Here is a 72089-nt window from a genome sequence, read left to right as displayed (position 1 = left end):
TATAACTATTTCATTTACATGCACAGCAGTTGTTACCAACGCATTATGCTACCACAGTGATGATTATTATTCACAGCTATTAATGTGGACTTACCAAATTGGATGCATTCTGTTGAAGGCTCACGGAACTTGAGTTCATAAGGAAGAACAGCTAATCTTTCCCTTGTTGATTTGTCTCGGATCTCATTCACCACTACTTGTAGTGTGTGCACATTCTCGGCAATGTCCTACAGTGATCATAAGATATTTGATATTTCTTATATCATATTGGTTTCCACTTTCCATTAAAACAATATCACTTCAGTTTATTTTGCAATTTAGTAACAAAATAATGCACATACGTGTATGTTTATTATTTACTGGCAATGAAGACTTCTACACAATTCTGTAACATAATTACGGAAAACAGATAGAGAGAGAAAACATAATTAGTAGAAAATACCACAGCGAAATCATAAATAGCATTCAATTTATCACTATCTCAACTGTCTGTAAAAGCTTCCCAGCCAAATGACTAAAAAATAACTGATTTGATTTTCACAATTTGGAGATTTGGCTCAATTGCTAGCACCTTCTAAGTCACATGACCTGTGTTTGATTTACGTGTCTAGCTGAGCAACATTGTGTGTAATCATACTGTCCCCTCTAGTAAGAGGCATAACACTCTGTCCCTTGCATATGACATTAAATGGGTGTCCCTTGTGTGAGTTTGTCATAATTTACACACATAAAAGATTCTATTTCATTCACTAATTGCAAAGAGTAGGGTGCCAATTCGATAAAGTGGTCCACCTATGTATCTACCCACCACAAAAAAGAGAAAAATTTGCAAGAATCTTCAAGAATAAAGGAGGCAGATTGAATCACAGGAAACATTGTGACACCTGCTTGCAGCTCCATAAACGTCTGAAGGTGCTACATGAATTTTTTTTTTTATTTATTTATTTATTTTTTTTTTTTAACCACTTGCCTGGTTGGGAACCAGATTTTCAAATTGCTGCAGAGCACTTGCCCAAGAAAGAAAGTCCAAAATATAAGAAACTGACACAGAATTGATAATCACTTGGAAGTCAAGGGCTTAATAAAACACAATCATTTGAATAAACAGCCCACATTGGTTTGCATGTTTACACATTAGAGAAACAAACTTGATTTAATCAAGAGTTGGAGTTGCATTGCATTGGGGCTTCTTTATGCAAGTACTGGAAAGTTGCTGAATGGAATTTAGTGCATTGCATTCACTAAACAGTCATTATCTTTGGGTTTTATGTATGGTTGACTTTGTGGGTTTGTAATGGGAAAAGTGAAAAAAATTAAAGTGGCTTCAAAACTTATTGTTTGCCCAATTCAGACCAGCATTTTCTCTCATTGTTCCAAAACACTTGCCCGACTTTGATTTTCACTTGCCATAGGCAATTGGGCAAGTGCTTATGGAGCACCTTGCCACCTGGCCTGCCTGTTGGGTTCCATGTGAGTGATCTGGGAAATATTTCTTGATTTTGTATACAAATTTACAATCATTCATTACATTTCATTCATTGCATTCATTATTGTATTTAATGTTAAACAATTTTTCATATTTCATTCACAGGCCGCTAGATGTACAAAGCACATCTAAACATGGCATATCAATCTAAAATCTAGTAAAATCTAATACTGGTAATAAGGTACATGTCCATATGTAGCTGTGGTACATGCATGTTGTTGGCATTTCTTTTCTCTTCTTATTCTTATTGCTGTCTTTTTGACAGAGCTAGTTTACATTAGCTTGGTTTCTTGAACCAGAGATGTCTTCTTGATTAATACAACATGAAATTTTAGCAACAAATTACTAGGTTCCAGATTATTTTATTAATATATGTGCATGGCTCAAATACTGGGTACCCATTGTGTTACATTTGGGGCAAAATGTGAACTTTGTTTAAAATTTAAAAACACTGTGTTACCATAAATCAACACATCCACAATGTGTACCTAAGAATTTTCAGACCTACAGCACTTTGCATTTCTAAGTTATCAGCCATTAAGAACACCCCAGTTACCATGCATTCTGCACATTTGATTTGCTCATTTTTGTGTCCACACTGGACACCAATGACAAAATGTTGACTCATTCAGAAAATTAACAGGCCTCGAATTAACCGACGGCCACCGACGGCCATGGCCGTCGGTGCCCCTCTCGTTGGCCGCAATGCCCTTTCTTCCGTGATCAAAGTTACGGCCAAAAAAAAATGTGCCCTTTTTCTTGTGGCCGTGGTGCCCTTTTAGAATGAAAGTTCTTGTTTATGACGTATAATATGCCCTTTCTCAAAGTCTACACTTCAATAAGCTTGAACAAATTTCCTCATCTCAAATATCATACCTTCTGTTCAGTTCACTCGCGTCCCAATATATCTAATTCAAACTCAACGAGACAACTTGTACGTACACTTGTACTTATGTACGTACGGTACGGCCGACCGGCTTTAACCGTTCCGACTGCCTCCGAGTCCGCAGCGCAGCGGCCATAGAGTTACTAGCTAGGTAGTGTATTCGTAGTGTGCCCGCGCGTACGTACGGAAGTACGTTGATGGTGTCTGTACGTCGAGTGTCGCAATCAGCGGTTGAGCGCGTTGGGTGGGTACAGTATATGCATGCGTGTGTTACTGTGGGGAATGCGGCTACTAGTATTAAATCGTCTGGAGCAAGTGGTCGCAAGCCATGTGCCAGGCATGTCGGACGGCTACGAGAATTGCCATCTCTCTCGCTCTGCATTCATGCCCGCATGCTCAAAGTAAATGTGATCGAGGGCACGCATGCGAAAAAAAGTGAAATGAAATGTAAAAAAAAAATTGTGCAGATCCCCCACCCCCGTAACACTGTATGTGAACACGGGTTGGCTGGTTAGTTGAAAGTGTTCCTCAAAGTGCGCTTTTTGTTCCTCAAAGTGCCCTTTTTGTTCCTCAAAGTGCCCTTTTTGTTCCTCAAAGTGCCCTTTTGTTCCTCAAAGAGGCCCTTTTTGTTCCTCAAAGTGCCCTTTTTGTTCCTCAAAGTGCCCTTTTTGTTCCTCAAAGTGCCCTTTTTGTTCCTCAAAGTGCCCTTTTGTTCCTCAAAGTGCCCTTTTTGTTCCTCAAAGTGCCCTTTTTGTTCCTCAAAGTGCCCTTTTTGTTCCTCATAGTGCCATTTTCGTTCCTCAAAGTGCCCTTTTTGTTCCTCAAAGTGCCCTTTTCGTTCCTCAAAGTGCCCTTTTTGTTCCTCAAAGTGCCCTTTTTGTTCCTCAAAGTGCCCTTTTTGTTCCTCAAAGTGCCCTTTTTGTTCCTCAAAGTGCCCTTTTTGTTCCTCAAAGTGCCCTTTTTGTTCCTCAAAGTGCCCTTTTTGTTCTTAAAACTGCAGCCCCTTAGGAAAAAGTGTGCCCCCCTTTACAGGAAAAAGGGGCACCTTCAAAGGAAAAAGGGCACATTTAGTTGATCCTCCAAAAGGTGGAGGGGCACTGTGTACCCCTACCCCCCCCCCCCAAAGTGCCCTTTTGTTCCTCAAAGTGCCCTTTTGGTTCCTCAAAGTGCCCTTTTTGTTCCTCAAAGTGCCCTTTTTGTTCCTCAAAGTGCCCTTTTTGTTCTTAAAACTGCAGCCCCTTAGGAAAAAGTGTGCCCCCCTTTACAGGAAAAAGGGGCACCTTCAAAGGAAAAAGGGCACATTTAGTTGATCCTCCAAAAGGTGGAGGGGCACTGTGTACCCCTAACCCCCCCCCCCCTCAAAGTGCCCTTTTGTTCCTCAAAGTGCCCTTTTTGTTCCTCAAAGTGCCCTTTTTGTTCCTCAAAGTGCCCTTTTTGTTCCTCATAGTGCCATTTTCGTTCCTCAAAGTGCCCTTTTTGTTCCTCAAAGTGCCCTTTTCGTTCCTCAAAGTGCCCTTTTTGTTCCTCAAAGTGCCCTTTTGTTCCTCAAAGTGCCCTTTTTGTTCCTCAAAGTGCCCTTTTTGTTCCTCAAAGTGCCCTTTTTGTTCCTCATAGTGCCATTTTCGTTCCTCAAAGTGCCCTTTTTGTTCCTCAAAGTGCCCTTTTCGTTCCTCAAAGTGCCCTTTTTGTTCCTCAAAGTGCCCTTTTTGTTCCTCAAAGTGCCCTTTTTGTTCCTCAAAGTGCCCTTTTTGTTCCTCAAAGTGCCCTTTTTGTTCCTCAAAGTGCCCTTTTTGTTCCTCAAAGTGCCCTTTTTGTTCTTAAAACTGCAGCCCCTTAGGAAAAAGTGTGCCCCCCTTTACAGGAAAAAGGGGCACCTTCAAAGGAAAAAGGGCACATTTAGTTGATCCTCCAAAAGGTGGAGGGGCACTGTGTACCCCTACCCCCCCCCCCCCCCCCCGGAGAGCTGCCCCTGTGCTCGTTCCAGGCCCTTTTTGTACTTTCAGTTGCCCTTTCTAGTGCAAAATCGGTCCCATTCTCCTAAAAAGGGGCATATTCCAGAAAAGGGGGCACATTTTGATGGTGCCCCAAAAAGTATGGGGGGGGGGGGGGTATGTGCCCCCTGCCCCTGTTTTTGTAAATCCGAATATTCTAACGTTGATTATTCCGAAGCGGTATTAAAACCAGGGCCCTTTCTAAAAAGATTTATTACAATGCAACTAATGATGCAACTCAAAAAATCAAATGCAGGTGATATCAAATCACACGCAACTTTTGCATTTAAACGCAATTGCGATGCTGAAAAGACTTGCGTTTGATAATCATATGAAACTAGAAAATAGTTGTTACGAACCTGAATCTCAATTGCGTTTAAACGCAACTCTAAAAATCAAATGCAAGTCCATCAAATCACACGCAACGATGTATTTAAACGCAAGAGCGTTGCAGAGAAGACTTGCGGTTTTTGTACGAAACTAGAAACTGCGTTTAAATAAATCTCTATACATCTATACGGAAATGACGGAAGTGCGTTATTGTTGAAAAGACTTGCATTATTTTTTCATTTCGTAAGCAAAATTAAGAATTAAACGCAACTCTGAAAATCAAATGCAAGTCCATCAAAACACATGGCACGCTAAAAAGACTTGCGTTTGATAATCACACGAAACTAGAAAATTGTAGGAAACTTACACTCAATTGCGTTTAAACGCAACACTAAAAATCAAATGCAAGTCCATCAAATCGCACGGAACGCTGAAAGACTTGCGTTTGATAATCATACGAAACTAGAAAATTGTGGGGAACTTTTTTTTTTTTTTAACTCAATTGCGTTTAAACGCAACTCTAAATCAAATGCAAGTCCATCATATCACACGTAACGCGTAAAACGCAAGTGCGTTGCAGAGAAGACTTGCGGTTTTTGTACGAAACTATAAGAAACTGTGTTTAAACGCATCTCTAAACATCTACGGAAGTGTGTTATTGTTTAAAAGACTTGCATTATTTTTTATTTCGTAAACAAAATTGCAAATTAAATGCAACTGTATGCAAAATGTAGGGAACTTTTTCTTTTTTTTTAACTCGCGTTTAAACGCAACTCTGAAAATCAAATGCAAGTCCATCAAAACACATGGCACGCTAAAAGACTTGCGTTTGCTAATCAGACGAAACTAGAAAATTGTAGGAAACTTAAACTCAATTGCGTTTAAACGCAACACTAAAAATCAAATGCAAGTCCATCAAATCACACGGAACGCTGAAAGACTTGCGTTTGATAACCACACGATACTAGAAAATTGAAGGGAACTTTTTTTTTTTAACTCAATTGCGTTTAAACGCAACTCTAAAAATCAAATGCAAGTCCATCAAATCACGTAACGCTGTATTCAAACGTAAGAGCGTTGCAGAGAAGACTTGCGGTTTTTGTACGAAACTATAAGAAATTGCGTTTAAACGCATCTCTAAACATCTGCGGAAGTTTATTATTGTTTAAAAGACTTATTATCGTAAGCAAAAAATTAAAAATTAAACGCAATTCTGAAAATCAAATACAAGTCCATCAAATCAGACGGAACGCTGAAAAGACTTGCGTTTGATAATAACACAAAACTAGAAAATTGTATGAAATTTAAACTCAATTGCGTTTAAACGCAACTCTAAAAATCAAATGCAAATCTGTTTTTAAAACGCAAGAGCGTTGCAGAAAAGACTTGCGGTTCTTGTCCGAAACTAGAAACTGCGTTTAAACGCATGAAAATGTACGGAAGTGCGTTATTGTTGAAAAGGATCGCATTATTTTTTATTTCGTAACGGAACTTTCGCCGTGACCGAACTTAGTCTGCACTTGCAGAGGAAAGACATCGCAACATTTACACGTTTCAAACTACCGAAACGCATGCTGCTTCACAAAATGTCAATGAAAAAAATGATAACGAATTATTGTTAAAGTTCGCTATGCCGAAGTTTTAAATCTCAGTCCAAAGTTAAATTAGTCCGACAATGGTAAGAGGTTTGTTTTTACGAAGGTTATAGTAGTCCGAAAGATGTCGTTTTCGGATGAACAAACTTTTCTTCTTCTTATTTCAGACAGGCCCGCGCCGTACAGAGCGGTAGTTATAATGTTGCGAATCGGAGCGCGAGAACATTTTGTTTATGGCAATACAAATTTAAGCAGAACAAATATGGCGACTTATTAGGGAAGGAAAATCTCACTTAAAAATTATTTCAACTCAGTCGGCACTGAAAAATAATCTCGACAGAATCATGCGAAATCACACGCATATCTTCCCAGCAACGCACTTGAATTTAAATCGCAAAGTTTAATTCAATTTTGGGGAATTTGCCTTTGATATTTCAAATCAAGTTTAAAACGTTAAGTGTCTAGAAACGGGCCTAGGTTTCCGATCCCGCTCTCTCAAAATCTCTCTAGAGATTTGGGAATTGTGCGTTGTCGTTACTAACCCGCGCAAGATTTATGCATGAACTAAAACATTGTTGTTGCTCATGTCAGTAGGCATGTTTTGGCGGCAAAAGGAGTAAGATATATGGGTAGCAATCCGCATCGTGATCCAAATCTTACTCTGTACAGAGGAAATTAATTTTCATTTATAAGTCGACAAAATGTCGACTTACGCGTAAGTCGACATTCGCGTAAGTCGACGTGTTTTGCTCAGTCCCGATTATGTCGACTTACGCGAGGTTGACTGTATATATATTATGTATTTGGGGGGGGGGGGGTTGTTGTTAGAATATGAAAAAAAAAACATAAAATTCTTGCAACGTCGCAAAAATCACCCTTTAAAAAAACACCCAACATGCCCTTTTCAATGTGGCCTTGGTGCCCCTCTGACTGACCTAAGTGCCCTTTCATGGCTGGCCTCATGGAAAAAGTGCCCTTTTCTAAATGGCCTTGCCCCTCCAAAATCCTATTTCAAGGCCTGAATTAATGAAGCCATATAAAGAGGTTGCATTATTTTTCATTTATGTTGTTGATTACTCTTTGGACTTGGGCTGAATTGTTCAATATATTCAATGTTTGTTTGTTTGTTGTTTTTTTAAACTCAAGTCCTGCTTAATGTAACATTAGCTAGGTGATTCGCTCATAACATTTAACACATGGACATCAAAAAAATAGGTGTAAGTTTATTTGAATGATTCACCGCTTTGCTACATTTCTCTCTCGTTTGTAATTCATGTTGTTTCCAGCACTAATCCCTATCAAAACTTACAAACTAGGAACAATAATAGTTGTGTAGCATTCAAAATAAATGTGAAGACCACCATATAAATACGACCAGTTGTTGGTTGTAGCGTGTCAAAATAATAAACGTGCGTTTTGTAAATAATCAAGAAGTTGTCGCTCGATCTTGTAATTGAAATGTACTTGTAAGATGGGGAGACACAGTGTAAAGTTTAAGATTTGCAGGTCATCGATACATACAACTGGATACAACTGACTGTATAGTGCTCTAAATTTACGTCTGTAGCAAGTGCAGTGTAGCTAGGCCTTGAATTTTTGTCTAGAAAGACCTACGTAAGAATAAACATGTGGGACTGACTCCAGTCACCACCACAGCGCAGAGGCATTTTTACAATGATGCACTTGCCCAGACTGTCATATTGTCAGCATCTAACGAGAATGACTTCGCTTCGTACAGAAAGCATGAAACGTACTTAGGCTGAGAAAATGTTTTGTACTCACTTGAAGCTGGACATTCCGAAAGAATGCCACAGTATCCACCACCACATGTTCTACTCTAGTGGTTTTCGCCATTGCTGCATCTAGGCCTCACGCTCCTTTTCCGGGCTCCCATATAAACCTGTGTTAAATGCAGCATATTCCGTGAATCATAAAAAATCAATCGAATCGTAGATTTTTTTTAAATTGAAGTAGATGAAGGGAAATTTTCTCTGCTTTCAAGCAAACAACATATTTTGGGATGTTGTCCAGCTCTAAAAAAAGTTAAGAGCCTCTATACGAGACTAGTCATCAAGTCACTCTCAAAAATGATAAAAATAGCAAATTACCTCATACATCAATAAAAAATCATTAAAAATACAAAAACCCTGATTCATTCAACTTCTTCATAACCTGCAGAAGCTCCTGTCCTCAAGCAATGTCAAACACTACCAAAAGTGGCAATTTTCCACTTGACTGATTTTAAATGATTTTTTTGGTAAAAAATAACATTACCTCATCTTTGTACTGCCTTCCCGGTAGGCAATGCGCGAGTTGAATTAGGAGCGTGAGGCCTCTAGCATGCTGTACTAGTGTGTGAACACTAGATGGCAGGCTTTCTAAATGCGTCGTTTATTTGTTGTATGTCATATCCTAAAAATAGGAATCAAGTGAGCTGACTCAAAATCCATACGATCCCTCTCTCACAGTAGGGCCTAAACAATTGATTTTGTATAAACACCCTTCATATATTCAGGGCTCGTCGGAACATTTTATATAATTTTACCACCCGTAACTATTGGCAGCAACGATCATGCCTGACCTACAAGGTAAGACGTTTCTAACAGTCAACAATAAATAATCGGCAGTAGGGCCTAGGTGATTGTTGTGTATAGCTAGCTAGCTAGTCTATGTCAATACTTCTTTTGGTCCCACCTATCTGGTGTTGTGTTGGGGTTTAATCTCCTTAGAGATTCTTTATGATGAGTGCATCTTACTGAGCTCATTAGTAAAACTCACGCTATTGTCAAAGCTGAAAGAAGCGAAGTTATATACTCTCAGTCTCATCATGCCATTGGCAAGAGTTCCATGATGTACCTCCTCCCCCCGCGAGGCCGCTAAAATTGAAAATAAGTGGTAAATTTATGTCTATGAATAAGTTGATCCATGATCTCGGTGGGGTAATTAAAATGGGCATCCATTAAAATAACACGAACTCAAGCACAACCCCAATTCGTTTTAGGTCCATGGACTTACCAAGTCTTTAGGTTATTGGGGTACATATAGAACTCTTGTGCTAGTGTACTTTTGCACCTGTTTGTGAAATGATCTCTAAACGTGCACAAACTCACCCTTGTTATTCAGTAATTAGTAACCTAAAATACTATAATTTACTTGCATCCGAGTCTCCAAAGTCGAATAGAAGTTAAGTTTTAACACTTTTAGTAATTTACCAAGTGTCAGAAAATCGTTTGAAAATCTCGGTTACTTGAAATGCTGCTCTGTACACAAGCACAATATGAATACGTTCAGCGCATGCACTAAGGGTTGATCATTTGGTCTGAGTGTAGCCACACAGCAGCTTTTTCTATGGTGATGTTGACAAGCTAAAATTTGTGTTTCTCTTTTCCCCGGCCAAGTCTTGCATTAGCGGTTGTAGCTGCAAAGCAGTTTAGTGTGTGCGTGAGTGTGTGCTGCCACTTACAATTATGTATATCTTTCTCTTTCTTTTCTATATTTTCTTTTTTCATTTTCAAGTAGAATCTATACCTGAATTTCCCTTCCCTTCCTATCAATCATTTCTTTGTGGATTTTCTTTTATTTAACTTTCTTAATTTCCTATTTGACTGTACTTTGTGCCTTATAGTTGTTTGTTTCCTTCTTGGGTTTTTCCCTCCAACTACAAGGGTCTTTCCTTTCTATCCTCTCCAATATTTGTTTTCTTATGCGTCATTCTAATGAATCATTTTCTTTATTTACATTTTAACCTGGATAATTCTTTCTTTCCTTCCTATCAATCTTTGCGTTCATCCAGTTTTGATCCATATCTCATTCTATTATTCTGCTTCAGTACTTTTCTGTTTTTCAATATATATTTTCTCTTTGCTTTCCTCCTCTTTTCAAACAAATCCATCTCCCCCTTGTTTTCCTTTATAATGCAAGTTCTCTTTCTTTCTTTCCAATATCTTTTGTGTACTCTCTTTTGTAAACCTTTTGTTCCATTTTTTCAACAACAAAAAAAAAAAAACTTCAGCGAAGTCCTAATGCTTACTTTAAATTTTAGGTGTGCTTTTTTGACTTGTAGATTAAAAGAGGCCAAGCAGGAAAAAAAAAAGATATGTCAGTGTGTGTGTGTGTGTGTGGAAGGAGACATTTCTTCTTTTTTTTTTTTTGCATTTTTAAACCTATTTGTTGATGTTGAAATTGTTCTTTTCTATTTCATATATGTTACCTGTGGATGCCAAATCAATCCTGTTCAGATGTCCTCTTTCAACTGAAGGTAAACAAATAGTTCTTTGTTCTTTTGTTACATTTCTCTGTTTGTAAATGATTCCAGAACTTATGGCTGTCAGCACAAATTTTTAAATCATTTGATTGTCAAAGCTGAAGTAAATCAATGGTGATATGTAGAATTCCATGCAAGGAATTTGAAATAGCTTAAATCTCGTACTCAAATCTACACCCTACAAGAGATACAAAAGGTATCATTGCTTCTGTGATTACTTGTTAGAAAGTGTAGAAATCTCTCTTCATAGTTTGCCTGCTATATCTTTGTATATACTTTATTTATGTGGAATATAGTCTCCACAAATAATCTTTAACTGTGTCATTATCACCTTTTGATGTTTTGTAACAACAGTTTTCTTCAAAACAACTAGAGAGGTTTGCAAAGAAAGCAGAAAAAGAACAGAAGGTTCAGCAAGGAAAAGTGAAAAAGGTAAGAAAAAAGTCTTATCTCTAACTGGATATGCAATACTGCATGTCCATTGCATTTCAAAGTATAACACTGTATTGTCACCACCCTTGATCAGTGATTTCTAACATAATTATCCATATATAAGAAAATAATAAGAATTTACAAACTGCATGGAAAATATTCTGAGTTGAACATGTAAAAGGCTTAAGATGAAACAAAATGACCAAAAGCAAAACAGAAAATGGTACATTCGGTTAATAATGCGACCTTGCCAATATTGCATATTGAAATAGCATGGTGTTATATTTCAAGCATCTCTCTAAGTATCTTTCTGTTTTGTTTTGTTTTGTTTTTCATTTAGACCTTCCATTTCAATTTTCCTATTTTGGTGTTTTAGATGATTGTGCTATTGCCAAGAACTTGGATCGGTACAACTTCAAAAGTTATGGAGTGTTAATGATAGCATGTCTGAAGTAAAATTCTTCATTTTCCATATGATTATGTTCAGGTATCGATGCCCTTCCAGATCGTCGCCGGTCACACGAACCGACGAATCACTCGATTTTGAGTCAAATTTTCGATTTTGAGATTTTCAATCATTTCGATAGTAGACATTCCATACTACATATTCTGAAATTCTCAGTGTGTAATTCGGTGTAGTTTTTACGTAGTTATCACTTTTGTAGAAGTATGTAATTCCATTTGTGAAAATTATTTGTTTTCCCCATAGACGCGTGTGTTAAACAAATCAGGCGATTCGACGGTTCGGTGACCGCGCGTACTACATTTGTAGTACGCGCGGTCACCGAACCGACGAATCAGTGCGCATTGACTTGTGTGTAGTTTTTGAGATTCGGCAGTTCATTGACCACGCGCACAGTGCGCGTACTATGTAATACATGTGTTGACAATGACAACGCTCAATGTACATGTACATATGGACACACATGGAAAATGACAACGTTCTTTGCAGACCGAAAACACATGCATGCAGCTCTTTGACGATTTCCCGCTTATTTGTTAACAATACAATTCGATAAAAACTTCACAAGTTAGGGCAAGAATTGAAGTCTAATGTACTACAAAAATAATTGGAAATTATAGACATGAAAGTGTAGCAACCATAAGTCAAAAATGGGTTAACTTCAAACGTGATTTTCTCGAATTGTCATTCTTACGCAAACCTGAGGGATTCGTCGGTTCGTGTGACCGGCGACGAGATGTATATCCATCAAGTCATAGATTGTTCCTCTTCTTTGAGACATCTCTGACATGTCTGTATTGGCAAGTGCGTAAGAGTTGAAAGTATGATTTTTCTTCATATGTACTCAATCTATTTCTTCCCCTCCCCCCACAAAGGCTCTGGAGCAAGGGAATCCAGAGGGGGCCAGAATATATGCTGAGAACTCCATCCGCAAGAAGAATGAGTACCTCAACTTCCTTAGGATGGCATCCCGAGTCGATGCTGTCTCATCAAGGATACAGTCTGCTATGGCCATGAAACAGGTGAGAGATGATGATTAAAATTCATCTTCAGTTATTGCTGCAAAACTGGGCATTTTAAAACACCATAAATCCCATTAAGTTGCTCGTAACATGAGCAGACTTACTGCATGATACCACGAGAGATGCTGGTGCATGTGTGTAGAATGTATTGAGTAATGATGATTAAGTTGGATGCCCTTATTTCATGGAATATCAAAACATATTGTCTTTGTCCTACGTACTGCTCTCATCTCTGACTCATACAATATTTTGTATTTTATCAAGGTCCGCTCATATCGAATTCAATACCAGATGATATTCGTAAAGTTACCTCTTTTAATGTATTCAAACGTAAACTTTAAAGGAGAATTTTATACAAAATTATTATTCCTAAGTTCTTGACATGCTTGGCTGGCATTACATGTATTTCATCTAATGCTTATAATTCACTTTGTGTTTGTACTGTCCTCGTAATGTAAATGTAGTGTTTTGTGTATCATGCTGTATTCATTTTTGTTTTGTTCTTACATCTGTATATTTGTTCATCTCGTTTATAGATATGAAAATGATGACCACCAATGCATTTTTTAAATTGATTATGTGGGTCGGCCAGATTTTAAGGAAACTTTTAATTCCTCGTTGGCTGCTTCCCTTCAGCTTTATGTATTCCAAAGATCCGTCTTTACTCTGTGCTTGTCATGACTGTTAATCAATGTCTTTCTGTGTTGTTGTTTTTTGTGCTGAACAAATGAATTCAGTTCAATTCAATTCAATTCAATTCAATTCAATTCAATTCAATTCAATTCATTTCAATTCAGTTCAATTCAATTCAATTCAATTCAATTCAATTCAATTTTTAGGTGTCCCATTTGATTTCATCCAATATGATAAAATTGTCTAATTCACTTTCACTATATGATTATATTTTTGTGAATATCATCTTTCAATTAGGTTACAAAGAATATGGGTCAGGTTGTGAAAGGACTGGACAAGGCCATGCAGTCTATGGACCTCCAGAAGGTAGGAATCCATCTCTACATTTGTTGTCTCAAGGAAATCCAATCACATGGCAGTAGTGTGTTCATACCTGTCAACATTTTTACGTGCTCTTTGCAGCTATTGTGGATGAGTTAATAGAACACTGGACCATCAGTGACAAGGTCCCTGATTCAAGTCCCATGGCTGCAGCTGTCGTGCCCCTAGGCAGGGCACTTTATCCTTATTACCTTGCCCGTTGCATAAAACTCCAACCGGATTTTTTTCCGGTTGAAATCACAAAATTCTGGTTGGAAGCTTCCAACCAGAGTTTTTATGCAACGGATTTTACATTCTTAGATTAGCAACCTTAAAAAATTCAGGTTGGGCAAATCCCAACCTGAATTTTTTAAGGTTGCTAAAAAAGTTTTATGCAACGGGACCCTGCTGGGTTTCATGGTCACAAGCATTCACTTCTCCCAACAGGCACTTGAACCAAATCAAGTCAGTCATATCAAATCAAATCGTTAATATTGAGACTAGGGATATTTTTCATAAATGTAATATACATCATACTTTTGATTTCCCTAGCATGCAGTGTCCAGTAAGGATTGTGTTTATCAATATAAAAGGCCTTGCAGAAAGATGTGTTCAGTTAATGCAAGAAAACTATGATATGGATCACCAGAATCAACTTGTTCAATTTACATATCATCACTGGGGTAACAAGACCTTCTTTCTCAAAAATCATGAATCTTTAGAAGAGGGAAAGATAATTTCATTTTTGCAACATCCCCACAAAATAAATCCAATGTTGCCATGTAAAAACATTGTTTTTAATTACATTGATAATATTGTAGTATTTCAAAACTTATATCAGCATTTTTTTTTGTTCAGAACTGTTACCATCTTCCCTAGGAAATCTGTTTGTAAGATACCACTGAATAAATATAATGAGATGTGATATGTGTCATCATATTCTCTGTCAAGTTTGTTGTTGTTGTTGTTGTTGTTGTTTTTATTATTATTGTTTCCTAACTTTATCTCTTCTCTGGTCTGGGGTCATTTCATGTTTCTAGATATCAGCCATCATGGAGAAATTTGAAGGGCAGTTTCAGGACCTGGATGTACATACTCAGGCAAGTACCCTTTCTGGCACAGCAGCCTTTCTCCAGACAAGCCGTGTTTATTTGCCCTGTTTGCTATGTAGAACAGGGAAGGATTAACAGATTAATAATTTCTGGAGGATTAATTTTCCATTCCCTAGAAACTTCTGAAGAGCCAGTGCTGATGTCCTGTGATTCTTCTCCATTTGTTTATTTCCCTGAATGTCCAGGCTAGCATACTTACATTCAAAGACTCCTGCTGGCAAAAAGTTCTCTATACTTGTGCATACACTTCCTGTCACAAGAAGTACCCCACAAGTGATTAAAGACATAATATCCCTTTTGCATGCAATTTTTTTGAAAAATTGGTGAGAACACTTGGGTATTGGAGAAAACACCATTTGGAAACCTCCTGTAATTTTTTACCTCAAGAGGGTCTTTATTTGTTTAGATAAATTGACCGTTAAGATTTGAATAATTCTTTCGTACTTTGAAAAAAATTACAAATCTAAACTACTAGTCTAGTTTTACAGACCTGTGTGATGCACTTATGTAGTTTATGTAAGTGGTGTGTTGTTATTTGACAGCTTTAACACACATATCTTTTTTTCTTCCAAGTATAAGTATCATATTACAACCACAGGAGGATTAGTGTATGCAGCTGTGCCTAGTACACAGAATACCATGGTGCATTATTTGAATTTTAATGGCTAACGACCTTCAAATATCACAGAACTGTTATAGCTTTACAATAGTCTTGTCATTCCGATGGAATATATCATGTTCTGTGCTATTTGGGATGGAATGCAAGAGGGATGGCCCATCGTTAAGATAACCACATCATTACAATGGGACATCATGTAAGATAATTTAATAATGGTAAATTAGTCTCAGATTTCTCAGTAAAAGCTTATCAGTTTGTTTCCCAAAATTTTGCTGATTTCTGGCACCTGTCTTCTAGTTTGCTTCAGGAAACTTACTTTTGAAGATCCATTCTCAGGTTTGTAGAGTCCAACTGCTAGATGATGTCCAAAAATTGTCCTCATTTACAGGTGTTGGAGGGCTCCATGGGTGCTGCCACGACCCTGACCACGCCCGAGGACCAGGTGGAGAGTCTCATCCACCAGGTGGCAGAGGAGAATGGCCTGGAGTTGATCAGCGACATGACCGCGGCCCCAGCCCCGGGGTCGGCCACTCTGGCCTCGGGCTCAAGAACACTGGAGCAGGAGGACCACCTTACCCGCAGGTTGCAGGCCCTCAGGGAATGATTGCCCACCCCGCCCTGGTGTGCCCCCCCCCCCCCCATTATGTGAGGTATTTTCATGTTATAGTGCATTATTTTGTAAATATGAATCCAGATGCTAACATTTGAGAAAAAAAAATCAAAAACAAAGTGAGCTAAGTACTGTGGTAGTATTTTCAGTTTGCTTTTATTTCAGCCAAAGACATGAAAGATGAGTGTAGGTGGGATCTTTTCAGCATCTCAGTCCAGTTGCTTGTGTCATACATCAAAAAAGTGGGCTGCTTCTTCAGATCAGTGCATATGTGTTGATATTCTGTATCCTTGACAGTCCTGTAATGATCTTAGTTTGGCATTTTCTTGGTGATTTCTAACATCACAGTGCCCAGCAAACACTGATTTCATATAGAAGGACATACAAGGAACAGAGAATAGATACCCCTATGCCACAGATAAAGGTTTGATGATTGTACTTACAGAAGATTACCAAGCCCTTTCCCCACCATACTACAAGGTTACACCATGTGGGTGATAGATATCATCAGTGAATTAGCTAATGTTTACGATACTCTAGGGTTTTATCCATTCCCTAAGTAATCTTTGATTTCAACAGGAAGTATGACTCTATTCAGAATGAGTAGGCAAGTTTCCATTGTACGTGATGTTTGATGTGGAAATGGGTCTTTTCACGGTAAGACCAGAATTTTTTGTGTGCGCTTTAATTTTTATTAGCTCACCTGAGCCAAAGGCTCAAGTGAGCTATTGCGATCGCCCTTCGTCCGGCGTGCGTCGTGCGTCGTGCGTCGTGCGTAAACTTTAACATTTTTATCTTCTTCTTGAAAACCCCAAGACCGATTTTCATCAAACTTGGCAGGTAGCATCCCTAGGGGGGTTAGGAACTCAATTTGTTAAAATGGGCACCATGCCCCACCCAGGGCGCCCCCAGGGGGGCCCAAATCCCCCAAAATTAAGGAATCTGTAAAAATCTTCTTCTCTAGAACCAGAAGTGATAGAGCTAAGTTAATACTATGAGTTAGTACATTGATGACTGTAGTTTCAAGTTTGTTCATGGCAGAATCAGGGGTGCCCCCCTTGGGACCCAGGGGAGGGGGGTGGGGAGGGGTCCTAATGGGGCCTAAATTATACATTTTCATCTTCTTCTTGAGAACCCCACGACCAATTTTCACCAAACTTGGCAGGTAGCATCCCTAGGGGGTTAGGATCTCGGTTTGTTAAAATGGGCACCATGCCCCACCCAGGGGCCCCAGGGGGGGGGGGGGGGGGCAAACCCCCCAAAATGAAGGAATCTTTAAAAATCTTCTCTAGAATCAGAAGTTATAGAGCTAAGATAATACTATGAGTGAGTACATTAATGACTGTAGTTTCAAGTTTGTTCATAGCAAATCCAGGGGTGCCCCTCTTGGGGGCGGGGGGGGGGGGGGGGGGGGGGGTGGGAAGGTCCAAATGGGGGCCTGAATTGTACATTTTCATCTTCTTCCTGAAAACCTCATGATGGATTTTCGTCAAACTTGGCAGGTAGCATCCCTAGGGGGTCAGGATCTCAATTTATCAAAATGGGCACCATGCCCCACCCAGAGGGCCCCAGGGGGCCCCCAATTCCCCCAAATTAAGGAATCTTTAAACATTTCGGCCCTTATTGTACATTTTCATCTTCTACTTGAGAAGCCTGGTCAAATTTTAGTAGAGCTGTGAATAATTTAGATTAGTGACTGCGTGAAAGGTGAACTTGCGATACTCAGGTGAGCGCTAGACCCGCGGGTCTCTCGTTTGAATTTAGCGAGAGCCAAGATTCACAAAATTGAAATGCACACACAAAAAAAGTTTTTGTCTGCAGTACAAGCATTGAGTATTGGTGGCAGTTCACGGAAATTTCATGTGGCAAAAAATGCCATTGGCTCCAATTCCTCGAAAATTTCATGCCGTGAATATTACTTGTTTTACAATACCTTGCAAACTTTTCATGGTTGGTCATAATTCTGTCCTGTATGAAGACAGTGTACATTATGCGCTTTATGCAGTTGGAGGACATTTGAACACAATGTTTCTTGTAATCCTGCTCCACTACTGTGATAGAAACATTACGACGCATATCTAATGTTTGAATCCTGTGATTGCGCTGTTTATTCACCGTAACTGTCTTGATAATGATTCTTTCGCTTGTATTGAAGCATCTAGTGGCTAGTGATGTAAGTTTCTTGGCGAGTATATGTTTCTGAGATTTCTCAAGCAGAAACATGAAAAGAGGAGGTAAATTATCTTACAATTGAATGTTACATGTATGTCACCTCAAGATAGGTGATCACAATACCAATATTGATTAGCATAGCTTTGATACACTGCATTTTAACAGATCTTTTAAAAAGTTTGCTTTTGAATAGCTTGTAGAAGAGCAACAACATATTTATCTGTAACATACATATTATGGTAACTGTCTTCAGGTGTTGGCCTATTTCTTGGCCATTTGGCCACGGGGATAATGCCAGTTTCAATAGGCAGGCTGTGTATTTTGCACATACTGTATATTGTGAGACAGTGTGCCTCTAGTTGGTAAGACTGAGTATTTATGGATTCTAATAAGTCCTGACTCACTTCTTTTCATCCATCATAAAACTGCTAAACTCTCCAAACTTTGTTAGCCTTACAGTTCTCTTAAAATTTGGAGCAAAGATGTTAATTGATGTCACTAGATTATATACTGAAAATGTGGACACTTTCGACTTTACAAGCACTATTCCAGTTCACTTGATGATAATTTTGTTGAAAAGAGTATTTCTATCCGTCTTCATGTATCTCAAAAATATTTTTGTTTTTTATTTCTACTCTAGTCAAGTAAAACGCAAAATTGGCACACACACACACACACACTCAAAAAACAGAAACACTGAAATATTCAACATTTGCAAAGTCAGGTGGGACTGACTTCGAAGGTTGTTTCCTAGTACAATGGAAACTCGATATAAAAGAGATCTGCTATAACAAAATATCTTCTATAACTAACTAATTTCTCTATTCCCAATGAATTTATTTCTTTTGTTTTGTATCATTTATTGACTACTGATATAACAAAATATCTGATCTGATACACATGTGTATAAAGCACAAATTATCTTGGTCCCAAGGATCGTGTTATACTCAATTCCACTGTACAATGGAACCAAAAGTAAGATTTCCAACAGAACCCTCTAATACCAAGTTGATTTTGCAGGTCACATGTCTTTATATTTCTTTTTTTTTTTGTACCCTAATAAAGTGAGGTAATTGCCATGATTTTTTGGTCCGCGGTTTAACAAGGCTCCCCTTTACTTCCCTCTCTTACAGTCTCTTTGCTGTATTAAAAAATAAAAAAAAAGAATAAAGAAATTGATTACCTTCTCTTGTAAATGTAACTTTTGAAATCCACCATCACCTTATGTATCTTATTCCCTGTAACACGAGAAGAGTTACATGAATCTGCTTTTTGATTTCGGGTATATCATAAATGGTGACTGCTGTAAACTTGTTCTTCAACAAGATATATTCTTTGTTACATATCTAGAAGTCTGTGGGTCTACCAAAGAGTAATTCCATCAGCCTACATGTGTATGGTTTTGCCATGTGTCTTAGGGTTTTTTGTAGTTTGATAATTGCTATTGTTACACAATCATATACTGTTGTTGTTGTTTTAAAAAAAAAACAGTATATGTGCATAACCATTGAAGTTTGAAATTATGTAACTTACTGAGTGCATTTATTTGTAGTATTTCGTTTCTAGTGTATCGCTTGTCAACTTGTTCTGCATGTGCCTTTGTTATTATTTCTTCTTATGCTACTCTGCTTAGTGTGAAGAGAAAAAGAAGAAAAAAATGGCTGTAAAAGAAGAAACTTTGGCAGAAATTGTGAGAGTTTACCCTACTTACTACAAGGCGTCGTCCTGTTCCTTTTCTACACACAGCTCTACAGTGAAGTTTGTTGTTAATCTCATTCACACTGATACAGTATAGCGCTACCCAAAAGTGTGACTACAAGCTGTCATCTGAAAAATCTCCAGTCATACTAGGAAACATATGATATATAATTACTGTATATGAAATTACTGGAAATAAGCAGATACTTGGGAAGAGGAGATACATATTCGTGATGCTGAATGCTGAGAGCATTGTTGAAGATGGATTTGTGCGATGGGGACATGAATAATGTACAGCTGTACATGTAAATGTATTTATCAATGTCCTATAGAGGGCAGCAGATAACTACACTGTATCTTGTCCATGTATGGCCTACATGAGCTTTGATCTCGGCTCATCGAAATTCAACACTTCTCCAGAGATAGTTTAGTAATGATACAATGACACACCGCCAGGATTCAAGGTCAACAAGAACACATTCATTTATCCTTTAAAGGGAAGGTAAACCCAAAGAGCAATGTGGATTGAGTGAAAGCAGCAACATTAGTAGAACACATCAGTGAAAGTTTGAGAAAAATCGGACAGTCGATGCAAAAGTTATGAATTTTTAAAGTTTTGGTGTTGGAACCGCTGGATGAGGAGACTACTAGAGGATATGACGTATGAGTGGACAACAATACAAAGAAAATATAAAGGATATTCAACAAAAATTCACTTTTCTAGAATTATGAAAGAGCAGTGGACCAACCGCTTTCAGAAAGCAGGGGGAATAATTGCTACCCTTAACATATGTCAATATGAAGTTGATGGAATTTGTAATTTTCATGAAAAATGGATTTTTGTAGTATTTTCTTGATATTTTCTTGATATTGTAGTCCACTCATACGTCATAACCTCTAGTAGTCTCCTCATCCAGCGGTTCCAACACCAAAACTTTAAAAATTCATAACTTTTGCATCAATTGTCCGATTTTCTTCAAACTTTCACTGATGTGTTCTAATAATTTTGCTGCTTTCACTCAATCCACATTGTTCTTGGGGTTTATCTTCCCTTTAAACTCTCTCAGACCCTGAGAACTTGTTTGTTATGTTTTGATTCTTAATTTCTTGACTAGACAGAGCATATCTTTAGCATTTGTTATGTGTTGATGTTTGGTTTTTGTTTTTCCACTCATAATCGTTCCTATGTTTATCATAGCAAAAATATTATTTCAGCCTGGCAAAGAATTATACTTTTAGCAGAAATCATACCCAAAGTATGTGTATTGTGTAACATGATGATTTTTTTTTTTTTGAAGGTTCCCCCCTCTCCCACTAGATTAAGAAAGTGCCAAAAACCAAAATCTCTATTTCAGAATTCCAATATCTTGTTTTTGTTCATATGAGTTAGGATTAAGGTAACTACACTTTTGGAAATACATTGTAATAAAGAAGAGAGAAAAAAACAACAACAACAACACATTTTGCAGGTGGCATTCCTTCCTGGTTACTTCTAATTGATTTTGTTTGATTGTAAAATATGCTGTTTGTGGCTTGTGTAGATATACATACATGTATAATGAAGATGCACTTGTACATGACTGTATTACCTCAGCTGCATTTACGAGCAAGTTAATCATAGAAAAGTAATACAGTACTCTTCTGTTCTCCGCAAGATTTTTTTTTGTTTGTTTTGTTTGTTTGTTTGTTTTTTAAATCAGATCACAAATTTCTCGAATGTTTCAAGGGTAGTCAGTGTGATGTTAGATTTACAGAATATCAGCAGTGACAATAATGTACACTGTGCACCATTCTTTGCAAGTTTCCTTGTCGAAAGTGGCCATATCATTGTGTGTATTTGACATACATGATGTGTATGTATGTTCGCAATTAAAATGTGCTCGTACCAGATAGTTCAAATCAACGCAAACAGCAAGCTCTTCTTTCCCAATGTTTGGAACCAGCTCTTTAATCTTGCATTTCAAAACTACTGTGTATATTCTGTCAGGAGTCATGTTTTTGGTGTCTACGCTGATTAGTAATAACATCAGTGAATTAAGTTTATTTCTTTGTTCTTGTTTTTTTCTAGGAAATCAAACGAAATAGCACTATCCAGTAAGTGCCAGAGATGGAATAGGGATGGTTCAATTGGGTGTCCATTGTCTTTGTCGCACTTCTATAACGTAGTAAAGCATCTTCAATACTCAGTCTTAAAATCTGATGGTCCTGTAGCCGTACATCTCAAGTTTATTGAGTAATCGGACATTTGTGTATATTATCTGACTGTAAAATATAATATGTCATTTTCTAAACAACGTGATTATGTTAAATAAATATTACTGACGATTTAAACCATGAGCTGGTGAAAGTTTTCTTCGATTCGTGATTGTAGTGGTGTGCCAGGTTGTAAGCTGATAGTTACATAGCTTTGGTGCTCCATAATTATGTGGTAGTCCTGGATTGAAGAGATGGTACTTATATTGTATATTCTCTTGTTCGATTTCAAGGGAATCGTTGGTAGTTCAGTGTATATCTTGGTTGATTCCTCGAAAGGAGAGAGCTGACGACACATCGCTAAACTGTGTCCAAAATGTCGGGCGCCAAGTTAGTTCTTCCCGGTTCTTTTACCCCTTCTGTACCAGTGAGTCAAATGTGCCCCAAAAATTCGCACACATATACCTGGGACAAGAAATGAATCTAGCATGCAGAGGGTTAACGAGATCTGTACATGAAAGTCGTTCATGTATTAAAGGGATTGTACAGTACTGGTTGAGGTGGGGATTCAGGTTTATAACATTGATACGTGAGATAAGGAGAAACCTCTTACGAAATATGAAAGAGCATGTGATTTTAAGAAGGATTCAAAGTTTATTTGATGAAAATTGGTTTTCAAATGGCTGACATATCAAAAAAAGTGATGATAATAAAAGGCGACAGGCCACGCCTTTTATTAGGATCTCTTTGTTTCACCTTGTTTTTGGATATCTCAGCCATTTCAAAGCCGATTTTCATCAAATTAACTTTTGATACCCCTTAGAATTGTATGCTCATTGACATCTCATAGAGTGGTTTCTGAATATCTCGCAAAACATTAAAAGCTAAATCCTCACCTCAACCAGAACTGTACACACCCTTTAACAACCCAGTTTCAAGAAATTTGCACGCCATCTTCAATCTACCATTAATACCGTGCAAGCAACAAACTACGAACATCTCCGATTCTATGCTCGTGCGCTAAGCGTTTGTGAATGACATCGAACAAGAAAACAGTCATCATGAAGTTGCATCATCATTCAGGAGGCAATTACAGCTGTTGATAATTGACTATCGTGATTTATTCTTTCATTGTTGCAAACATTTACTATCTAAATCATATCGCTATCTGTAACTTTACGTGTTCCTAGAATCTTATTATAGACGTTGCCATAAACTGCTGACTGGCCCAATGGATCTGCATACCTTGTCAGCCATGACGGATTCTGCCAATTAATCGGCCTGTTTTTTAAGAGAAAAATATATTTGTTAACAAATAAGAAATTGTGATTTCATATTAGTGAGTGATATATTAAATGATAAATTATTCCGGGAATATCAGGATGTAGCTATTTGGACATTCGTAGTTCTACCGCCTATTGCATGGCAACTTTACCGCGTTAAACCTGATCCGCGCTTTGACCCTCGCCACTTTGCTTGTTGACCGATTTCTTCGGCTTTCCGGCTGGCGGTGAGACGCGCCGAAACCAGGACTCCTGCTGAATCTCTTCCATGTTGATGCGTCGTTTAGCGGGTGACAGGATGCGACAGATCAGATCTTTACAATCGCTGTGAACTGCCTTGTTGCTAGGGAAACCAGGCGGCCGCTGTACCTGATTCAGCAGGACCTTGTGGTTGGTGTCGTCATACGGCAGGCGACCGAACATCATGGTATAGAGAATAACTCCCATGCTCCAGATGTCGCCCAGCATCGGACAGTATGGGATGCCACGCAGGATCTCTGGAGGCGCGTAGGCGTAGCTTCCGCAGTACGTCTCGCTCAAGATGGTCCTACCCGGCTCGGGCGGTTTCATCTTACTGCGCGCGAAACCAAAATCGGTGATTTTTAGAATGTTATTTTTGTTAAGGAGTAGGTTCTCGCATTTCAGATCGCGGTGAACTACTCCAAGGTTGTGGCAGTAATCCATTCCGTCGACCAGCTGGTGGAACCACGTTCCTGCCTGTGTCTCAGGAACGGCACCATTGTTCTTGATGAAATCAAGCAGATCTCCATTGTCCGCTATCTCCATGATGAGGTACACGCGACTTGTCGTTTCGATGGACTGCAGAAAGCAAATTAGGTTTGGATGCTTCAAAAGTTTCACTACTTGAATCTCGCGCGGTAGGAACTTGATGAGGTAGTCCTCGGGGGCTTTTCGTTTGGAGACAACTTTGACGGCCACTTTGCATTTATGTTTGTTGGAGTAGGCAGATTTGACAGATGCATAAGACCCGTGCCCTATGTTTTCGAGCACGGAGAACCCGTGTGTTTCCAGAACAGACTGTCCCTTGTCCTTTGTACTCGCTGTGGACTGTTTGGGGTCATTCTTTCCCGTCTTCGTGTCACTTGCCATTGCAATAGTTTCCCCCCTAACAAACAGTCGTGATCACAGCACCACACTCCACTGTTATCCCATCTTTTGAGAATACTGTCCACGTGTCACTTTCCGCTTTTCATCTCTCTCGTCTAAAGTTTGTTGGAAATCTGAATGTTGCATGACGATCTCACGTCACGTACTATGGATACCTGGCAGCAGGTGAGGAAGCGTTTCCAAGGTACACTCGCGGAAAGCGCGCATTGATGACAATGCACCCTTGTGACGTGTCACGCGTCAACACAGAGGGGATGCGCGTGAAACATGCGCATGTGTAAAACCCTATTAGTAGGGCAGATAATTATGTAACAAAATTTGGCCGAGATGCTCACATCTGGCGGAAAGTATGAAATTTTGCATATAGGGGTATTTTGGGGCGCTGATTTCAAATATTGCCGGATCCAAGAGATCTGACCACGGGGTCGGCCGCCATTTTGAATTCCAATATGGCCGTCATCACAAAACAAATCTAAAGATCCCTATCTTCAGTTCTGAATGACCTGTGGCACCAAAATTTGGTACACATGAGCGTTTTGACATATTGACTTTGATGACAGATTGATTTGAAATGTCTGACAAACATCGAATGGCCGCCATTTTGAATTCCAATATGGCCGCCTCGACGAAATATTGGGCCGAATGCATAAAACAAGCAATTGCTTGTAAGCTATTGCTTCAAGCAAAAGCACAAGCTTGTCTAGCAAAAGGTCTAGCTCAAGCAATTGCTTAAATCCATATGCATAACCTTTTGCTAGTGCTTATACCTTTTGCTTGTCCCGCACAAGCAATAATTGCTTGCGTTTTCAACAAAAGGGACGTCACGCCTGTGCGAACACAAGAACAAAGGCGAGTGTGGCAGCATGCATTTGAAAGGGCATGTGTGTGCAGAAACATTTCCTGGGCCCCGTTTTATCAAAAGATAAAATCGATTTTAAATTTCCTTACCACACAGGCCGCCATAGACTTACAGTTGAAATCAACTATATAATCGATTTTAACTCTTCATAAAACAGGGCCCTGACATAGCAGAAGAGCTATGAAATGACACTCATAAATGCACACACAGACGCACACGCACACAACTATACACACACTCGTATTACTGGCTGATTCCCATCACTGCTTACAATAGCCCGCATCTGCCAGATAGCACGTGGAGAGACGTGTCCTTGCTCTCCACCGAAGTGAGACATCCTACCTGTTTTTCATCAAATTTTGCGTGCTAACCACTGGACATTCCCGTTGTTGAAATGAAAAAATTCTTACTCTACTTAAGAGTAATTTCTTGTAGATTTATACCACTCCTTCACAATTGTTGTCTTTCTTCCATGAATATGAAAATGATACTTAAAAAGGGAACGTCCCAGATAAGCAAAAGCTCAAGCTCATTTTACAGAGCTTGGAAAATCGTAAGCAATTGCTAGCAAGAACTAGCAAAAGGTATGTTTTATGCATACGTTTTTAAGCAAATGCTTGGTCTCTAAGCAATTGCTTGCGGACAGCAAGCAATTGCTTGTACTTGCTAGCAAGAGCTTCTGCTCGCAAGCATTATTGCTTGTTTTTATGCATACGGATTCGAGTAAAAGGCTAGCACAAGCATTTTGCTAGCGTTTATGCATCCGGCCCATTCAAAATCCCTATCTCGATTTGTAAGTGGTGAGTGACGCTGAAATTAGGTATTAACAAGTATTTTAACATACTGAGTTAAAATATTAACTAATGTGATGTGTCTGACAAACGCAATGCCTGCTATTTTGAATTCCAATGTGGCCACGAAGACAAACACCACGACTAACATTCACGGGCATGTCAAAAAGTGCAGCAAAAAGGAAGCATAATGCACCTTTCACTGACGTCACAATGTAAAAACGGCAGCGCGCACTCAATCAGTTACAAACGCGCGCTCAATCAGGTAGCCTAATTTACAAACCCGACATAGAGATTTTCAACACTCCAACATGACAACTTTGTATAAAAATTCAAATTGGCTGCCGTGCAGCTTGTCAGACATATAAAATAAGTCTGTTATTGAAGTCATCATATCACCATGCTTTTATGTATCAAATTCCAATGGCCTATGCCATTCAGAACTGAAGATAGGGATCATTGACGGCGGCCATATTGGAATTCAAAATGGCGGCCGACCCCGTGGCCAGATCTCTTGGATCCGGCAATTTTTGAAATCAGCGCCCCAAATTACCCCAATATGTAAAATTTCATCCTTTCCGCCGGATGTGAGCATCTTTTTCACATATCTGCCCCACTATTTATGTCTAGAAGGGCACTAAAAGGGGACTGACTTTCGATCCCATGAGGCAGAATCTTCGTTTATAGAGGCAAAATGACAAACGTGAAAGGTAAACATACATACACACACACACACACGCACACACAGACCCACACACAGACGTGCAACACAACATGCACCAACGGGGAGGGGCTGGGGAGTGGGGACACAATGATAATTGAAGACAAAGGCGTAGTGTGCATCAGTGCATGGGTGTCAATATGCAGGGAGCCAATATGGAGCGGGATAAAGCACCGGAGAGAACACTAAGGAATTGTAATTTTAGACGGCCCGCGATGACCCCCAAGCATTAGGATGGGAAACCTAACAGTATATGAAGAAAGAGAAATTAGAAGGTAACATCACATAAGATCTGGAACAACACAATGATGATGGGTATCAAAAGGAGTGAAAAAGTAACAAGAGAATGAGGCCCTGCTGAAGAGGGGTCCAACAGTATGCATAGAAATAAAAAAGACAAAAACAAAGAAAAGCTGGTGTACAAGAGTGTGGTTAAAAAAAAAAAGTGAAAGTGGAAGCCAACCCGGAAGAAAACTTATAGGTGATCCTAGCCAAAAGAAGATGACGGTGTTTCTTTAATATGCGTCTTCATGACAAGTTCAATCTCTGGTATCTCAGCAGATAAGTCCTTATGAATTTAACAGCGCCTGCGAGGAAGAAAACTTGTTGTCGTTGTTGTTGTTGTGATTGCTGTTGTTATTGTGAATGTGTGTGTGCGAGTGTGTTTGCTAGTACACTACAATGTCAGCGTATCGATGATCGGCTGATATGGCAAAAACTATAGGAGGGTCGAACTACTATTATGACGCATGCACAAAGCCCGAGCGGTTGCTATGTCAAATGGCATTCATATGATATGGTCGTCCCATATACTACCTTTGTGGGAAATGGGTCACCGAACACAAAGAAGGTGTTACCACGGTAACAAAACCTACTTTTCACGTTATACATGCCACATAGTGTGCAAATTAAGTACGTGTGCAGTTTTTATGTCAACACCGGAACTTCAGCTGATATATACATTAATCTGCCGATTCTCTGTCGATCCCTCCGATTTTTTTTTTGTTTTTTTTTTTTTTGTTACGACACGAGGAAAAGAAGGCATCGCCTTGCAACCATTGCAAGAAATGCGATTCAAAGCATGATTACATTTTACGATGGTCACATACATTCACACACGCACACACATACACTATACACACACAAACGCGCACGTGTATAAATACTAGTACGTGTAGTATACTAGTACAACATAGATATACATTCGCAAACACACAACACACAATCAGCGCCTTCTATATGACAGTACAATCATATCAAACGACAGCTATAGTCAACTCTGTGTCAAATCACATAGTGCTCCTCCGTGTGTTCTATTCATTTGTTAAGAGCGTTTTCATTAAATTGGATGGTACTACTCAATTAAGGAAAATTATGGTACAGTCGGCGTATATCTGTTGCGAGCAATATTTTTTACGCCCGCCCTGAAATCATTAGTGCCGAGACGGTCAATTATTATATATACGCCTCTAACCCATTAGTACAGTGTATCAGAGTTGATTGTTCACCTGAAGGGAGGGGAGTCAATGGTGCAGTTTCCCCAGGTCACCTGCAGAGCCGCATTGAAAAAAAATATCGAATTCAAGCAAAATATAACTAATTTAAAAATGTGCTAAAATGATCAATATCATAGCATGTCTCATTTGAATTTCCATTATTTCGATAAAAGAAAAAAAAAACCACTTCAGCAATAAAATGCATAAAGTGCATTATGGAAAAGGGATTCAAAATTAGCTGCCTACCCTGATGAAGGACCCATGGAAGTATCATTGCTGTGAGATTGATCGAGACGTGAAGTAGGCGAATGGTCATTATTAAATTTGTACTTGTTGTTAGTTTTGTCTTTGCTGTTTTCTATAGAATGTGATGGTTACATGACCAAAATCTTTAGATTCGCCTTTTTCACCATTTGAAACTTTTTGCTTCATGTTCGATTTTAGATTCTTGTTCAACCAGTTTGAAATTCTTATTCCATTCGCAAAGGCCAAAGTTTTTTTTTTCACATTTGCCTTTTATACGAGGTTTTTCCCCTACATCCTGAAAACGACAATAACTTTTCACGTTTCAGTTCACATGTTCGCGAGTTTCTGTTGGGACGCTGCAAACACAACAACCTTGAGATATATCTGCGCACGAATCGATACACGACATTATGCACACCATGCGCACACATATTTATTATACAGGCCTTCGGATGATGGGTTCAATTATCTCTTTTCCACGACTATACAAAAGCTGTTCATTTGACCACATTTGACAAATGGAGCCCCATCCGCAAAACATTAGCCCGGTAACTAGCTTCTAATCTATATACTACTGGTGTGTCTTTATAGATGAATGCTATATCATTCTTTTTAGTTCAAATGCAGCAACATCAATAAATTAATGATGGTACATGCAGCTTCTACCCAAAAGCTGAGATGATACAATGGATGTAGCCCATGTTTGCGTATATATATATACATAAATATACATATATATATATATGTATATATATATATATATATATATATATATATATATATATATATATATATATATATATACATATATATATATATATATATATATATATATATATATATATATATATATATATATATATAATTATTTATTTCCACACTTGGTGATTCTATCCTACTATGAAGAGTGCTCGATATCCTCAAAGGAAGAGCTTTAGACAGAAGTATTGAAAAAAGTTCACGTGGTTGACTGCAGGTTCATCCGTACTTATTGCAACTCTGAGTTTCATGCAACCTCCATGAGGTGCAATCATCAGGAATTGCCTTTCAATACTTCTATATATTTATTTATTTATATTAACCTTCTTTTCTTTGCTCAAAGTTTCCACTATATATATATATATATATATATATATATATATATATATATATATATATATAAATTTCTTCTTTTTCTTTTTTTTTTGTGGGGGGGGGGGGAGTCTGTGAAAAATCGCTACAAAAACATTACTGCTTCCAGGGACGCAATACCCCCCCCCCAAAAAAAAAGGCGATAGTTATTATTTATTCTACAAAGCCCATCAGTAAAAACGCATTAGAAATTGCACGGTTTGCAAATAATATTATCATCATTGTGCACCAATTATTGTCTTGTGCTAGGAAAATTTTGAGATCATACGACCTAGATTCTGACATATATGTGCCTTTTTAATTTTTGTATGGAAAATCAGATGGTATCATATACCCCCCCCCCAAAAAAAAAAGAAAAAAAAAAAGAAGAAGAAGCAAAAGACGTAACTCATCAGACTTTAACTGCCAATTCCTTTGAATAAATACTCCATTCAATGTATACATACTCGTGATACAGGTCCAAGTAGACATTTCAAGAAATAAACCTCAAGAGGGTGTTTTCCTCAAATACAATGTATTCCTCCCTCCCCCCCCCCCTCCCCCACTCGCTGTGGAGGAAGAAGTGTGGATGGGTGATTGTTGCTCCTATATTGTTTAACTAATCGTTCGTGACAAAGGACCCACATTCTGCCTGCCACAGTCAACAGCTGCATCTACATGGTCACAGGTCTGCAGTTATGAGATCCCCAGACATTATGGCCCGAATTCACGAAGGTGGTACAAATGAAACCATGGTTTAAACCATGGACAAAAACCATGGAGCGCCAAGTGTCTCACGAAATATTTCGTTACGAAATTGGTCATTTCGTCGACAAAATGACCGTTTCGTTAATGAAATTATCATTTCGTTGACGAAATGTTCATTTAGTTACAAAATGTTGTCTTTTCGTTACAAAATAAACAATTCATCGACGAAATGACTGATTTTGCAACGAAATATTCCATGCGACACTTGGCGCTCCATGGTTTTTGTCCATGGTTTAAACCATGGTTTTATTTGTACCACCTTCGTGAATTCGGGCCAATGTGAACAGTCCACATCATTCGGGAGAATGGTTTATTATTCTGAAGATTATTTTGTATGATGATGTACATCTGTGCAATTCGACCTTCAGTCGCCAGTCAGATTTTTGATAAGATCTTTTCAATTCAATTCAATTCAATTCAATTCAATTCAATTCAATTCAATTCAATTCAATTCAATTCAATTCGATTCAATTCAATTCAATTCAATTCAATTCAATTCGATTCAATTCAATTCAATCACTTGTCAATTCCGAAAGCTCATCATTCTGATTTTATCAGAAGCAGACACGTTTTCCTTTTCTTTTTATTTGTAGTTTGACTCATTCGTCTAGTCACTGGTTAGGCCATTGTAATGATTACATTTGTGAAAGAAATGTTGCAATCATTCGTGCAAGATATTTGGATTGTTCCCGTGGAAGGTAACCAAGGCATGAACGCGCTATAGAGACGAAGACAAAAGGTTACATGGGGAAACACGAATTCACTAACGAATGACACACAGTTTGTCATCATTAATGTCAACAAACTACAGGATATCCAAGCAATATTTACCTACTGTAGCAGACTCACAGATGCAAACAGACCGGGGTCTCAACCTCGTGGGGGAAACTTTAACATTGTTGTCGTATAAAAGGGCAAATGGATATTTCTGTTCTTTGTCTTGATGTTTCTTGCAGTATAGTGTCATCATTAATAGTAAAACGGAAACATACAACTTATGTTCAGCTTAATAATCTACAAAATCTTGATTTGAAACTTGGTTTATCATTGGCATACCCCATAATCTAAAGAAAGATAATAAAACATGATTATAATATGTATGTCACGTATTGGTACATTATTCATTGGACAGCATTAGTGATGTTGGGGGTTTTGTAAATCAACAAGAGACAACATACATTTTGTTTTGCACTTTGAAGATTAAGAAGGTTATACGAATACTTTTAGGTATGGACTGTCTCACGCATTATATGTGCCTGTATTCTTTTTTTAAACGCCAATATTAATCTTAATAAGTAGGTTGTAGTTTGAAAGATAAATTATTGATAGTGCTATAGTTTATAAATTGGGATTTAGAATCTCTGCAATCTGATTGGTCAATATCATCCGGTAAAATTCGAACGCATGGCTCAAGCTGTATATATAATATTTCATCTACATTGATCTAGGTGTACCGGATACATGATGGGAAAAAGGATGAATTTCATGAATTAGGGCCCATTTTATAAAAGGAACGATGCACAGACCTATTTTATGGATCAGCGAGGATTGGATGCTCTCGTTTAACTTTTGAAAGTCTATAATAAAAAAAAAAAAACACTTGCTGCGCTGGTGGGTTTAAACAGTTCCAAATAAACTCTCGCATCCAATTCTCATTGCGTCACTTTTTGTATAGTGCATCACTGGTATAATGATGTATGATGTAGGTTCTAGATTCCCAAAAGCTATAGATAAAAATTCTTACATTTAGAATTACAGTTGCAAAGAGTGAACAATTATGAAATGGGAAAACCCATGACATAAAGAAGAGTTTCGAGGAAAAAACATGAATGTGCGTTCCACGTCATCACTAAAGAGATGCATGATTAGTAGAACGAGACCCTGCACATTCCTAGTCAAGGGGGAAGATCCGCAAGCTCATAGCGAAGCCTGAGACGGCCATTGTTCTCAAATACGTATTAAGGTCTACCTCTCCAGATCGCGTCACCTGCGTCATAAATCCCCCGCAGAGTCACATTAAAAGGTAAAATAAAGCATGACGATGGAGAGATGTGTATGCACATATTGTATATGTTTTGTATTTATGCAATATTCAACATGCATCCTTGGCCCGCAAATCCCCATCTTCCCTCCAAATAATCATTACGTATACCTCTTTTAAGTGTGTAATGAGGGAAAAACCCGGGAAAAAAAATGTATATATATATATATATATATATATATGTGTGTGTGTGTGTGTGTGTGTGTGACGAAAGAATGACTCGCAGACGTTGCAGTAATGTTCACTATGGCCTTTTATTCTCCCAAGCTTTCGACTGTGTAACCAGTCTTTTTCAAGGGCTTGATGAGACATAAACATAAAAGCAGAAAAGTAATATATATATATATATATATATATATATATATATATATATAATTATACACTTCTTGGTTTGATGGCAGCAATGATCATCAAAACAAAACACAAAAAAATCTTGTTGTCGACGAAAATATCAATTAAAAGTTCCGAACACCCATTCGTTTGACAAATGTTAATAAATGTACAGTTATTTTGTTTGTTTGTTTGTTTATGTTATTCATATGAACACGGATAAGATCTTACAGACATCTCTAGGGCTGTAATGCAGCATGTCCGTGTATACATAATACTAACTAGGATTACCATTACAGTTAGTTTAGAGTTATTTGTGTGATCGTAAACAGTATGTTGTTTGACAGAATGACAGAAGTATTTGTAAAAATGTTTCTTAATTCGATAATTGAACCATATTTTATCATATGGAATGATAATTTTGGCAATGAATTAAAATCCCAATTTAACGGAGTTGTTTTACAAAAGCGTCCAATGAGTCGAGTTTGAGTTTATTTTATTTCGAAATGGTCACTCACTTCAGCGAAAAACTGTTCTTCAGTGAGTCCGTGACCGCAGGGTTACCGCTAATGTCGAGCTTTCTTCTGGTTGCAGGCCCATAACCTTACAGGATTTTTATGGGGGGTGGGGATGGGCCTCAAAATTGAACAATTGTGGGCTTAAAAATTTAAGAAAAAACGCAACCCTTCCCAAACGGTATCGATCTGAGGGGGTACATTTCTGTAAACGTAAAAGTCATTAATTCTTTTTCCCCTCATTTTTAATAGTTTAATCTGACGTGTGAATCAGCCATGAACAAAATTCTCTGATCTTCTTCGTCCCTATATCCTGAATTGTTTTAATCTATTATACAGTATATACAAAGTTCAGCCTGACCCTTCTTGGATCTGTGTATCTGAAAATATCAACTGCCTCTTTCAGGATTCCAGGATGTGAAGTCCCCCAGAGTGAATGTGATGTCAATGTGACGATTTTATGGCAGCACTTTTTTTTTTTACATCCTTGTTACGTCACTAGGTGTTCTGCTTATACAATTTCTAGTATGGACGCTATTATAAAAGTTACATGGCTTTAATAAACAGGATGTCTTCCAAAAGCGTTCTTCCGTAGCAACCTCCTCGGACTATGGCACTAATGGAGTTTGCACTCTCGTAGCACACAGAGTTAAACAATGAACCTTTTGTTTTGTGTTTTACCCTCAGTTTCCTCGTTGCCTTGGTGATATGAGTTCGTCTTGACTTCTTTCTTCACCAGTTCAATATCAAGATGACGACTCAAAAGGAGTTTGACTGCAGTTCTGTACTGGAGTTCGGTGGAAGAGCACGAAATCAGCAGGCTATTTCTGACTGTCATTTTCTCATCTTCTTTGCTATACCAGTAATGTTTAGTCCTGGACAGTTAACTAAGAAAAGAAAAGAATGACTTTATTGCGTTTTGCTCTTCTTTGCCTGTTGATGGCTTCCTGGATGGTTGCCACGGGCTCGTGCGAAGACAGAAACGAAATTCATCTTCAGAATGGGAAATACACCAACATTCTCGTCGCCATTGATTCGGATGTTGAAGAAGACGACATGTTGATAGAACACATCAAGGTTTGAGTTTTTACCAACTTTTCAGTCACACGCTGCCGTGTAGGTTATACTTGGAAGGATTTCTCTATTCAATTACCTATACTTGGAGTTCCTATGATAGATGTTTTCAGCAGTATACACACAGTGGAGTGTTTCTTTGCTAATCTTATTCATATACGATATTTTTCTGATGAGTTTCCGGATTTTCACACACACAGACGAAATCACTTCGGTGATCTCTTGCATTTACTACCAAGTTGATTTCTATTTCTTTCCATTTCGAATTTTCATTTTTATTCATATCACATATTTCTAATCTTTCCTGATCCGTCCTATTCTGCTCTTTTTTTTTTTTCTTTTTTTTTTTTTTTCATCAGGACACCTTTAAGACAGGCTCGGGGATTCTATTCAATGCGACCCACAACAGACTGTACTGGGGCGAGATCCAAATTCTCGTTCCCATCACATGGAGTCGAAAACCCAATGTCTACGAGACGGCCACGTATCAGTCGTTTGGGAGCGCTAACATCCGGGTCGTGGAGGGAGCTGCCAGGGACCCTTCGGTAACAAACCACGCCGGGTGCGGGGAGCCAGGGCTGGATATGACGCTTACATCCGGGTACCTTCTGCAGAACGTTGACACATGCAGTGGTAGGACATACATTTTACAGGACATACTTTTACATAAAAGAAAATATGTATAACGATATCAAACATATTAGTCACAAGTCATGAAATGAAAAAAGAGTTCACATTACAAATATGTAATCATGTGAAATAATGCACAGATTTCATGGCAATTCTTACTTAAGTATACAGGTGGGGGAGACCGATATCAATACTTCGAGCAAATCGCTTGACTTGGACAACGGCCTCTAAACATTATGCCTTGTAACAATTTTTAAACTAAATTTTCCTATATCTGTAAACATAAAGTGAAAATAAATACAACCACAAAGGCCTGTATAAATTGCCATGAATGACTCAAAGAGAGGTTGTGAGTGAGTATAGGTACATCCAAGAGGAGACATTCTTTCTGATGTACCTGTTTTTAATTGTTTTGATGAATGGGGCTCATGGAGAGGAGGAATAGACTTTACTTCAATCTGTATACATTCTCCTTCGCCGGACCCAAATTCTGGAATTCCCTAGACAGTAGCATTACCTTTACTTTTAGATTATCTTCCTGTCCTCTTTGACCTCCTGTTTATTCTTTCCACATGAGAGCTGCTTTGTTTCTGTGTGTGTGTGATTGTGTGAGCATGATTTGGTTAATGTTCCCTTTGTTTCTCAAGCAATATGTCTTATCGTTTCGTTTGATTATTACAACAATTTACTACTCATTCTACAAGCTAAGCTTTTTAGCAATTCCCTCCATTTCCGATATATTTCCTTGATACGATTCAGTAGTACAGTTTGACTGTGCATTTCCCTAATCTATGTTTTGTTTCATTGTAAAAAAAAAAAAAAAAAAAAAAAGATCTGGATTGATTTACCTTGAATATGCTCCTTTTTTTTAATATGCAAATACTTTTGTCGGAAATGAAATGAAATGAAATACATCTGAAATAATAACATCATCTCGATCATTCCGGCGTTAATGATGTCTGCTTGTCTTGTAAAGGGAAAGCCATGGTACGGGAATGGGGGAGCCTGAGGTGGAGTCTCTTCCCCGAACATTTCACTGGCTCAGGTAATGGGGAGGCAAACCAGTACCAAGATCCGGATACAGACTACTATGAACCGACGAGGTGTTCGCATGATCTAACTGGCGATATGAAAGATGGGAACGGCAGGTGGTGTCGAGCGAATCCTCAGGGGAAAGTGGACAAGGACTGTGTATTCACCCCTGACGGTGGGCAAACGGCCATTGCGTCTCTTCTCTTTGGCTCGCATTGTGTAGACTCTGTGAGTTAACGAGACCATTACCATGTACTTCGGTCATAATTACTAGCAATGGCGTATGTTAAAAACTCATTTCAACTCATAAAAAAAGTTCGTCCGGCTTTCTAAAAAAAGAACAAACAAAAAACAAACAAAAAAAAGTTAAGTGTACCCTCGTAATGCTAGCGAATGAAAATTAAATCTAAGTCTAACTAGAATTTCCAACAGGGGAAAACGTGATATTTCATGCAATATAGGGTTTATATAGCTATATTAATGTAAACATAATAGTTTACCAAATTCACCTGTAAAATAGACTAAATTTGGCCAAAAAGTTTAGCTGTAACTGAAATGTGTTCATCTACCAGCCACTAAGCCGCGAATTAGTTTCCTTCATTCTGCAGTGAATGGGAAAATAATATAATATACATAATCTATATATTATATATATGTATGTTTGTGTGTGTGTGTGTGTGTGTGTGTGCCGGTGTTTAGATGGTAACTCTTCAGTCCGTCTTACCACAGATCTACCAGTTTTGCGACCGATCACAACACAATTATGAGGCAGATAATCTACAGAACTATCACTGTAGACGAAGGAGTGCCTGGGAAGTGATGGAGTCTACTGATGACTTCACCAGTGAGGATAACTTCCTAGACCCCAGCCTGGTGGACACTGAACCTTCGTTCACCATCCTTCAACAACCTATCCGACGAGTGGTTCTTGTCCTAGATGTCAGTCGCAGTATGGCGGTGAGTCCGACGTATTAGAAATCTGGACAGTTTAGAAGTTAGTCTGACAAGCAAGGGTGGAAGTCAACAGGGCAGGCACACAACAGTGAATTTTCTTTTTCAAAATCGGATAAAAAACTAGAGAAGGTATGAAGTGTGCTAAGGCTTTGGTGATCTTGCAAAACATCTCTTGAATAGGCGATATGAGTATGCAAATGTGTTGTCCTTTTGGTTCAAATTACATTTAAAATACTTTGAAAGAATTACATTTTTATTTTGTTCTACGTGTGTATAATATTATTCCGTTCTTTCCTTTAGTTAAATAAAAATTGTTACAAGGCATATTGTGTTCAGAGGCCGTTGTCCAAGTCAAGCGTTTTACTTATTGATAACGGTCTCCTCCACCTGTACACTTAAAGATCTGAAATGATATTTATATATTATTTCACATGATTATATATTTGTAATGCAACATCTTGTTTGTATTTTCCTGACTTGTGAATAATATGTTCGATATTGTTATACTTATCTTCTGTTATGTACAAGTAGGGAAATAAAAATTACTGAAACTGAAACTGAAACTAAAAAGAATGAGCTGATGATATCACCTCGCCATCACCTTACGGTTTTTCATTGATCGTTTATAAAAACTAACGAACATTTACTTGTTCTGCAAATGAAACAAAGATGAAAAGAGCAAAACATATTGTTCCTGGCTTTGTTGAGAACTAAAGATATGATATAAAAAGTAGTTCAAATGCAAATTAATACACTTATGACTTAACTTCAATAAATGATACGCATAACCGCTTGCATATAACTGGATTTGACATTATGTTGTAATTGATCACTTGATCAATGCTCATATATACACACAATGTTCATGTTCACACTTGATCAATGTTCATATTCAGATTTGCAAGAAACTAGCAAACAGACAACAAACAAACAACGCAAATTCCAGCAATACAGATTTTATGAATAATTTCGGAAAAAAAACACCCCAAGGCATATTTTCTTTCCCTCGACGAATGTATTTTGAATGTCTTGTCCCCAGCCCTAACTCCGTCCTCGGAGTGAAAAGGAGACTGCTATTAGTGAAATCAAACATAAATGCAATTTCATATATTGTTCTCTTATTTGGTATGTCGTATACCGCAAGATATCAAACAGAATCGACAAGCTGATCCAGTCTTCGGCCATCTTTATTCGTCACTACATCCCCGCTGGCAGCCACCTTGGCATTGTGACATTTCATACGCGTGCCAAGGTCGACGCAAACCTTACTTTGGTCCAAGACGACGACAGCTCTCGAGATGTCCTTGTCAACGCGCTGCCCACGGGCATTTTATGGTCTACCTGCATCGGCTGCGGTATAGAGACCGCCCTGAACGTGAGCCCCTCTCCAGAATTCATAGTCTTGTTGCAATTTAAGTTGGGGACACTGAACCGTGATGAAGAGAGACACTGACGGATTTTCATTTCACGAAACTGGCAAAGACTATACCATAGGTATAGTAAATTCTTGGATTCTTACATGGGTTGGGGATAGGCCCTGGATACCAATGTTGCACTGCTGCAACTAAAACTTTAGATTCATACACAATGTTATGTCTTTATACATGTTTTCTTTTTCTTTTTCACGCAGATACTTGGGGATACTACAAATGGTAGTTATGTACTTCTAGTGAGTGATGGTATAGAAAAACGGTCCCCGTCTATTAGGGACACCATCCCCGCAATTAGGGGGTCTGGTGTTGTGATGGACACCATTGCCGTCACCGACGCGGCCGATGAACAGATGGAGGATCTTTCATCCATGACAGGTGGGAAACCTTATTTCTGTATTGATGGAGGTAGCAGTGCTTGTCTTACCGAAGCCGTCCTAGCTACGGTGTCTGAACGACCAGAACTCAACCTCATCCCTGTTCCAATTCAGGTCAGTGTATGAAAGATATGCTTCTACAGTTTTTCTTTGCTTTGTTTTGTTTTGTTTATAGTGTAATTTTCTTCTTCTCGAATGATAAATGTGCCTGGTGTCACAGAGTTTGCCCGATTTCCATCCTTTTATATGGAAATAAACGGAACAAAGAAATGTTCATAACCTCTGAGAACTGTTGGCAGGCTGTAACTCATACAAGATGAAACGGAGGAAACAATGTGCATTCAGTTAACTCAAATATTTTAATTGTCTATAACTGACTATTGGTTTTACAGCAAATTATAAAAAGGAAAAAACGAATATAAAATTCTTTCTATTCAGTGGCTTTCTGGCTCTTAGGACTTTATTATGTTTAACTTAAATTGGACTTATTTCACCTCGATTATGCAACTCGCTGTCACGGATGTAAGTTGTTTGACGATGGCTTATGACGACGATGTATGACGATGACAATGCAGGTCGATGACGATGTCGGTCGACGACGGGGCCCCGTTACGCTGGTGCTGGTATGGACTGTCGCGTGGTCTGTCGTAGCAACTCTTCGCGATTGCCGTTCGCGTGGTCGCTCTCCCGACGGACGTCTTAGCGGTGTCTCCTCAGCATCCAGGAATGAAGTCCGGTCGACAGTCTATGCTCCCTTACTGCCTCGGAGCTGGTCGAGTTGACGCCTTTTATGCGCCTGCCTCTTGCAGTACCAGTGGGTCCTTGACCCTTCGGGAAACCCGGAAACCCTTCAAATATCAAAATATTCAGATCACTTACAGCCAGAGCACTTGAGCACATTCATATTATCCTAATCAACGTTCAAATTACCTCATTATAAATATACAAATGTATCTCAGCTCATGCAACCATAAATAACAACCATTCTATATTCTATATCACATATTAACTGAAGCGTTTAACAATATTCACTCTCAATTCGAATATCAGTTACACAAACGAATTATGCCAATTGAATACATAAACATTTCAGAATTAATGCACTTACCACTATCTGTGGGTATCTCTAGTTAATACTGACTGGGGTGGCGGCCCCTGTCACCGTTACCGAGTGGCCATTCTCATGCAATGTGTCACGGAGACAGCACCACAGCGTGATGTCCCCAATTCACGGCCTGATGTCATACTGCCGCTCCTTGCCACACATAGCACTACCGTGGCTCTACCGGGAGCGGTCTGGAATTTCTTCTATTGAAATGCTAAACAGTTTGCATCAATTTACATGCTTAAGTGCTAATTTACAAATTCCATGCAAATTGACCTCAGTGGAGGAGAGCGTCTGTCACTCCACTCGTGACAAATAACCCCCCATTTAAGATGACAGTCGCTCTGAAACAATAGCCTCATCTCTCTAATTAAAATCCAATGTCTGTAACAGGTAAGTACTTTCTCACCATTACTCTTCTAAATCAAAACCATTATACTCCTTATAACAATTCACTGCTTTATAACTTCACTCGTTGTGATACATGACAGACTACTGTTCCAAATATCGGCTGCTGTCCATGGAGACAGTTTATGTGTGTTTTCTATCAAACCAACAAACTCCACAGTATACTATACAATCTGATTTACTCAGTCAATTGGATAACATATAAACTTCATCATATCTCTTTTAACACTCTTTTGCATTATTATACCAGCCACAGTTCAATAATAAAATTACCCTTTTTCACCGCACAATACAAAATTGACACTTTCGGCTCAATTTCAACAGACTCTTCTTGTTGGCCAGTATAACATTGGAGAATATCAAGATACCTGTGCTAATCGCATATTGTGTGCATTAGCTGTTGCTACAAAATAAATTGTAATGTGCAAAACCTTCTTATGCACGGTATTATACCGGGGTGTCTGATTCAGAGCAATCAAATAATTTCAGAGACGTATGAGTCAACTGCATATCTTACCTCATACTCAGCATATATAATTTGTGTAATACTGTAGCTTTACAATATACCTCCTAGCATACAATGTATATAACAGTAACAATAAATTCATTGCAAAATTACGTTGTGATTAAACTCACATATAGTAGTGATGACATGGGCTGTTTACACCTCTATTTCTAATCAGTAGGGCATCTGCTGAGGTAATCAGCCCCAACATTCTCTGAGCCTTTGATTACCTGTACACGATACTGATATGCCTGCAGTGCAAGCGCCCAGCGCATGACTCTTGGGTTTTGCATTCGCGCGTGTGTTAGATGAGCAAGCGGGTAGTGGTCAGTTTGCAGCTGGAATGCTCGGCCATACAAAAAGTACGAGAACTTTTTGACCGCCCACGCAAGAGCTAGACACTCGCGCTCTACGATTGGGTATACTCGCTCGCGCTGCAGCAGTTTTCGAGAAGCGTAGCTGATGGGGAAGTATTTCCCCTCGCTTTCCTGCATCAGCACAGCGCCGAGTCCCACATCGGGTGCATCGGTCCGTAGAACGAACTCCTTGTCGTCATCGGGTAGTCTTAGAATTGGGAAGTCGACTAGTCTGTCTCGTAGTGTACAAAATGCTTGCTCATGGGATTCGTCCCATCTTATCTTGTCAGGCTCATTCTTCTTCGTCGCGTCTGTGAGGGGAGCAGCGATCGTGGACATGTTCGGAATAAACTTCCGATAATATCCCACGAGCCCCAAGAATGCTCTCACCTCCTTCTTGGTTGTCGGTCGCGTTGTCGCCATCACCTTCTGGATCTGTTCTGGGGTAGGTTTCATCTTTCCTTGTCCTACGATGTGTCCTAAGAACTCCACGGACTTACACGCGACATGACACTTTGTCGGTCTCGCTGTAAGGTGAGCCTGTCGTAGTCGGAGGCAGACCTGTCGGATGTCGTTCAGGTGCTCCTCCCATGAGGAACTGTAGATCAGAATGTCGTCGATGTAATGGACGACATGGGGCAGGCCTTCCAGCAGAGCTCTCATCATCCGAGTGAACACTGCTGGGGCATTTACTAGCCCGAATGGTAGTACCTTGAACTCGTACTGGCCGTCTGGCGTGACAAACGCGGTCTTCTTCCGGTCTTCTTCGACCACGGGTATCTGCCAGTAGCCCTTGGCCAAATCGATCTTAGTGAAGAACTTTGCATTTCCTATCTCTGCCATCAGTTCTTCGATGTTTGGGATTGGTTCGTTGTCGACAACTGTCTTGGCGTTCAACTTCCTATAGTCGACGCAGAAGCGATTCTTCCCGTCCTTTTTCTTTACAAGGACCACGGGGGATGCGTATGGCGATGTCGACCTTTCGATCACTCCCATCCTCAACATGGTGTCGACCTCCTGTCTGATGGTCTCCTTCAGTGACCAGGGGACTGGGTATGGGCGAGAACGTATCGGCTCGTTCGTTTTCAGTTCGATGGCGTGCTCGATGATGTCGGTCCGTCCTGGGACATCGGTCATGACATCCGAGAACTCCAGCAAGAGGGATTTTACCTCCTTCATCTTCTCCTCGTCTAGCTCGTCACTGCACTTCACGTCATGCACGCTTTCCGACGCTTCGATGGAGGGAAATGAGAGGGGCACCGATCCGTCATCATCTACCTGGTCGTCCACGACACTGACGTAGTTCGCCTCCAGTTGTCCCTGGTTTTCGTTCTCGAGGTCGTCGACTTTCTCGTCTTCTCTCCCAATGTACCGTTTCAGGAGATTGGCGTGGTAGGTCCTTTCCTTACCGTTCACTAGCAATCGGTAATCGTCTCTGGCAATTCGTTGCACGATTTCGAACGGACCTCGCCATTGCATTTGCAGCTTATTCCGCGTCGTCGGTAACAGGAGTAGCACTTTGTCGCCGCACTCGAAGCGTCTCTCCTTCGTCTTCACGTCAAAGTGTTTCTTGTACTTCCTTGATGCTTTGGACAGCTCCTCTTTGGCGAGTTCACACGTCTGTTCGAGTCGGTTTTGGAGGTCGATGACGTACTGGTACGTAGTCTTCGTTTCCTCCTCAGGGATCTCCTTGGTCCACAGTTCTTTCAGTACTGTCATGGGTCCTCTCACCACTCTGCCATACATGAGTTCGAAAGGAGAAAAGCCAAGGCTTTCGTGAGGCACCTCTCGATATGCAAAGAGAAGAGCTGGCAGGAAGCGGTCCCAATCACGAGGTCGCTCCTGGCACATCCTCCTCAGCATCTGTTTCAAAGTGCCGTTGAATCTCTCGCAGGCGCCGTTCGCCATCGGGTGGTATGGTGTCGTGTGAAATTGTTTCACTCCCAGGAGTTGAGCTGCTTCTTTCATCACACCTGAAACAAATTGAGTGCCGTTATCAGAGAGTATCTCATTAGGAATGCCTAACCTCGAGAACACTTCAACTAACGCCTCTGCTACTCGTTCTGCTTCGATTCGTGGTAACGCTACCGCCTCTGGGTATCTAGTTGCAAGATCGATTATCGTCAAGATATATCGATTCCCTCTCTCGGTGATCGGCTCAAGTGGTCCGATCAAATCGACCGCCACTCTACGGAAACATGTATCAATCAACGGGGGGATGGTCAGGGGTACTTTCCCTATCTTACCCTTTGGCGTAGTGCGTTGACATGAATCGCATGATGCACAGTAACGCTTGACATCGGCGTGAATCCCTGGCCAATAGAAGTGGGCGAGAATCCGGTCAGCCGTCTTCTTCGTCTGCAGGTGACCTGCTAGAGGGGAGTCGTGAGCTAGTCGGAGTACTTCACTGCGATACGGCTGGGGCACCACTAGCTGCGTGAATGTCTTTCCTCTCTCGACGTAGGGAGACCTGTATTCACGGAAGAGAAGATTGTCACGACAAAAATATCTGACCTCACTTCCTTTCCCTACAGCCTTAGCCTCACCTTTCTCCGCCAACTTTCGAAGTTTCTCCAGTGTAGCATCTCGTGCCTGCTCTCTGATCATCTCCTCCCTGGTTGCAGTGATCGTCGGCTGGTCTGCTGATCCTAGTCTCTTCCAAGGCCGTTCCTTCGATTTCCTCATGCCTCTTGTCTCTACTGCTGCACTTTCGTTGGTTGTAGGTAGGGGTGTTGGTAACTGCTTCACACTCTCGTCAGTGTGGGGACGATCACGACTGTCGGAGGTCGTTGTGATGCCGTTCTGCATTGTCCCTTTCGAAGACTCTGCTTCCGCGGACTCTGCCTCTGAACCGGAGGTCGTCATCTCGTCAGCTGACGGCTTCTCCCTAGCATCCTCTCCGCTCCATCCGATGTCCTCGTCGCCAGGCTGCCTAGCACCACTAACATTACCTATGATTAGATCGTAGATAGGATTCGTCATACATAAAGCATGTGTTGTTCCAACAAAGTATGGTGAATCGATTTCAACTTTTGCTAATGGCACTTTTCTCACAGTACCATCTATGAGCACACAAGTTTGAACCTCACCAGTCAGCTGTGATTCCTCTATCAGTTGACGTTTCACCACTACGGTGTTGCAACCAGTGTCTCTCAGCACCTTCACTCTTTTACCGTTTAACATACCTTCACATGTCGGCATGTCTGTGCCTACGTTACACCCACCACTAAGAAGGGGTAACTCGTGACCACACATCAGTTTAACAGAAGGTGTGCCACAAATATTCCCTCTCTCGTGAGCATCATGAGTAGGGCATACTCCTACCACACATGTTGCCCCCGTCTGTTTTGACTTTGGCACATACTGCTTGCTAGTTAATTTCGACTGGTCAGTTTTACGGTCTGGACACTTAGAAGCAAAATGTCCTTGCTTCCCACAGACAAAGCAACCCTGGTTGTCACGTGACGTAGCGCCCCCTTTCTTTGCTTGGCTTGCTTCGTTGCCCTGGTTACGAGACTTATTATCGTCGCGTGCGCGTTTACCGGAGCCGCCATGCCCGTGTGCGTCCCGATACCGATCTGCGATATCTGCCATCTCTTTCACCGATCGTGGGTTTCTCTCACGAATGAAAACAGATAATCCACGATCACAACATTCGAGCAGCTGTTCACGCACCGTTAGCTCTAGTAGCCCTTCATAGGACTTACTTGTACCCGACATCTCTACCCATCTAGTAGCATATCCGGTTATGCGCGTTGCAAATTGCCCAAATGATTCGCCCATTTTCTGCCGCGCCTCTCGAAAACGTTTGCGAAAGCCTTCTTCAGTTAGCGCAAACTGCCGCAAGAGTGTATCTTTCAGACTTTCATAGTCGTCGGCTTCATTTGCCGGTAAGAGAGAATAAACTTCTAAAGCGCGCCCGGTCAAAAGGTTCCCCAATGCAGGAGCCCAGCATTCCTCTGGCCACTGACTTTGTTTTGCATATCTCTCAAAGCGCAACAGATAAGCGTCCAAATCGTCAGAGTCAGCGCGAAACGCCGGCAAGCTTGGTAAGCTACTCCTTACACTATTTGTTCCCTTCACATTGACACTCCTATATTGAGCTATTTCTAACTCAATCCTCTTTTGCTTGGTTATTTCTTCCCTCTGTACCTGTCTTTCATCTCTTTCTAACTTTTCATCTCGTCTCTTTTCTTCGAGATACTTGTCTCTTTCAGTGCGGGCAAACTCCACTAGTTCTGCACCTTGCAGTCCACAATCTTTACCTAACTGTACGTACTTCTCTAATTCCATTGTGATATCTTATACACACAACATGAGGTTAAATGAATCACGTCTCAAATTCTTGTATGAATAATCCCTGCCAAGTTCTCTCCAGCGGACGAGCCCCCAATTGTCACAGAGTTTGCCCGATTTCCATCCTTTTATATGGAAATAAACGGAACAAAGAAATGTTCATAACCTCTGAGAACTGTTGGCAGGCTGTAACTCATACAAGATGAAACGGAGGAAACAATGTGCATTCAGTTAACTCAAATATTTTAATTGTCTATAACTGACTATTGGTTTTACAGCAAATTATAAAAAGGAAAAAACGAATATAAAATTCTTTCTATTCAGTGGCTTTCTGGCTCTTAGGACTTTATTATGTTTAACTTAAATTGGACTTATTTCACCTCGATTATGCAACTCGCTGTCACGGATGTAAGTTGTTTGACGATGGCTTATGACGACGATGTATGACGATGACAATGCAGGTCGATGACGATGTCGGTCGACGACGGGGCCCCGTTACGCTGGTGCTGGTATGGACTGTCGCGTGGTCTGTCGTAGCAACTCTTCGCGATTGCCGTTCGCGTGGTCGCTCTCCCGACGGACGTCTTAGCGGTGTCTCCTCAGCATCCAGGAATGAAGTCCGGTCGACAGTCTATGCTCCCTTACTGCCTCGGAGCTGGTCGAGTTGACGCCTTTTATGCGCCTGCCTCTTGCAGTACCAGTGGGTCCCTGACCCTTCGGGAAACCCGGAAACCCTTCAAATATCAAAATATTCAGATCACTTACAGCCAGAGCACTTGAGCACATTCATATTATCCTAATCAACGTTCAAATTACCTCATTATAAATATACAAATGTATCTCAGCTCATGCAACCATAAATAACAACCATTCTATATTCTATATCACATATTAACTGAAGCGTTTAACAATATTCACTCTCAATTCGAATATCAGTTACACAAACGAATTATGCCAATTGAATACATAAACATTTCAGAATTAATGCACTTACCACTATCTGTGGGTATCTCTAGTTAATACTGACTGGGGTGGCGGCCCCTGTCACCGTTACCGAGTGGCCATTCTCATGCAATGTGTCACGGAGACAGCACCACAGCGTGATGTCCCCAATTCACGGCCTGATGTCATACTGCCGCTCCTTGCCACACATAGCACTACCGTGGCTCTACCGGGAGCGGTCTGGAATTTCTTCTATTGAAATGCTAAACAGTTTGCATCAATTTACATGCTTAAGTGCTAATTTACAAATTCCATGCAAATTGACCTCAGTGGAGGAGAGCGTCTGTCACTCCACTCGTGACACCTGGTTGATACCGTAAGCTGAATTTGTTCTAGTCACCTTGGCGAACTACGAGGGGACTACATCATTAGCCCGTTTTTCTCATGTGGGTATTTGGGTAGTTGGACCAACTCATCATCAGGTTAGCGCCTAGATGTTGTTTGCCCTAAATGAATAGTGATTCTTTTATGTGTGTAAGTCTTGAGTAACTCACACATGGGATCTCCATTTCATGTCCTATCCGAGGGACAGATTGTTATGTCTCATACTAGAGAGGACGGTATGATTACACTCAACATTGCTCAGCTAGACTCGAGAATCGAACCCGAGTCCTTCGGATCTGGAGGCAGACGCACTAGGGACTGAGCCAAATCACCACCCTATACTTTATGAGATACACTTTGTTTTATGCCAAGATTTTGTCGGTCTTATTACGGCGCCATTTTTAGAATGACAAGTCGTTAAGGGAACTATTTTGTTACTGTCTCTGAACAACATCTTGTTGTTTATAAAAGAATGAATATACAGTTAGCTTTTTAAGATTCCTTTATGTGATGAAAATGTTATTTTGGGTGAAACAAAAAAATCCAATATAGGCCCCGAAAGATCAGAGACTGACTTTTTGGTAAAGAATGACTGACACAGTGGCGTATCTAGGGGGGGGGGGGCAAGGGGGGCACGTGCCCCGGGCGCCACTCCTTGGGGCGCAAAAAAACGGGGGGAAAAAAAGAAGAAAAAAAAAAAAGAAAGAAAAAGAAGAAGAAGAAGAAGAAGAAGAAGGAAACAAAAAAACAAAAAAAAACTCGCCCGGACCGGGGGGGGGGGGGGGGGGCGCAGAAAACCAAATCAAACAAGATAAAAACAAAACATGATGATGACGCGGACAAATAACAATGTTTATTGTGTTCACACAAGAATTCCCAATTCCATGTTTTGTAAGCTGAAATACAAAAATTTTCGGCTCGCTCGCTGCGCTCGCTCGCCAAAAAAAAAAAAAATGAAGATAAGAACAAAACGTGATGATGACGCAGAAATATACAAATTTCGGCTCATCACTCGCGCATACTAATTTAGAGTATTTTTCAAGTCCTCAGTTTGTTGGTATGAATCGTTATCTGTAAGGCCGTCACTATATCTTGATTAAAATTGTAAGATTTAATAAGCAAAAAAGACAAGAATTCCATGTTTTGTAAGCTGAAATACAAAAATTTGGGCTCGCTCGCTGCGCTCGCTCGCCAAAAATTAACAAAAAAAAAAAAATGAAGATAAGAACAAAACGTGATGATGACGCAGAAATATACAAATTTCGGCTCATCACTCGCGCATACTCATTTAGAGTATTTTTCAAGTCCTCAGTTTGTTGGTATGAATCACTATCTATCTATAATGCCGTCACTATATCTTGATTAGAACTGTAAGATTTAATATGCCAAAAAAGACAAGAATTTCATGTTTTGTGAGCTGAAATACAAAAATTTTCGGCTCGCTAGCCAAAATCTATCCCAAAAAAAGAAGAAGATAAGAACGAAACGTGATGATGACGCAGAAATATACAAATTTCGGCTCACTCGTGCATAATTTAGAGTATTTTTTCAAGTCCTTAGTTTGTTGGTATAAATCGTTATCTCTAAAGCCGTCACTATATCTTGATTAGAAATGTAAGATTTAATAAGCAAAAACGATAAGAATTCCATGTTTTGTAAGCTGAAATACAAGTTTTCGGCTCGCTCGCTGCGCTCGCTCGCCAAAATTTATCCAAAAAAAGAAGAAGATAAGAACAAAACGTGATGATGACGAAGAAATATACAAATTTCGGCTCACTCGCGCATGTGATTATACTAATTTAGAGTATTTTTTCAAGTCCTTACTTTGTTGGTATAAATCGTTATCTATAAGGCCATTACTATGTCTAGATTAGAATTGTAATATTTAATAAGAAAAAATGACATGAATTCCATGTTTTATAAGCTGAAATACAAAAATTTTCGGCTCGCTCGCTACGCTCGCTCGCCAAAATTTGTCAAAATTTATTTCATTTAAATCACCCTCAAAAGACCCCTGGTGCCTCTTAGGTGCTTCAAAAAGTATATCATGTGGACCTCTTTTTAGAGTCCCTACCAGGATGGGGTTGGGGTTGAACACTTTTTCAGAAATTAGGGGCGCAATTTTCGCGCTTGCCCCGGGCGCCGTTTTCCCTAGATACGCCACTGCAGCATGAGTAGATGGAACCAACAAATTGCTAAATAATTAATTAATCAGCTAATTGCATATTGGCAATGAAAGCATGCTTTCTTTCTTTTTTTCAACTTTATGTCCAGGTATTTCTTAATTTATTTTAATATCATGGTACACAGCTCGGTTACCAGAGCTCGACGATTCTAAAATTGTGTCCCCACCACATTGAACAACGTGTTTGGTATAATTTCTGTAGTCAGAAACTTGGAAGAAAGCAAATTTCTCTCTCTTCTCCAGTTACGAATGGACGATGTGAAGATAAATGCAAGTGGACAACAAGTTCGCTCTTTCTTCATCGGTGAAGGAGAGGGCAACAACACGGTGATAGCAGTAACTCGATTCGTGGATGATGTCGTTGAAGTCATTGTCGATGGACCAAACGGAGAATATTTCGATGAAAACTCTCTAGAATATGAATCAGACACCGCGAGAAGGATTGTATATATCACTATCCCCATTGCTGAAGTGAGTATGCCAATGGTATTTTCGTTCGATTTACCATCAAAACACCAAAACTTCCGTAATTCCAGAATAATGAAAGGATCCAGCACAATTTACATGGAAATTAATTTGCCATAACTGGTAAAAAGAGATTTTCACTTTTTCTAGTATGATGGATCCAATGGTTATGAACATTACTTTTCCTTTCTAATCTTTCGTTACTGTGATTACCTTTGTGCAATAAATTGTTTGCCATATCAAACAAGCCCGTGGGCTTGCAACAGCTCCTCCATTCACGACCATTATTGCACCGATTGTCTTTTGAGTTTTATGTGAAATTATCTTCGGCCTATTGACATGAAAATCCCACCGCTATAGCGTTACAACACATATCAACAGTCCTACTGAATTGTTTACCAAATCTGCTTTGATTCTGTTCAACAGGCTGGTAATTGGACAGTAACCCTCAATAATACTCATAGTTACAACCAAACAGTAGGTTTGATGATCACAACCAAACAACGGAGCGGGACCGGGGTGGTGAGCGTTGACGTCATTCTCGGATCACGGGTAGGTTTGACCCCATTTCATCTTTTCATGTTTGCAGCCGGTAACTCGAAGAAAGATTGTAGATCGTCACTAAAACAAAATGGGTTGCAAAGATTACACAAGTTATGACTTCTCCGGTTTAAGCCTTTTTCAAGAATAGAGCAAGTGACCAGCAAATACAGGTACATAGAATTTTGTTTATTTTGTTTAACGGAGGTAAATCGCCAATCGAGGAACCCCTATTCCTTAAAAGCACTTATAGCAGAGATAACTGAAAATCTCAGGTTGTGTGAATAAAACTAAGACTTTGTCATTGAGAATGCGAGCATTTATTCCCTTAACACTATGTTTTTAAGAAGCTAACTACTATAAAGACTTCTTTACGAAAGTATCCGAGAAAGTGCTCACGATGTCAGCACACTATTAGCTCAGTTATCTAACATCAAGATTTGCATCATTTTATGTTCATTATCCCTCAAGTCAGGGGAAAGCTCGCCTGGATGAGCTGGCAGTCAGCTGAAGAAAGTCAGAAATCATACAGATACATACTTTTCCTCTGTTTAGCACAAAAGCAATGATAAACACACACACACACAAACAGACAGTGAAATAAATCATTGCACAGACCTCGATGGTAGGTGATAAATCAAGAGAAATGTTCATGATCTGTACATGTTCTTTATCTTTTTCAAATGCCTAACTTCATGTTCATTTTATAGATTATCAATCATGGCTCCACTCCCGTGCTTGCGGTGTACACTGTGGTGCAAAAGAATTACCAACCCGTTTTAGGGGCCAGCGCTGAAGCGATTGTCCAGAATGCTGGTAATACTTGGCAACTACCGCTGTCTGATTCGGGAACAGGTAATCCTTAATCATCTTCATCTGTCATTCACCTGTTTAAAGTGTACAACATAATTGTAATTACATAACCACCTAAGAAACATTTCCAGTTTAACTTAATCACACTCTTCTTCTGTATATTACCTAAGCCCCGCGTGCAACACGAAATATTTTGTGCAACATATGAAGAATAATGTGACAACGCCGATATGATAAATGTCATAACCGACCTTGACATGGCAATTCAACGTATGCCGAAAATTTTGGAAAATTGACTTTAGTTACACATTTCAATGTGTTTTCATGTAATCTACTGTCATCATGTATATACTGTATATATCTTTATCTTTTTATTTTTCAAGCACCATGAGCACTGAAAGGTGGACCTGTGAGCTTTGCAAGTATTATCAGAACCAATCTTGAAATCAGAACGCCCATCCCATTGTTGATAACTCTCCTTCCTAAAGGAAATGTTGACAAGGTTTCAAAGAGTAAGCATCAAAATATCGATAATTCGTATTGTCTCTCCCTTCAAGAATATTTTGAGAGTGTTATTGTTGCATTCTGAGCTGAATAGTTTGACGTGGAATCCCGAGTGCTCAGTGCTCTAGTACTAAAATTGCTTCTCACCATGTCTGAAGGTTCTGATAAGGTCAAAGACGACGGGGTGTACTCAGGTGTCTTCCTTGAATTCGACGGAGATGGTCGGTACAGCGTGGTTGTCAGAGTTGAAGGTTTAACGACTGAACCACGGATCAAGAACGGTGGACGACGTGAGTAGAATCCAAATCCTACTTTCCGCTTACTTTATTGTCCTTTTACTGACTGTGATTATGTTTGGTTTGACTGCTTTACCTAAATGAATTGTTGTATACATTGTTCGTTTCCCGGTACTAGAAATGTCAAATAAAATGGAGAAATTACCTGTTGTACTCAACCACCCTCGCTCTTTATACTAATCTCGGTTTGGGCGATTCTTTGATCAAATATTCAATGCATTATAGGTCGCCGATCTGTTGGAACAACTACAGCACCTTCCCAGACGGGATTCATGCGATCTGCCTCCGGCGGAGCGTTCGTTGTTCAGAACTACTCGGCCAGTGCACCTGATATTTTGGCGCCGTCCACCATCACGGACCTTAGGCATACAGCGTTATATAACATTAGTGCGGTGAGGCTGGTCTGGACAGCCGTTGGAGACGACCTGGATCAAGGCCGAGGTATTATGTTAACTCACTGAAGAATAGTCCCGAGTATTCTTGGGCTTCAATAAATGGGAAATGCATGTAATAGGAAAATCAGTCCGTCTTCAGTGGGTTAATTATTTATCACATTCCTACCTCTATTTCTATATTTAACACACTGAACATAAATTCACATTGATTGATATCCTATTGCCCGCTAAAACTTTTGTAAAAAGAAAATAATTCCAAAGTGGAAATTATCCTGGTTGGAAAACCTTAACCATCTGTCCTTAAAGGACGCGGTTTTTGGTCTTTTCTTATAGTCGTTTTAAGGGGTCTGGAATGAAATGTAACCGTCTTGCAGAAAACAATTTCAAATAAGAAATATTAAAAGAAGGGATGAATATATCTACAACGAATGTTCCATATATTAAGATATAAGAAAACCCTACAAGAATTTGGTATATTCAAATCAGTCATTCTAAACAAAAGGGATTAAACGCATATCAGTATGCAATGAAACATGCTTCTGGAATTTCTGATTTTGTAGAATGATTATGCGCAGCTCTGAAGCCGATTGAGAGCTGCGCTTAATTATTCATGATTGCATTCTTTTTTTATCAAATGCCATTGAAGTAAATTTGAGTTTTATGTGAAATTTAGCTGAAAGCATCCCTGTGTAATCTAGTCAAAAGCATTCATTACAATATTGTGTCTCACATTGCAAATACAAAAGAGGTATGGAAGATTTGACGAAAATTTCAAATCACTGATACGATATGATAATCAGGAGTAATCTCACGTCAATTGCCCAAGTAATTGATAATAGTACTTGAGCTTGTCTGAATATGGTGAAGGTTTGACAATAAGAATTCCCACGTATTTTACGAGCATTCTAGAAGAAGCTGATGATACGTTTGTTAATTTATTTCCCCTTTTGGCCAGCTTCATCGTATGAATTGAGGTATTGTACTGACTTCTCCACACTGAGGACCAACTTCACAGAGTGTACTTTGGTAGACAACGATCAGCTGATCGAGGGTAACTTATCCGATATTGCCATCGCCGGCGTCGAGGAGAGCGTCACAGTACAGCTTCCTGAAGGTTCCCTGAATGTCTCACATCACTTTTCCCTGCGAGCATCTGACGAGGCTGGCAATGTGGGGTCGACGTCCAACATCGTATCAACAGCCGTTATTATTAAACAGGAAAACACTACCTTAGGTCCTATCCCTGTTTCGGAACAACTAACAGATATGTCGACTGCCGCCACAGCGGATGAAACAACTCCCTTATTAGCTACCTCTGCTTACTTCCTCAGTTCCTCTGCCAGCAGACCCGGTAACACAACGCCTTTATCGGTTTCCCCTACGGGAAATGGTACTAGTACCTCGTCCGTTACCTCTATGACCTCCAGTAGTTCTTCAGCTACTAGAACTGATAGCGATTCGTTCTCATCGGTAACCTCTATGACGTTCAATAGTTCCCCTGCAACCAGAACAGATGATAGTATGTCTTCATCGGTCTCAATTATCGCCACAACCTTCAGTAGTTCCGCTACTGTCATGACAGGAACTGATGATAGTACTTCCTCATCAGTCACCTCTACGGCTGCCAGGAGTTCTTCTACTCCTAGAACAGGTGGTAGTATGCCCTCATCGGTTACCTCTACGACTACGGCTACCAGTAGTTCTACTGGTATTATTTCCTCATCAGATACCTCTCCGGCAGCCAGTAGTTCTTCTGCCACTGGAACAGGTGGTAGTATGCCTTCATCGGTTACCACCAACCCATTTTTCAGTGATTCTGCAGAACTGTCTGCAAGTGACAAGACCTCTTTATCCCCTGGTGTACCATTAACTACTGTAGAAGAAAGCATCAAAGAACCAACAGTCATCGAGGGAAGCTATCCTGTGACAAAGGACCCAACAACTGAGGAACCATCTGGCCACAGCCAAACCCTCATCATAACCATATCGGTCGTCCTGTCCGTTGCAGTCCTTGGTGGTGGCATCAGTCTCTTTCTTTACACCCGTTTTTCTCCGATGTACGGAGGAAAGGTTCACCCTTCTGCAGAGTGCGATACAGAGAAAAATGCTATGGATACCAAGAAAGATGACTGTTACGTAGAGGAGTACTCCGACCCCGTCTTTGACAAATCTTAAACCTATAGTACATGTACTGTTACTTTACTACAGAAATTTGAAAGCCATAATCTTCCATAAGTTATAAAAACTCATCCGCGAAAACAATAAACCAAAGCAATAGTTTTTATCCAGATTAAGTCTATCAGTGCTGATATTGATCTCAAATGATAGCATGGATAATTGTGTTTGGCTGCGTAAATATCGCATAAACGTTTGCTTCTATCTATTACTTTATATTTCCTCCCTGTTTAACTAGAAGTAAATATTGTCTTCAGAATAAGGGTAAATCATCCGGGATGTCATGCAGTTTTGTTCTCATGAAAGTTTCATAGTCCAAGGTTGATGATCCAAATCAGGAAGGTCCAGGACTTGAGATCTGCTCTGAAGGGTGTATCATGTAACAAGACACTTGAAAAAAACAATTTGAAATTCGTCAGTTTTTTTTTTTACACAATCAGTGGACGATTTTGAGGTAATGACATCATCACCTCACTCCTTTGCATATTTATATCAACTGATGAGGAACTTCATCTATTCAGGTGGAATAGCCGTGATTTTTTTTTTTTTAATCACGGCTATTACTCTGACACCGAATAGTAGCTGTTTAATTTCGTCTATGAAGTGCAATTGGTCAATCAGTAGCACTAAGAATATTTCTTGCAAAAACTACTGTTTCGTAAAACCTAGCGAAACTTAGCAATTTCATAACTATCCTAATTTTTGCCCAACGATCAAATTCTTACCGCCGCGGCGGAAAAAAGTATAATACACTTTGCGAGTTCTAGGAAGAGCAAGACTTTATCTATTACCTGCGACTCGAATAACTATTGTATATCGGTAGATAGTCATTGTCTTGTTATTATTTTGTCAACGTAGTTTGTAAATTGTAACTCACTTAAGTTTTGTTTTCGTTTGTTCTGTTTGTTTGCTTGTTTGTTTTGTTATTTGTTCGTTGGTTGGTTTTTGCGTGTGTGTGCCTGTGTGTGTATAGGCCTATGTGTGTGACTCGGGATGCATGGATCATTAAATTCTGCTTATGTTTTACCTGCTGTTGAACATGTTTCGATGTTACGCATCCTGTGGAATCCAAACTTCAAATCGATAATAAAATGCTATGCAGTTCAAATTCAAGTTATTTCTTCTTCTCCATGTATGGCTGGGTGCACATGAGGACCTTCACACCCACGAGTTATTACAGTTCATGAGTCATACAGCCTACAGCTTTTTGCTAAGGCAGCTCGCTATAATTTGAGGATATACGCATACAGAGAGCAGTGGACATAATTAATGAAGAGCTTGCTTCCAAAAGGCGCAAAAATCCATCATTTTTCAATGAATTTTAGCGTCTTTTGGATGCAAGCTCTTCAAATATAAACACTAAACAAAGAAAAAAACTTCCCCCTTAAACAAATTTCTGCAATTTCTGAATCAGTAACCTCTGAGGAAATCTGAATACAGGGGCATGTACTTGTATTTCTTTGCTACCTTTTTATGTGATATTCAGTAGATATCAGTCGGTGATGCTTCTGTGAGCACGCCCTAAAGGCAAAATGGTCACTTTTAGAAGTTCACAAGACCTTTTTCTTAAATTTGATTTAATGATATTGACAAAAATTCAATTTTCAAGTAAAAGCAGGCGTGCAACTTACAATTTATGAGCCTCCTTATCATATGACTTGTGGGCAAAATCTTATGGTTGAGTGACCACGGAGTCAAAATTGCGAAGATGGCAGTTTGGACATGTTTTGCCCAAACAATGAGCACGTGGGCTTGAAAACCCTGTTTTACCTTATAGATAGACTAAATTCAGTTCTAGCGTTGTGTGAATTTCAAAATCCTTCGTGGGAATTTTATATTCTAATTTCATGTTGAAAAACAATCCGCTATGTTATGCTTCAGTGAGCATAACACAACATAAAAATGAGGGATAAAAATTGCCACTTGGTACAATTTTAATGGTAAATTCTTGCTTCTTTATGACCAGACATAAATTCATGTATCCAATAACTGTAGCATGAACACAAAATTGTCAGTGCAATAATACATTAACATAAAAGAGTAGTCGAATTTAAATTTCAAACTTTCTCATTTTTTTCCAAGCAGAAATTTCGGTCAAAATGTCCATTCATATGAAGTGAGGCCATGATGCCGAAGTATTACACTGACATACGTACTCAGTTCACTTCACTTCAGTTCAGTTCAAACTGCACCGAACCGAACCGAACTGAACTGAACATACGTACTTAGTTACGGAAATGCTTGGCAAATTTTTAAGTGGAATAACAAAATTATACCTATGAAGTATTTGGAAAGTTGGGATAGCCCCCCCCCCCCCCCGAAAAATGCAGTATGATATATGCACTATAAACACATCGTAAAGATTGCGGGGTTTTTTTCGGGGGGGGGGGGGGAGGGGGAGCAGAGAGGTTGTAGCTGTTGGGTCGACTACGATAACTTTTGTATTTTTGTATCTGCAAATTTAAGGGGCTAGAGAGGATTATAATGTCATCATTCTTTTATGCACTATTCATGTGGTTGTGGAATATGAAAAAACGAAACCTTGAGATTCACTTAATTGTTTATCTTACATTTATTGAAACTTCTATCGTTCTCTGTGTTTGAATTTACCTTTTTTTTTCAAAATCAGTGCTTTAAGTGGACCGTCATGTGAGCTTGACAGAAAATAGCAACAGGCTTTAGACGCATGTAATTAACATGATTAAAGGGTTATTTTGTTGAAAGGACGTCATACAGTTACTAGTACGTATTTTATCATGAATTCATAATACGTGTATACTGTAATGGGTCATACACACAAACATTAAATGCCTGACTTTTCGCTTCTCATATCTATTGTTTGCAAAATGATTGTGTTAGCACATCAATAAGAACAAAAGTTGTGACTGTACATTTTGTGTGTGTGTGTGTGTGTGTGTGCTCCAATCCTACAACAAATCGGAAGTTATCTTACACATTTTGAATATGTTCGTAGAATTGGACTCACCCCCCCCCCAACAAAAAAGTCAGTTCAATGTTATTATGCTGTGGATTTGATATAAGTAATTTGCATAATGCGTTGCTTAGTCACACGAGCAATCGATTTCTGCATCGTTTTTCTACTCCTATTTGCCAGTGTGATACATATGTAACAATCCCTGGATTCTTTAAGATTTTTTTTTAACCATCTTTCTATTTCTTCCCCCTTTTTTTTCTCTCTCTCTCTCTGTCTATGTATATTCTAATTTTAAAAAAATTGTATATCTACATAGACATATATATAGACATATATGTATCTAATGTGTGCATATATATATATATATATATATATATATATACACTCATTTATATGCGTTTGTGTATGTATATAATATGTATGCATGTATACAACACTTGCTGTTGCTGTATCTATGGCATCAGTGTAAATGATACCATTCCGTCTCTCAGAGATATTGTTTATTTAAACTTTTCACGCAGGGAAATATGCGAGTTGGAATAGAGAATAGGCAGAAAGACCAGGACAAATCGAATTATACTCTCCCCATTTGCTGAAAATGAGCGCATGTTCCCTCAAATATAAGAAAGAAAGAAACCAAATACCATGCTTTGATTCCTGTATACTGTATTGGAGCTTTGTAGGGGGCTAGTCGGATAAAAGACACATGGAACCATACTATGTTTTCTATCTTCTTTTGTACATGCTTCCGTTTTAGATAACTACATCAGGCCACGCCGCTCGGTATATCGGACTGCTGTTCAGACGTTTCACTTTTTTTCTATCGTAACGGTGAAGATGACGCCTGTCCGGAGATCAGGAGGTCGTAGCTTTGAATCCTGCTCGAGTATGTACGCCCATGATTTTTTTTTTTTTTTTATCATGGCTACTACTAAAACACTGATCAATTCAGTGCTTATTTACGTCGATATAGGGCAATTTGTCAACCAGTTGCAATGAAAAGTGAACATGTTTATTTAAGCAACAATGACAATATACTTTGGAGGATTTGACATCATGAACTGCAAATAACATGATCTCGATCATTATCACAGTTTCGTGAAAAAAAAATGAAGTTTATCAGTCCATTTTATTGTTTGTTTAATCGTGATGACACTTTTAGTGTAAAGGTATGTGAATTCATTCTGTTTATCGTGAAATGGAATTCTCGTCATATTTCGGGGGGGGGGGGGGAGAGAGATTTTAATTGTCTTGGATGATATGAAATGTGTTGAATAACATCCCTGATTGTCCAATAAAGGTTACAAGAAGAAAGTACCTCTCTGCTTCGTTTTGTTTTGTTCTGTTTATCTTTGCTTTGTTTTTGTTTGTTTGTTTGTTTGTTTATTTGGTTTGTTTGTTTTTTTTCTCAAAGAATGTTTGCACACGTAATATTTCATGAGCAAAACAAATCAGTACTACATGCCAACAACGTCACGATTGCGTGACCCCAAAATGACTAAAGGAGACAAAAGTTGTCTTTCTATTCATGGATTCTAGATTCTTGTGAACGTTGATAGAACGGTCATTGGCTTGTATACAGTTCCGCTCATCAGTTCTGCCATGTTTCACTCAATCTAGTAAGAAAAAAAAATATTGATCTAAGACAGCAAGAACACTGCAAAATATCCACCAGAGATGCTCAATTTTGAAAATCTTTTCTCTCAGTCCACAAGGTAAACGGCCTCCCATGTATTGATTTTGTTGTGGTTTACCATCTTTTTTTTTCTTTTACTTGTGGTTTACCATCTTCTTCTTTTTTTTTTCCTCTCACTTGTTGCTGCGTCAATAACATACTCCGGGCGAAATGGTTGTGAACGAATCGCGATTCATCTGATCGCCAAATAAACATTTTGCCAGAGAACTGGATCCATATCAAATGTTCATTATCAAAATTATCAAAATATTTTCTTGCCGGGGTGATTTAAGAGGAATGCATGGATATAGTTACAAAGTCGACGGGTTTAAGCCTTACTCCGGAGAGCCTAAGCTTTGTGATTTTATTTTCTTTGAATTATCCAATATCTGAGGGTGCTGACCGGCGTCTGAGGTTTGAAAAGAAAGCACACATACAGAGAGAGAGAGATGGAGAGAGGGAGAGAGGGAGACACACACACACACACACACACACACACCCACACACACATACACACACCGGCACCCACACACACACGCCACCTCACACACTTACCAGCAAAAAGAGATTATTTTTCTGCTCTCAAGGCATAACTTGTTGAGCACTGTCATTCTCCAGCATGGCATGTCACGCGTACGACAGTGGAAGATTTCGCTCGAAGACTGTGGGCAAGACTAACCGTCACGTGCAGCAGCATGCCCAAAATCTGCCGACGCTCACCGCAAAAATATGACTTGTTGAAACGCTATACCTTCGAAAGTATTTAATCGATTTCGCATAATAACTGGTGCTTGTATCCATGTGAGGATTTACATATGATCATCTTCTTTTCTCTTTGCCATTACGAAGCTGTTTTTTCCCTTTTCCATCTCCTTCTTCTTCCTTTTCTCCTTCGTTTTATTTTGCGTCTTTCGAGAGCCGGGAAAACGGACTAATGGGCCGCGGCAGAACCGGTAATCGAAGCCCGGTGGTGGCAAATGCGTCAGAAGACATTAGTTTTGTAATGAAAGTGGCACCACCGATTTGTAGTGTTGTATATGTTTCTCTTCGTTAGAAAAAGTGACACTGACTTTGGAGATGGGTTTGGTTTGGATTTTTTCCCCCAGTCCGGTAAAAGATTATGAGTTTCCATAATGACCGATGGGAGGTTTGACGATGCCCGGGAACCGAACTGAGACATGTTTGGAATGTCCTATTACCACTTCATCATCGCAATGGGGCCATTTGAATCTGGGCCTTGTTGCATGATGAAATAGTTGTGATTATCGTATGACAACAGCAAGGTAAGAAGCAAACGTCTGTGAACAGTATAGTGAAACATAACATATAGCATAAAACAACATAACGAGGTAAAGTGTGGTTTGTGCAATTGATACGGTGTGACAAATACATACTGAAATGTTTTCTTGGAACTTGACCCTCGTGAGAGATTACGGACTGAATATTTCCCATATAGACGTAGCTGTCGACAAACCCGCCGTGAGAAAATCGTATTAACACGTCACGCTATAGACATACCATTATTGACACGTAACTTGTAATTAACACTGATTGCGAGACGCACTCACCGTATATTACGAATCGATATTGGTAACGACTCATGTTAATTAGTTTCTCACTGACGGGCTTAATTGAAATGATTCTGAAAGCATCCTGAGGCAGTTCTGCGTGTAACGAGCCAGCGTTGCCGTCGAGAAAAAAGAAAGAAAGAAAGAAAGATGTGTTACTTGCCTCATCCTGTAATTGATAGGCTGATGCAGGCTGATGCAGGGATGCAGTTGAAGAGTTGGGCCACGTTTCGCTAAAGATCATACTCGCATACATCAAAGATTGATACCTATACACCCACATATTTTACTTACACATTCCACTACGATAACTATTTGTGAAAATGGGCGAGAAAAGAGAAAGCTGGAAAAGGGGAGAGTGAGAAGAAGAAAAAAAGAAAACTGTATGAGGAGGTGGTAACACACATGACAACGTTACACCGCAATGTTAAGACCCAGTGGCTGCTATAGTTTATTTCCCGATTAGAATACAACATTACAACATTATCACCATTTTTATTTTTGCTTCTTCTCGCACTGTTAGCAAAGGAAGAATACAAGATTATAAAAGAATACTTCAGACTTCGAGGTGTCAATTCCTTCCCAAAGCTCATATTCCATACATAATAATAACACGAAGAATATGTACACATTGCGATTATCGTATGATGACGTAGGCACTAATTATCGAGCGCACAAAAAAGTCAATGATTATACTTTGGTACATAGGAATGATATATTTTCATTACGGGTCGATATAACTGCTCGCTGCAAATACTCTGAATTGACACAAAAGATGCGCTTAAATTCACCATTGATCATTGTTTGTAAATGCCAATTGATGTCTGGTACAGTAGAGATTGCTGAGTGTATTTCCGTTAGATTAGCAAAATGTCACTCCGCAGACGATCGAAGCAAATGGCGGGAAAAGCTTTTTGCTTGAAAATAAGTTTAAAAAGAAATCTGGATTTCAATCGTTAATACACAGGATAGACGGAAACAGATAAGAAGGAAGCTTTCAGGAGACGACATTATGGGACAAAGTGAGTCGAAACAATTCGTGTTTAACTGATATAATGGATGTTCTCGTTTAACTTTTGGTATGATGTTATCATGAATTTCATAATCAGGGAATATTACGGTCACATATCAATTGACAAGAACTTAAAGGGACATTCCAGACAATTTTCATAATTTCACATCATGTAGTACATAAATAAACAGCTCCATGTATAGATTCGTGGATTTATGGTGGTTCTTGAGCAGAAAAACCTTATACAAATACACTGAACAAGGATGATGACATAGGAGGCTCACATATTTCAGAAATGTAGCAGTGTAATTCCATTACAATACCGCTCGCTTGCGAGTTCACCTGTGTTTAATCTATGCATGCCTTCTTCTTTTGTTCTACTTCCTTGAGTCCCAACTCATGCATTCTTATGGTGGCCCTGCCACGTCATCATCCTTGCTCATTGCATTGCAATTGTTATAAATCACGAAAATATTCTTATTCTGCATTCCAATTATCATATTTTGAAACTCTGTCCTCAGTACGACCTATTTATAGGTTGGTAAAATGTAAAATCTGAAAATCAGCCGGAGGTCCCCTCTGATAACATCACAGAGAGAGGTACACTTTACGTGTAATGTGATGTTAAAGTTATTAATTATTTTTACCATGTTTACATTTTCTTAACTTTGCGTAGATTCATAAGAGTTGGAATTTTGTTTTCAGGGTTTTGATGATAACTTTAGTTGCAATACAGGCACATTACCATACGTACAACAGTTTAGGCGTCTCAATAAAGAAAGCTGGCAATAAATCAGATGAAATAGCGCTTTATAAACATTCAAACATTCTGACGTCACATGCTTGTTCATAGTAATCCAGTTAAGGTGGATTTTTTGGGGGTGGTAGTGGGAGCGGGAGTGGAATTGCCGCTGCCATCAGTAGGAAATGAAATGATAGTGAGAGAGCCAAGCAAGGGACATGAATTGTTCATAACATCCATCACGGAACAATGTCAGCGTTATAAATTACTGTTGCTCTATAGGGGGAAATTATAATTACCATACTCTTCGTGTAAAATATCTCACCTATTTCAATAAGTTACAGACATAGTCATTGTCATCATAATTATATATATACCCATGGGACAAATTTTACTAAGTGCGAATAAGAGAGGAGAGAGAGGGAGAGAGAGAGAAGGGAGAGAGAGAGGAAGTGTTTTGCGTGTACGTGTCTATATATTATGCATGCGTGTACTATTGTGTGTGTATGTGTGTGTAGGGTTCGTGTGTATTTTTGTCCCTCCGTCTGCGTGTGCATGTGTGTGTGTGTGTGTGTGTGCTGAAAGAGTGGTATGATATTTGTAACAGAGTGTGAACGTCTAATTTCATTACACCTCGAAAAATACAAATTCTTTCAAAATACACCGGATTAGAATATTTGCGGTGCAATGTCATAATTGTGTTGATAGCATGATCTCACGAAGCATTATTTCGGGTATTGATGAAAAATATAAATACATAAATTAAAAGACAGCTCTTGCACAGCTCAATTTCAAAATGGTGTTCACTTTATTTTATGAGCACTTTTGTTTCATATGATTGCATTAAATATGAAATGAATGAATTTTGCCAAACAACAACAGACACTCCGAGCTTCTTTTGTTTTTCGACACTGCAACTAATTTAGCAGAGAGGGAGCAAAATCAGTTTCCAGTGTATGAGTCAATGACAACGGACACCACTTCATTTATTAACTACCAGTGTTTATAATTATTTCGAGATGCACATTATCAATAGTGTTGTTTTAAACTATTATTAAACAGCTAGCATAAGATAAATCACTATTCCTTCTGATTTGCTTTTTTAGTTAAAGTGCGCATAAGTATCGCCACACTGGATAAGTGGTTACAGTGAACTGTTGCTTCATTATTCAAATAATGTTCGACAACATGACATAAGAGTGAATATTGTATTATACATTGCGTATGTGTGCATTTTGTGTGCATGAAGAGAGAGTGAGAGAGCATTACGTCACAATCGAGAGATTGAAGACTATTCAAAAGTTTTTACAACTTCATTGTCAGCATTCTTGACAGATGTCCATTATGCCATTTAGTGAAATATTACCAAATCCAGTTTGTGATTACTGATTTTGTGCCGTTTAAACTGAACGATTGAATACAGATAATGTAATCATTGAATTCCACAATGAACACCATGTAGCATTGTTACATGTATATCACGTGATACAAAATATCGCAAGTTGAAAATGCTGCAGAACATGTTATCATTCATTCACCTTTCCTTCAGCAACTTCTGTTTTCGGATGCAATCCGTCTGCGCTCCGTCACGTGACATTGTACATGTCTTTCCAGCGAGGTTCTCTCAGTATGGTACCGCTCTCTAGGCCAGAAATGACCGTTACACCGTTGCACATGATCTTTGGCACGATTTGGATTTCTCGCTTCTTGTCCGCCTTTCCCGTCACAAGGATCAGTAGCAGACATATCAAGCATTCCAGCAGCCTGTGTAGCGTCTGGAAGGCGAGCCATGGCCAGGGGTCTGGCGTGACATTCAACTTGGACAGAGCGCCTACAGCCGCGTAGAACTTGACCCCTATGCACAAACCGCCAACCGCGGCGCAGACGGCCAGTAGCCGCGCGAAGCTACGGAGCAGACTCCTGTCCACGTTGAGTACTGTCCTGCTGAGGCCTTTGATGATCTTGATGGAGATCATGGCAAACCCCACCATGACCATGGTGCCCCAGGCGATGAAGAACACTTGGCAGAGGAGGAGGAGAAAGAGGCTCTTCTCGCTGTACACCACCGCCCAGTCGGCTGCAATGACCAGTGCCGTGTAAGCAATCAGGCAACAGCCCATGCCGATGCCGTTCTTGTAGTTCGACGATAACGACTTTCCTCGATGGCACGCGTTGGTGGTTGCCAGGAGTACTGCGAGGAGTACGGTGAAGGCGCTGATCAAGCACGGAAGCGCCAAAGACCACAGGATTTTGGCAATGATGGGCGGAAAGACCCCGTTCGAGTTGTAGGCGTCTATGAACATGACAGTTGCTCGAAGGAGACTGAAGATGAAGATCGCTACGTAAAAGCATAACTTGAGGTGGTAGCCATTGGTATACCTGCCTGCTTTAAACGAGTACAACTTGGCGAATCGAAATGCTGACGCTACGACAAACGTCAAGAAAACTGTCGCGAAGCAGTAGACATGGACCCCCATGTCGACTTCCACTCTAGCCTGGCAACTCTCCAATTCGGCACGGGCTCGCCCCATGGAACGGGTTCAAACGGCGATGGTTCAGCAGTACTAGGCGTATCCATCATGTCAAACATCCACAAGAACAAGAAAGATGCAAATAATCACTAATATGATAATAATAGCAATGATTTTACGCTGGTGACCGTGGACAGAGACGACATCAATAACCTGTTCCGTAAAGAGTATTGTCACTGAAAGTGCATTACGTGCTGGCTTGTTCGCTACCAATCGCCGAGTACTGCAAACAATGAATCAGTCCATGCATCAGTTCAACTAGGATCCAATTAAGCCATGGGCGAATTCACGAGCCCAGAGCATCGTTTCAACGCTCTCTGTCAACGCTACTTCTTCATACTTCGCAACCGAGTGTCCGAGGTACGTTCTGCTGATTCGAAACCGTCCTACATCGCCACCGCTGCTGTATCGCAAATCGAAGGCAACGTCTGCAGTTTGCTTGAATGTTTATCTTTTGGATTTGTTGTCGCTGAAGTCCGCTAATATTAAAGATATAGTTCGAGGAGTCGGTTCGCGCTCTCACAAACAGGAAAACTTTCGTCGAGATGAGTCAATCTATCATAGTGGAGTCAATTCAGAGAGAGGGAGAGAGAGAGAGAGAGAGAGAGAGAAATTAGGAAAAGGTCAGCGCAAGGTAATCACTTATTAATCGCGAGATTTTTTTTTCCACAAGGAGATAGAAAATAAATTAGCGGAGGCGGCGTGTGCCATCCAGCTCACTCACTATAGTCGGCGGCAAGCTAAATTGACCATGGATGAAATATTTTGTTAACCCTTTGTGTGCTTTGGGTGCTAATTGACACAGGAATATCCATAGCGTTGCACACACTGTTCAAAATCCCTGGCAAAGAAGGAGCTAATTTGACCGTTGATCGAAAAATCAACATTTTATCTGCGTCACGATGAAACATTTTTATCTCATTATTCAATAAACTTGACACAGTGCCATATTTGTGTGGTGAGAATAAGCCAGTTCGGTGTTCCACTTTGCACATGAGTAGAAAAAGGGAGTTATTCGAACCAACAGGGCATGTCGGTCTTTAAAATTCACTGAGATAAGCATCTGTGATGTAATGATTATTAAAGTAATACTTATAAATGACTCTTGCGAGCACATCCATCTGATAGCAAAAGTGGTATTTGGCAATATCAATAGAAAAAGATTGTTAATGCATTCAATGCAAAATAATGGATGCTTTCCAAACAGTTAATTGACGGATCGTTCTAGCCACGTGGTCTACGCAAGTTCATCCGTTGTTTGAAGACAATTGATGAGGTCCATACGTTGTTACGTCGGGCAAACTTATTCATTAGGCAGCTTTGAAAACGAGTGAAGTGCATAACTAACTGAAGTCAATTTTGTACCCATGTGCACATGCTCTAACTCTGAAATGACTTATTGGTGAAAAATTTTTGATCTCATTTTGTCAATCATGCAAATACGAAAGAGAGAGAAAGAGAGAGAGAGAGAGAAATAAACCGTATTATGATTACAAGCAAATAACAAACTGATAAAGTAAGGTAACAAGAATAAAATTACTATTTTAGAATAACCATTAAGCTTTATGTAGAAAATAAAGAAAGAGAGAGGTACAATATGTCCAATTCTATCATAATTACCTTTGAACCACTGGGAAGCGGGGATGGCCACCCGTGCAGTCGGGCGTTGTCTCTTCCCGAATTCTTCCCGAATTCGACGGCGAAGTTGACCGGTTGTCGATGGTTACAAGTCAGTTCGCTCCATCTCTTGATAAGTTCTTCATGTTTGTACAATCAGGTAGTGGCTTACGCTGACTGAGAAATACAAAACCGTCGCAGGTCTAGTTTAGATTGCAATTTATCGAATTTTGAAATGACCACGAAGATTAAAACGAAGACAGATCCTCACAAAATTATTTGGACACCTGCCACTTTTTCCGAATTTTCAGTTATTTGTTGACAAGAGGACATTCGTTGAAAGAAATCTCCTAATTCACAAAATAGAAGTCATGCCCTGTTTAGAAACTCAGGGAAAGAAAAGCGATGATAAGCGATAAACTTCTGTAGAATTGAGTGCGACAGATTTTCTTGAAAGAACTTTTCTAAACAACAACAGCAACAAGAACAAAGCATGAGTTTGGTGGCATGCTTACGCCTGTTTCGAACAAGAAAATGCATCAAAACTGTGTTTTGTCGAAGGATATATGCAGCGCATGAGGGGACACGCGAGCCGCCTCGGCCACTCCTTACAGCACGTGACCACATACGCCACGATGACATACTGGGGTTAGTTATTTTCGTGCCTCGCGATCGTATGCGATACCACGTGAAAGCCTTTTTTTTTCTATCTCTTGCTTTTTCTACAATACTTTTGCTTTTTTCCCATTTGCGTCGTGTTTTTGTTTTTTTCCCAACCAATATAAGTCGTAATCTGTCATTCTTAGATTTCTCGCGCCTTCTGAAGACAACAAGACAGCCGCGAAATGAGTAATTGGCACGGAGTTTTGATATCCTATCCGCAGGTAGGTGGGAGAGTGTGTTTTGCGAAGCCCTTTGTCGAATTCGACACCTGATTCCTATTTCTTGCAGCTCTCGTAGTATCAAACACCATGAATAAGGACACGCCCAACGACATGTGGCATAGAAGTGCGTTATACAGTGCTAGATCCGATTATGTTCCACACCGACTCACAAATAATCCAAACGCCTGGCGGCGCATATTAATATTACGATATACTAATGGAAAAGTATCAGGTGTGCCAACGAGAATAGGCTGTCGTGGATCAAGCCGTCATCTCCATAGGAAAAGTGATCGATAGATTTCTTTCTTTCTTTCTTTCTTCTACTTCTTCTTCTTCTTCTTCTTCTTCCTGTTAAAGTATAAAGTATAAAGTAGCTTTTCCCCTAAAAATGGAAACAAGCCTTACTTATTGAATAACACAAGCTTTCAGCTCTATAAGTATGAAATTAATAAGCTCTGTGACAGTAACAAAAAAATCGACACTTTTCGTATATATTTTCTATTCCTATTAGTGTCCCTTCCAACTCCGTAGTCTAATACCTGTCAGTGCAAGAAAGGCTGTAATTTGGATTTCAGAAAAGTGCATCACTACATGAGAAATCTTCTTCAGTCAATGGCTAAAGGCATGCATTGAATATATATATATATATATATATATATACGTTTATTTTGGTTAGATTGTCTTTCTACCAGCCCGATGCAAGGTCTAACGTGGATTCTGAGTAAAGATTTTTTCACGAAACGTTTGGATCACTCATATAAAAACAGATTTAGGCCGACGATCTGTGTGACCTTGGTTTCGGAAACGGTTTCGACACAGTTTGACGCTCCTTTCTACAAATTAATCCAAAAACATAAGCGAAAAAACAAAACAAAACAAAAGGTAACGAATCAAGATTGCACAGTGCCACTGGGTTTCAGTACTTGCCTTTCATTTTTATAGACCAGAATTCACAAAGGCATTAAGTTCGAACATAATTCATGAATCATAAGTATGCACCTTTCGATCGCGTAGATGAGCGTGACGCATTGAGTATGTCAATCGGGCATCCGATACTGAATTTACACTTATGATGTGATGTACGTCCATTTAGCTTTTGTTGTTGTGTTGTTGTTGTTGTCGTTGTTATTGTTGTTGTTGTTGTCGTCGTCATTGTTGTTGTTGTTGTTGTTGTTTTGTCAATTGACTAAATATAAACCATGGATTTTATCTAAATCATACTCTACTTAATGCAGTATTTGTAGGTACTTGTAGGGATACTGCATAGGTATCAGCTCTTATCTTCTACTATTGATAGCATAGGCCGGAATTCACAAATGTGTATATAGTTTGTACACAGTTCATGAATTATGCACATTTCGATCTCCTAAAATACGAGCATGACACATCCACTCTGTACGCCGATTGGACAGCCAATGTTAAATGTACATTTACACTGTCATGTATAAGAGGTACAGATTTTTTCTCCTTTGGTTGCCCATGGAAAAGATTTAAACAATGGATTTGGTTTAAATGATATCTTTCTGAATTCGGGCCACTGCATCTAATGGAAATTGCACCAACCTGCCGAATGATTTCTTCGTCCTTATTTTCTAGATTTTAAATCGAATTAACGTCTCAGATTTCTGTGAGCGTGAGTGCATGTGGTACTCTATTTCCATCTGACGTTCAAACAATGATCATGCAGAGTTCTAAAAGTTCAATAAATGACTGAAAATCAAATTTACTCCTCCTCGTTTGTACTTGAAAACCTTCGACCATCTCCACGAGCCGGAATGTCTACTTTTATCCTTTTATATTGTTTGAGTGTCTTGTCTGTTGCGGTATGTTAGTATCTTATGAAGATAGCTGAAATTCATCTCCGATCGGACTCGGTTGTGTAATTACTCTCAATCTTCTCAAACTAAAGTCTGGCTTATCAAAATTCTCGCAGACTCCCTGATATGATGTTTTAGAAGTTAAGACGCTTGAATAATCCTTGGAGTATTTTATCAATGATATTCATGCTAAGTAAGCTTGCGAAACAGTCAAATTCATCTTCCCTTTGAATGGAACTACCAATGATATTCCATTGGACATCGTTTGGTAATCACATCCATAAATAAATTCTAAACCAATAAAAGGTTTTTGTTTATTTCTTTCTCATCTAGTAACGTCATCGAGCTCTACTAGAATTGTCCGTGCGTATTCGGTGATTCTTAAATACGTGCAATTCATCAGAAGAGGTTTTGATACTAAAAGTCGCTTTATCATTGCCCGGTAAGTAAAGATTAACTGACAATAGTTTTAAATACTAGAACAGAAACCGACTACGTTAGAGGCGGTTAAACGGCAATACATTTGACCTTCTTTCATCTTTGTTATCTCATTCGACGTGTACTTTGACGTCAAGATTCTGGAGTATATTTCCTTCTTCGTTCCCTGCGCTCGCTCTAAGTATCTTTGGCTCTCTCTCTCCCTCTCTCTCTCTCTCTCTCTCTCTCTCTGTATATAGCGGTATTTATAGCAACTCTGGCAATCAACTCCTTATGGTCCTTCGTTAAAGTGGCTTTATCTTTTTCACAGCAGCTTCTAAGAAAAACTAGGTAGATTGCATTACAGAAAGGCAAAGGAAAGGAGTAGCAAAAGTAATGTTGAAGTCCGCTCGTCACCAACTCTATATAGCTCTACACGAAAGTTTAACATCCAGTTCAACATCTGCCTTTGGCTGCGGTGTACCGTTTAAGTGCGTGTGGGTGAGTGTGTGTGTGTGTGCACACGCGCGCGTGTGTGTCTGTGTCTGTGTCAGTGTGTGTGTGTATGTATATATATATATATATATATATATATATATGTATATATATATGTATATATATATATGTATATGTATATATATATATATATATATATATATATATATATATATATATATATATATACATAGAGAGAGAGAGAGAGAGAGAGAGAGAGAGAGAGTGAGTCGTGTGTCTTCAGCTACTGAACCCCTGGGCCGTCGCATCTTAATCTGAGTGCGTATAACGAGAGTAAGGAGGCGGTAGACGTTGCTTTGAATCCTCACAAGTGATTTTACTTCAAGCTTGAAGTATATCACTTGTGAGGATTCAAAGCAACGTCTACCGCCTCCTCACTCTCGTTATATGAATATATATATATATATATATATATATATATATATATATATATATGTATATATATATATATACACATGTATATATACGTGTGTGTGTTTGTGTGTGTGTGTGTTTGTGTATTTCTCAACCTCTCCTCTATTTCCCTCTCGTTTCTCTCATTGTATGCAGGCCCTATGTTTATTATTTTAATGTGTACGTGGAAAGTTTGGTGAGGAAAACGAAATTTTGAGACCACTCTGTTTCAATGTCTGTTTTTCAAAATACTAGCTCGACGTGGTCATATCCATTATTTGAACCGATTTGAAGATCATGTCTGCTTGTCAGAACTGATAGAAAGTAAACATTTACACCAAAGATGTTGTCGAACATCACCTTGTTCTGACATAGTGCGTTTCAACGAGGTTTGTCTGTTTGTTCGGTAGGTAGGTGGGCATGGTTGGTTAGTTGTTGTAGTTGTAGCGTAGTAGTAGTTGGAGTAGTAGTAGTAGTAGTAGTAGTAGTAGTAGTAGTAGTAGTAGTAGTAGTAGTAGTAGTAGTCGTTGTTGTTGTAGTTATTATTATTATTACTGTTATTATTATTATTATTGTTTGGGGGAGGGGCTCGATTTCTTTTAATTCTGTCTGGGAGGGGAGAGAGAGTAGTAAGAGAGATGAGGAGGAAGGTTGGGGAAAGAGAGGGGGAGGATGTTTGAGAGACCAGATTTTGATTAAGCTGTGTCCAGATAATTGCATTCTCGACAATACCTCTCGGCAAATATTTCAATACTCGGGATTAATTTTGTCTCCGCAAGCTGTCACAAACCTTGTATAGAGGTGGGGGATCAGAAAGATAAACAACTTGAAACGTCATCAAACATCTGTTGCAGGGTACTATGTCTTTTCATTAACCCTTATCCCACTAAACAAAAGAAAAAAAAAGAGCAGAACTCATTTTGTGAAAATATATCAGTAACGGACAAGGAGAACACGGCCAGAAATCAGAGTAATATCACAATTTTGATAACACGCACTGAGACTTACACTGTATTTTGAACAATTCTTGTGTAAACGTCGAAAAGCAAGTCGAGATGGTGACTCTATGGAAAGTGCTGCTGACAGCATTGACGCTCATCTTCATTTTTCAAGAGGTAAGAAAAGTGATTGAAATAAGTGTGGCAATCATATCATTTAAGGTTTAACAGGATGCCATCGAGATGTTTCAGTTGTTAACTACTGGGTGATATGATTCGAAATAAAATGGAATCACACCAATCATGCAATGTCGGCTGTGTGAAACTTGTGAAGGACGAAAATGATTCCTGTGGACGAGGCGTTATTTTCAGAGTGTTTTCATGGTTACACCGGTATTAACACGAATGATACTGTTCAATTTCGCTCCCCCACTATCGTCTCAGAGCCGAGGAAAGCTGTGAATGTGCACGCACCATGATCATAAATTTCATGTTGTTGACTCGATATGACAGTATTAATTCTTACACTCACAACATTGTCGCTTCATGTTCCCAAGTATACGAATTTGGTGCTGTGATATTCCCAAGGGCCAAGGATATACATTTCACTCAACGTATCTAATTGTAGGAATAAATACCACAATGTTTTCCAGTAAACATCTTACTCTACACACCACATAGAAAGTTTCAGGAACTATCAAATGGTGACACTTGTGATAATAATGATAATAACTTATTATGATAATTCATTTCATTTAATTTCATTTCATTTCGTGATGATAATCATGCATGGTAACCTGGTAATGATAAGAATATCATAACAACAATGAAACATGTTATTAATTTGATGGTAAATATTGCATTGTGACAGCGGTATCAATGAGAGTTGTTTGGCTTGATTTGAAAGATATTGGCTTGCGACGTCGACGTCGAATGCGACCACGGAATCGTAGACGAGGAAACTTGTCGATGTGTTTGCAGAACGGGATGGTGGGGCGATCGGTGCGACGGTGAGTGTAATGTC

At 39.4% G+C, this 72089-nt stretch overlaps 6 protein-coding genes across 6 annotated transcripts in view; 3 read left to right on the top strand and 3 right to left on the bottom strand.

The window, feature by feature from the left end:
* Positions 1 to 8145, bottom strand: part of LOC140232848 (RNA-binding protein NOB1-like) — a 17471-nt gene extending 9326 nt beyond the window's left edge. The window contains exons 1-2 of the mRNA XM_072312962.1: positions 8071 to 8145; positions 95 to 227 (exon numbers count right to left, since the gene is read on the bottom strand). Of these exons, the coding sequence (XP_072169063.1) occupies positions 95 to 227; positions 8071 to 8142 (205 nt within the window). The 5' untranslated portion in view covers positions 8143 to 8145. The remainder of the gene's footprint in view (positions 1 to 94; positions 228 to 8070) is intronic.
* A 706-nt stretch (positions 8146 to 8851) lies between these two features.
* On the top strand, positions 8852 to 16478 carry LOC140232742 (charged multivesicular body protein 1a-like). The gene is made up of 7 exons (XM_072312859.1): positions 8852 to 8876; positions 10527 to 10546; positions 10907 to 10984; positions 12323 to 12469; positions 13400 to 13468; positions 14503 to 14562; positions 15582 to 16478. Exons 1-7 carry the CDS (start codon positions 8861 to 8863, stop codon positions 15795 to 15797), a joined length of 606 nt encoding a protein of 201 aa, XP_072168960.1. The 5' UTR covers positions 8852 to 8860; the 3' UTR covers positions 15798 to 16478.
* A 6487-nt stretch (positions 16479 to 22965) lies between these two features.
* Positions 22966 to 24402, bottom strand: LOC140232970 (testis-specific serine/threonine-protein kinase 4-like). Its single transcript, XM_072313076.1, has one exon. The coding sequence runs from the start codon at positions 24257 to 24259 to the stop codon at positions 23306 to 23308; it is 954 nt and encodes a 317-aa protein (XP_072169177.1). The 5' UTR covers positions 24260 to 24402; the 3' UTR covers positions 22966 to 23305.
* A 9703-nt stretch (positions 24403 to 34105) lies between these two features.
* Positions 34106 to 39433, top strand: LOC140232747 (calcium-activated chloride channel regulator 1-like). The gene is made up of 7 exons (XM_072312863.1): positions 34106 to 34231; positions 34588 to 34861; positions 35835 to 36118; positions 36620 to 36847; positions 37989 to 38219; positions 38475 to 38765; positions 39227 to 39433. The coding sequence occupies exons 1-7, from the start codon at positions 34106 to 34108 to the stop codon at positions 39431 to 39433; spliced, it is 1641 nt and encodes a 546-aa protein (XP_072168964.1).
* Positions 39434 to 40839: 1406 nt separating this feature from the next.
* Positions 40840 to 45517, bottom strand: LOC140232744 (uncharacterized). Its single transcript, XM_072312861.1, has one exon. It carries the CDS (start codon positions 45316 to 45318, stop codon positions 40840 to 40842), a length of 4479 nt encoding a protein of 1492 aa, XP_072168962.1. The 5' UTR covers positions 45319 to 45517.
* Positions 45518 to 71182: 25665 nt separating this feature from the next.
* Positions 71183 to 72089, top strand: part of LOC140232743 (uncharacterized) — a 26644-nt gene continuing 25737 nt past the window's right edge. Inside the window, exons 1-2 of the mRNA XM_072312860.1 lie at positions 71183 to 71242; positions 71973 to 72075. Coding sequence (XP_072168961.1) covers positions 71183 to 71242; positions 71973 to 72075 — 163 coding nt within the window. The remainder of the gene's footprint in view (positions 71243 to 71972; positions 72076 to 72089) is intronic.

Source organism: Diadema setosum, chromosome 9, assembly GCF_964275005.1.
Source record: "Diadema setosum chromosome 9, eeDiaSeto1, whole genome shotgun sequence".
Taxonomy (NCBI): Eukaryota; Metazoa; Echinodermata; class Echinoidea; order Diadematoida; family Diadematidae; genus Diadema; species Diadema setosum.
This window is presented reverse-complemented; position numbering and strand designations above follow the sequence as displayed.

What these genes read in the sequence shown, in the direction of transcription:
- LOC140232742 (XM_072312859.1), top strand. An exon ending in ATGTCCTCTTTCAACTGAAG is followed by an intron (nt 10,547 to 10,906) that starts GTAAACAAATAG and finishes TTGTAACAACAG; the next exon opens with TTTTCTTCAAAACAACTAGA. An exon ending in AGTCTATGGACCTCCAGAAG is followed by an intron (nt 13,469 to 14,502) that starts GTAGGAATCCAT and finishes TCATGTTTCTAG; the next exon opens with ATATCAGCCATCATGGAGAA.
- LOC140232970 (XM_072313076.1), bottom strand. Translation starts at nt 24,259, where the DNA reads ATGGCAAGTGACACGAAGACGGGAAAGAATGACCCCAAACAGTCCACA.
- LOC140232747 (XM_072312863.1), top strand. Translation starts at nt 34,106, where the DNA reads ATGGTTGCCACGGGCTCGTGCGAAGACAGAAACGAAATTCATCTTCAG. An exon ending in GCTCGCATTGTGTAGACTCT is followed by an intron (nt 36,119 to 36,619) that starts GTGAGTTAACGA and finishes GTCTTACCACAG; the next exon opens with ATCTACCAGTTTTGCGACCG. An exon ending in ATGTCAGTCGCAGTATGGCG is followed by an intron (nt 36,848 to 37,988) that starts GTGAGTCCGACG and finishes GTATACCGCAAG; the next exon opens with ATATCAAACAGAATCGACAA.
- LOC140232744 (XM_072312861.1), bottom strand. Translation starts at nt 45,318, where the DNA reads ATGGAATTAGAGAAGTACGTACAGTTAGGTAAAGATTGTGGACTGCAA.